At 46.2% G+C, this 70733-nt stretch overlaps 3 protein-coding genes and 1 pseudogene across 4 annotated transcripts; 3 read left to right on the top strand and 1 right to left on the bottom strand.

Annotated features, from left to right (window-relative positions):
* Positions 1-11578: 11578 nt before the first annotated feature.
* On the top strand, positions 11579-16075 carry LOC120670472 (protein NDL1-like). The gene is made up of 11 exons (XM_039950567.1): positions 11579-11807; positions 14069-14168; positions 14254-14351; positions 14479-14567; positions 14661-14721; positions 14803-14889; positions 14972-15049; positions 15131-15187; positions 15276-15331; positions 15416-15551; positions 15629-16075. The coding sequence occupies exons 1-11, from the start codon at positions 11586-11588 to the stop codon at positions 15848-15850; spliced, it is 1206 nt and encodes a 401-aa protein (XP_039806501.1). The 5' UTR covers positions 11579-11585; the 3' UTR covers positions 15851-16075.
* A 10516-nt stretch (positions 16076-26591) lies between these two features.
* On the top strand, positions 26592-38553 carry LOC120670468 (protein SHORT ROOT IN SALT MEDIUM 1-like). Its single transcript, XM_039950564.1, has 24 exons — positions 26592-26788; positions 26923-27041; positions 27176-27327; positions 27444-27575; positions 29388-29684; positions 29773-29793; positions 29878-29939; positions 30198-30965; positions 31068-31113; positions 31563-31655; positions 31754-31809; positions 31932-32040; positions 32435-32649; positions 32734-32797; positions 33910-34083; positions 34185-34215; positions 34301-35238; positions 35359-35433; positions 35794-35868; positions 36627-37085; positions 37514-37732; positions 37837-37878; positions 37967-38029; positions 38221-38553. The coding sequence occupies exons 3-24, from the start codon at positions 27253-27255 to the stop codon at positions 38308-38310; spliced, it is 4104 nt and encodes a 1367-aa protein (XP_039806498.1). The 5' UTR covers positions 26592-26788; positions 26923-27041; positions 27176-27252; the 3' UTR covers positions 38311-38553.
* Positions 38554-60087: 21534 nt separating this feature from the next.
* On the bottom strand, positions 60088-64781 carry LOC120670465 (T-complex protein 1 subunit epsilon-like). 2 transcript variants are annotated; one of them, XM_039950563.1, is made up of 9 exons: positions 64420-64781; positions 63631-63949; positions 62706-63054; positions 62280-62412; positions 62150-62202; positions 61501-61603; positions 60911-61077; positions 60725-60838; positions 60088-60540 (listed from the first exon to the last, which is right to left on the bottom strand). In XM_039950563.1, the coding sequence occupies exons 1-9, from the start codon at positions 64616-64618 to the stop codon at positions 60370-60372; spliced, it is 1608 nt and encodes a 535-aa protein (XP_039806497.1). In that variant the 5' UTR covers positions 64619-64781; the 3' UTR covers positions 60088-60369. The 2 variants fall into 2 exon arrangements, with proteins under 2 accessions (XP_039806497.1, XP_039806496.1); XM_039950562.1 differs by having other exon boundaries at positions 60725-61077; positions 64420-64759.
* A 4016-nt stretch (positions 64782-68797) lies between these two features.
* On the top strand, positions 68798-69356 carry LOC120669334 (annotated as a pseudogene).
* The last annotated feature ends 1377 nt before the right edge of the window (positions 69357-70733 follow it).

The following is a 70733-nucleotide window of genomic DNA, read 5'->3' as shown; positions in this document are numbered from 1 at the left end:
CCTGGGGTAACCTGGTTGCCCTCAAGATGAGAGCGATTGGTGAGAAGATGGATAACCTTTTCGTGGCGGAATTTGGGTGTGCCAGGGATATGGAGAGGATCCTAGCAGGTTCGCCATGGATGGTTGGAAGGTACTCAATCCTTTTATAGGAATATGATGAGAAACTTAGCCCTGATGAGATTAACTTTGATCGGGTAGAGCTTTGGGTCCACATTCTCAACCTTCCTCTGGGTTGGATGAATCGATCGAGAGGCTCTCGTGCTATGGATTTGATTGGCAACGTAGTCCGATTGGATGTGGATGCAGATGGCAAGGCTAGTGGTGCTTTTTTACGCGCCAGTGTGGATGTTCAGATTGACAAGCCGGTGCGGAGAGGTATTTTTCTTCGTATCAATAAGAATGAAGATCCCCGCTGGTTTCAGGTTCAGTATGAACGGCTTCTGTATATTTGTTTTCACTGTGGTTTGATGGGGCACTCAGACCTAGAGTGTCCAACCCCGGCTGCTCGTGATGAGGATGGTAAATTGCCATATGATCTGAATTTAAGGGCTCCTGAAGAGAAGAAGCGCAGACCTCAGTCCTTTGCCGCCGCTGCTGCAGCGGAATCTTTTGGGACGGGATCATCGTCTAACCGTCGGCACACGAGTCTGAATAAATCCGGGGGCAAGGTGTCACGTTCTGCTGATGGTTCACGTCTTTCAGAGAGTCAGGTGGGGGATTCTGAAGAACCAGAAGTACAATCTCCTCTCAAACATGTCTCTGAGAGAGGTGTACAGGAGATGGCTGGGAAGGTACCTGCTGCGAATAAGCAGCTGGTTTTTGAGGCGATGGAGGAGGACCAGGCCAATGGACCGAGGAAGAGAAAATCAAAGCAAGTTGCTAACAGAACGCAAACGCCTGATCTCAACATTCCTTTGGGTGCATCCAATGCCCTAGTCCCCGTGGGCTTGGTTACATCCCGAGTGTCTCAAATTGGAGCTAGTGACAGTGGGGGTAGCATGATCGAAACCCTCAAGAAGCAAAGGCGGGGCAACTCTCAAATTGAAGGATCGGCGGCGGCTGCGAGCGGCAGCCCCCGCCGGGCGCCATGAAAATCCTATGTCTGAACTGCCGGGGTCTGAGGTGACCTGAGGCAGTTCAAGAGCTCCGTAGCTTGGTACAGCTACACCGCCCCAGTTTGGTCTTCTTGTCGGAGACGTGTTTTTTCTTTGATACAGTGGATGTCTTGGTGCGAGATCTTGGTCTTGCATTTTGCGTGGGTGTTGGAAGCTATGGTAGAGGTGGGGGCTTAGCGCTCCTGTGGTCTCGTGATGTTGATATAAAATTAGAGAGCTGTGACAAACTCCACATTGATGCTACGGTGATCGATCCGGGAACACAGTCACCACTTTGGAGATTTATAGGCTTCTATGGGGAGTCTAGGTGAGAACTGAGACATCGTAGCTGGGAGTGTTTAAAACACTTGAGCACTACAAGTGAACTCCCATGGCTCTGCGCCGGGGACTTCAATGAGGTGCTGGAGGCTCATGAACAATACGGAGGTCAAACTCGCTCTGAAAGACAGATGGATGGTTTCAGAGATGCTGTACAAGTCTGTGGTCCCATGGACCTGGGTTTCATTGGACTCCCTTACACATGGGATAATCGGCAAGAGGGTGATGATAACATCAAGGTCCGGCTAGACAGAGGTCTGGCAAACTCAGCCTTTCTGGAGCTGTTCAAAGAAACAAAAGTGTAGCATGTTCAGACGACGGAATCTGACCACTGCTGCCTTGTGTTGGAGTGCTGCCGAAATCGACCTCGAGGGCGTCGGGCTCGACGACGTTTCAGGTATGAGAACATGTGGCGCCGTGACCCCTCATATGAGTTGGCAGTTGAGAGTGCTTGGCAGGATCCGGGAGATCACGCTTCGATGGGGCAGATTGCGAGCCGTCTTAGTGAGCTTGGTCGGTCCCTATCAGACTGGGATTATACAATCTTTGGATCAGTCCGTAAGAACATAGCAAGACTACGGAAGGATCTGGAGAGAATCAGGGGGGCATCTATGGGTGCTGGACCCTCCCGGGAGGAGAAACGGGTGATGAAGCAAATCTCGGAGATGCTGTCGAGAGAGGAGGAAATGGAGCGTCAGCGCTCTCGCATTGACTGGCTAAAAGAGGGGGACCGTAACACGGCTTTTTTCCAAGCTAAGTCACGAGAGCGAGTTAAAAGAAATAAGATCAGTGCACTTCTACGTGTGGATGGTGTGCGTGTTACTGAGCAGGCTGAGCTGGAATCGGTGGCGAGGCAGTTCTACACTGAGCTTTTCACGGCACAAGATTTCCTAGAGCCTGATCAAATATTGGAGCACGTCCCGATGAAATTGTCAAATGCGATGAATGCAGAATTATTGAGGCCTTTTAGCGCTGAGGAGGTTCGTAAGGCGCTGTTCATGATGGGTCTGAACAAAGCACCTGGTCCAGATGGCTTTACTGCTGGTTTCTTGCAACATCATTGGCAGCTTCTGGGTCCAAGTATCACAAAGGCCGTGCTGGATTTTCTGAATGGGGGCGAGATGCCATCGGCGGTTAATACAACCACGATCGTCCTCATCCCGAAGACTAAGAACCCTCAAGAAATGAAAATTTTCAGGCCAATCTCTCTCTACAATGTCATCTACAAGCTCTGTTCTAAAACTATTGCAAATAGGCTGAGAGGCTCCTTAGATGAGATTGTGTCTGAAGAACAAAGTGCCTTCGTTCCGGGAAGGCTGATTACTGACAACGTGTTGATTGCATATGAGTGTACACACTATCTAAAAAGGAAGAAGGGAAAGTCTGGAGCCTGTGCGGTCAAGCTAGATATGGCTAAAGCTTATGATCGTGTTGAGTGGGATTATCTGCAGAATATAATGCTCAAGTTGGGTTTTCATGATTCGTTTGTCTCGTTGATCATGAAATGTGTCAGGTCAGTTTCTATGTTAGTCCGAGTGAATGGGGTTCTGACTGATATTTTCAGACCATCTAGGGGGATACGTCAAGGCGATCCAATTTCTCTCTATCTGTTTCTGCTATGTGCTGAAGGTCTATCAAGTTTATTGAAGTCAAGAGGCCCGATGTATCTATCCAGAGGCGTGCGCGTGGGTATCCATGCCCCCTGGATTTCGCATTTGCTCTTTGCGGATGATTGTATAGTTTTCTCTGAAGCATCGCAGAGGGGGGGCCTTGAGATTACAAGGAATACTTGATACCTATGGCCGGGGATCAGGCCAAATGGTTAATCGTGATAAATCAGCTGTATTTTTCAGTAAAAACTGCTCGGGTCAAGCTAAGGAGGAGGTGCGTACAGCGCTGCACATTGATACTGAAGCTATGGCAGAGAAATATTTGGGCCTTCCAACTGCAGTGGGGCGCTCAACCTCGGAGTCCTTTGAATTCTTACCGACAAGAATCAGAAACTTAATTGGAACATGGAGTGGAAGGGAAGCAAGTCAAGCTGGGAGGGAGGTATTATTAAAATCTGTAGCCCAGGCTGTTCCAACATATTCCATGAGTTGTTTCTTATTGTCGAAGACAACCTGCAAGAAAGTGCGATCACCCATGGCCAACTACTGGTGGGGAAGCTCGGCAAACAGCAAACACATTCACTGGCAAAGCTGGGAGCGGCTGACTTACCCGAAAGTAGTAGGAGGGATGGGTTTCAGAGATACGAGAAATTTTAACCTTGCAATGCTTGGAAAACAAGGTTGGAGGCTATTGATGTTCCCGGACAGTCTATGTGCCCGAGTGCTTAAGGGGGGGTACTACAATGATAGCTCCTTCTTGACAACTACAAGGAAGAAACATGCGAGTCATACTTGGAGGGCAATCTTGGCTGGTCGGGAAGTGCTCACACAGGGGTTGATTAGGAGAATTGGCAATGGAGAGACAACACTTATTTGGCGTGATCGTTGGCTGCCAAACCATTTCAGTGGTCAGCCGTTAACGCCATCAGAAGGACAGTTGGTGTCAAGGGTGGGTGAGCTATTGTCGGAAAATGGTCAGTGGGATGAGGCACTCATTCGGCAGATCTTCTTTCCAGTAGACGCTGAAGCCATCATTTGGACACCGGTCAGGCCTAACCACGAGGATTTCTGGGCTTGGGAACTAGAGAAATTCGGTATGTACTCGGTCAAATCTGCTTACAGATTACTGGACACTAGACGCATCAATGAAAGTAACCTGCAAGCTGAAAGTGTTTCTGAGAACACCGATTGGAATAAGCTGTGGAAATTGAAAGTGCCCCCAAAGGTTAAGGTGTTTTGGTGGAGGGTTATCAACGAGTTTCTCCCAACTCGTCAGATTCTACACAAGAAACATATCGAGCCGATAGCAAATTGTGATCTCTGTGGGGCAGATTCTGAATCTATCCGACATGTGTTGATGGAGTGCTCAGTGGCTAAATCCTTCTGGGAGTACATGAAAAGCACGACGGGGGCCAAACTCCCAATGTTACATCCTGACTCGTGGGCGTTTGATCTCATCAGTTGTAAAGGAGTTGCAAAATAGGATCAAGCAGTTTTTCTCATTGGTATGTATGCGCTGTGGATGCAGCGGAATAGAAGTAAACATGGGGAACCTTCTCGGCCAATCAAGTTTGCGGTTCAGTGGGCAGTTGACATGGCTTTCGATCTGCAACAGGCTGGGTCTGCCCCATTATCTGTGAAGCCTCAAGGCACCCCACTTTGGCAGAAACCGGAGGCCGGTTGGTTGAAATGCAACACTGACGGTGCCTTCTATGATCGGCAGTGGAAAGGTGCATCTGGGGCTATACTTCGTGATGACAATGGAGCGTTCATCAGAGCCTGTGCTAGATGGTATGAAAACTGTCTTGATGTTCTTACCTCAGAGACGTTAGCATGTCCCGATGGCCTGCAGTTGGCGAGACATGTCAATGCTCCGAAAGTTTGGCTAGAGACTGATTCGCAGGAGGTTTTGCGTCTGTGGGAGGTGGGTGAAAATTGTCGATCTACCATAGGACCTATCCTGGAGGAGATTAGAGTATTGAGTAGGGGTTTTGAGTCTTTCAAATTCTCTTATGTAACTCGCTCTTGTAATGAGGTAGCTCATACGATAGCTAAGCAGGTCACGGGCATGACGAGGCTTGGTTGGTGGTCATGTGTGCCAGCCTGTGTCATGAACCTGGTGACCCGAGAATGTAACTCTGTTCCCAATGAATGAAGGAGGCCGGTGATCGCAAAAAAAAAGAAAAGAAACTTGCCACTTGCACCGTATCTTCATGTAAGCCAATTGAAAAGGCATATTGGACCTAGAGCAGTTCCAACACCTGATCTACCATTAATTGATGAAAAAGGGAACATTAAAGTAGCTACGGTTGAAATCTTGGAAAGAAGAATGATTCCACGCAACAATAAGCCTGTTGTTCAGTGTTAATACACTAGTCTAATCTTCCATCAGCAGAGGCAATATGGGAGGATGCATCCTTCATCAGGATAGTTTTTCCATCCTTCCATCTTTGAGGACAAGGATGTTAAGGGGAGGGCTTTGTCAGGCAAGGCAATGATGAAGTCCATTATTTAGTTTCGTCAGAGTTTATTCATCAATTTCGTCAGGCTTCGCCAAATGAAGGGATGATGAGAAGTCGGTGTGTTCCTGTACCGGTTCGTCGGCTTCGCGATAGACGTTGATGCGTAATCTGACGGTCGATAGCGAGCAATAATGGTCTACATCGCTTTACTTCCTTTTACAGTTCGTAGACAATGTTTAGCTGAGCAATGCAATTATCCTTAATGTAATCAGCCGCCGCCAATTTAAGGCTGGGTCCTGGTTGGCGAGAAGGGTATCGAAGAAGACAAACCCTAAGTAATATCTTAGAGTAGCAGTAGGCCGCCGCCATGGCTAGACCTTATATCTGAATCTTTCATCTGTATTCAATAAAATCGCTGTTGTTGCTCCCCCCAAATTCCCCCATATTCGTTGTTCTATCTTGGTAATTCCTTTCTAGTTTCTTGGTTCCTCACACACCCGCGCAGCACGTCGGAACAACGTGAACGAGGGCGGCATGCGGAGGGGATCAGGGTGGCATGTGTGGATTGATATTTAGTGACATTGAACGGTGGCATTCCCCATAACATTGAGTCACCGACGTTTGGAACCTATAACATGGAAATTCGCATGACCAGCAATAAATCATGGACACATCGTTCGTGGGTGTACACTTGTATGCCGCCTGCCACAGTGACTGACACCTATGTGGCGTACGCGACGAGGACACGTACATGAAGGAATTACAGCTACGCTGTTGCGAAGCCTCCCGTCGCCGCCATCGCTGAGTATTGGAGCATCAGGGCTCGATTGGAGAAGAAGGGAGCGAAGAAGCGGAGTCGGGCGCTGGCTATTCGATTCACCGAGCCAAGGTCGCCGAGAGCCGCGCGGAAGCCGATCTCTGAGGGAGCCGAGCCGGAAGCGTCGTCCGTCCGTCCGATGGTTGCTGCCTCGCATCGCGGCAGGAGTCTCACGCGAGCTGGCGTGCGCGAGGGGCGCACCCCATTTTCTTCCCGCGTACGCACTACCCCAGGCAATAGGAAAAAAAATTCAGTGGAGACCGTCCGCAAACTCTCTACCGTGCGGACCCTCTCCCGATGCTAGCCACATGTCCAACCAAAGGATCGGGCGGCATGCTCATTCGGCTCGGCTCTTCAGCGAATCGATAGGCTGCTCACTCGGCTCACGACATCTTTAGCTAGTTTGGCTCGACTCCCTAGTCTGTCTGATCCTCTCCTACGCGCTCCCATCCACTGCCGTATGCCCGCATCCCGTCAGCCGCCGCCACTACCGCCTATGTTGTCTACTGCCGCTGCCGCTGCCGCCTCCCTCCATTGCGTGTCTCGTCTCCCTTGTCCACTGGCACTGTCCAGTGCATTCTTATGGTGCCTGCCGGGTTAGCGGCGGCGGCGATGCTCCCCTCTCTCTAGGAACCATTGCGGTTGTTGGATAACCTAGCACGTTCATCACATTATCTAGTTACGTTTTTTGGTTTTCTGAATAAGTCAGCTCGCTTCCGTTGGACGAGCCCGAGTCTGTAGGCGCCGGACGCATGCAAGTTCGTGCCGAGGCCCTGTCGTTGAGTCCGTGGCGTGCGACATGTTTCAGTCGTGGGATGGTGCAACAAGAACGGAGCAGGATGCGCGTGGGCACTGGGCAGTCGTGGTTGTTTGTGGCCACGGCCGGTAGTTTAGCAAGTGGCCTTGTTTGGTTTGTCTGTTATAGGCTATATTCTAGGAGAGAATCTCTTCTGCATGGCAGGCTAAATGAAGTCTATTTGCAAAACCTTTTCAGGGATGGGTGTAACTTTTCGCGACGAATCTAACGACGGTAATTAACCGACGATTAACTACATTAATGCTACAGTAACCATCCTCAAATCACGCGGTCAAAGACTTCATTAGAATCTTCAATGTTCCTAGCACGGGGGTTCTGAAGTTGGTTTTGTAAACTGACTTTGTTTAGCACCGTAATTAACGATCAAAGTGTCATTATTCCCTAGAATAGCATAAACCAAACAAGGCCAGTGTAAAAGTTTCCTTTAAATTGAATAGAGATCCTAGAAAATGTTGTGAAGTTCGTTGCGGCACAAAAGTCCCGTGTGTTCTTGATGTGTTTCGAGGAGTTCGCGTGTGTCCAGTTTGTGTGCGTGTGTCCGGTGATAACCGGCGGCGAGGGATCGCCGGGATTGCCCAACAGCGGGTTTGCGGCTGGCGGTGGATGACTGCGGCGACGGTAGATGACGAGGTGATGGCAGCAGTGAACGAGAGAGGCAACGGCGGCGGCCAACGGGATGTGACGGCCGATGAGATTCTCTAAGTGCCTGTGGGAGAGACTTACGCCGGGGAGCCAAGCCACGCCACCTGAACATGCCGCGCTGTGCGCACTGAGCCGAGCGAGCAGCCTATCGATTCGTTGAAGAGCCGAGCCGAATGAGTATGCCGTCCGATACTCTGGTTGGACAGGTGGCTAGTATCTGGAGGGGGGTCCGCACAGTTGAGACTTGAGAGTTTGGGGACGGTCTTTTTCCGGGCAACAGCCGGGCAGGTTTCCTTCCTTCCTTCCTTCAATCCCGATCCTCCCTGCTGGTCGATCGAATTCCTTTCGTGGCCCCCCCAAACCAAACTTGCATCGGTGCCTTGCCTCACCAACGCCACACGTCATTTTCGTCGTCCTCCCTCCCTGCGTCTGCGTGCTTGCCTCTGGGCGCGTCACATGCATGCTCGTGTCATCCATGGTCTCAGAATGATCTTTTTTATTTGTTGAAAAAAAAATAAAGTTTTTGACATGACCTGGCAATGTGCAGCGTGGATCTCACGGGATGCCGCAGGCACATTGTCGTCGTCGCGCTGGTGATCGCCACACGCCACGGACTGATGAAACTGGCTCCACGCTGCGCGCACGAGGGCGCGCAGCTTCTTTTATTTGAGGAAACGGGACGTACACATCTCGGCACCGGTAGCCGCAGGATCGCGGTTGCATATGCGCGGCGCTATCGATTCGGCATTATTGATGATTTGGCAAAAAAGTTACTCTATTTTTCATGACACGAGCTATATATATACGAGTTAGGTTGCTAATAATGATTCATGTGTGGTTCAACTCTCACTCTTATCAATGACTAATTGACCTTTTTTTTACTTAATTTGTTAGAAATACATTGTCTCTGTTTTAAAACGTAAACTTAGTTTAGTTTTATCCTAATGTGAAACTTATCTATTTTTTATCAAATTTATAGTAAATAAAATATACTAATAACATCTATACTACCAAACACAAATACACTATCACGACAAAGTTCACAATAGATCCAATGACACTGATTCAGTGTTGTAGATATTAGAATATTTTTATATAAACACTGTCAGAGCTAAAAGAAGTTTGGTTTAAGACAAAACTAAAACCGTACTACAAGCTATTAAAAGTTGTAAATGATTTATCCTCACGGTCGGTATTTAAAGTTAATATATTTGTCTTAATGCTTTTAACTTTTTGAAAAAAAATAATAAATGAACAGTGTTCTCTCTACTGGCCGGTGGCCTTTTGCTGCAGAGATTTCGAATATCAAGAGCCAAAAGCCACCAAACCAAAAAAAAAACAACTTCTCCGCTGACGTCATGTACACGCCACTGGAGCAAGAAAGCTACATCAACTCTTAATCTGCGATTCTAAAATTCAACCAGCATAGAGACGTCTGAGCAACCGACCGGGGTTACCAGGCGGCACATGTAGCGCCACAGAGAAAAACGCTTCTAGAAGAAGCAACCAATATTTCTAGGGCGTACTGGTAGTTTGGTAGGGCGTTGTTAGATGTAAGCTTCAGGACGAGAAAGCTGCATTTGGATTAATAAAGTCACAAATAGAATAAATAATCATGCAAGTGATGAGTCAAATGCCAATCAAGATTGAGTTGACGTGATTCCCTGGGACTTCTAGCTTGCAAGTTTATTTCTCGTCATGAAGCTTGCTGGTGTCCTCAAGAAAAGGAAGAATACAATACTGTGTGGCCTGGGACATATGCGTGTTTATTTTTCATGTTCCTTAATCTCCAAGGTGCTTAGCCAACTATTGTTTATTCAGTCAACCTATGGGAAATACTTGTCTTCGAGAAGAGCTTGTAACAATTGCTTATCCCTCTGATGTCACTATTTGAAGTCTATCATTCAAGTTATATATAATCATCATTTTTAGTTAGACTTGATTGATCTGAATTGTTTCTGATGAAAATACGTCCACAAGCATGCGTGTATATTTTATATATGTATCAGCCATAAGCTGCCTCTGTTTTTTTTTCTTGAGCAAGAATGAGCCGATGAAATTATTGTCATAATCAAGTATGATCTCTCACATTTTATTTTATTTCCATGGACCTAAATTTAGCCCAGGCATTATGACAGAATCAAAGCACATCATTGAAGAAAATATATATCAGACGGTAAAACTCCATCACACAAAAAAAAACTTCCATTTTTTTAGAAAATAGAAGTATAGAAAAAGATGCTCAGTCAGCTCTGACAGAGCAGGGGTGACCTTTTCTTACAACCATATTTGATCATTTAAGCAATGCATTAGTTCACTCCGCTTGTGTATCCAATCGCCACTTTATCCTTGAAGCACAATACAAAAGACAAAAAGGCATGAAAGCAATGTTTGGCTCTCCCATCTTTTCCCTTGAACAAAGCTTGATTGTAACAGCAAACGGGCGCCATACATTGCCTAGCCAAATGTAAAGAAACAAAAGTTAGAAAGAAAAGAGAAATAAATAAACACTTTGATGACTCCTTATTAAAGAATAAACACTTTGATGACAATAGATTCAATGTTTCTTATTTACAAGAAGTAACGCACAAATTTTGGTATCCTTTGAAGCATGATATTCGTCTTATCTCCTTTAGTACTTCCTCCGTCCTAAATTATTATTGTTTTGGCTTTTCTAGGTGCCTAGATTTTGTTATACACCAAGTTTTTCATCTTGGAGTCTTAAATCTTCTCAGCTTGCAAAAAAAACCATATAGAAATCCAACATCAAACTGAAACAGCTTGAAAACCAAGCTTGTGGCGCCTATGTCATGAATCAAAGACTATATATATTTTTATATTCACAAAACAATAGTGCCATGATGTCTATGTTGTATGTCAGTGATAAGAAAAAGGAAGATGCAGCTGTCTCGGTAGGGCTTGCTAGTAGCAGAGATGTTACCTACCCGCAAAAAAAAGGGATTTTACCTAGTACTAACAATGGCACTTCAGTATTTTGGTAATTGGAGGTGCTCCAGCAGATTAACAATACAATCCTTATTACCTAAAAGTATTTGGTAATCACCAAAACACATTTCTCTCACCTAAATGAAGGAGATTCATCCGTCTACCTTATTTTTGGTGATTAGATTTTGGTAGATTGCTGCAATAGCTGTTACCGAAAATATAAAAGTAGTTATTGGTAATATGAAGAATTTTTTTAGGTACTGAGTAATCTGCTGCAGATGTTATATTTTTGGATGGCGGGTATCCTAATAGTTACTGGTGCTAACAATGAGTCCTTCGACTGCTGAATTTTTTTCCCATGGGCTTCAAGTTGCAAGGTAGGTAAAACAAGACTCACCTCACCGGTCTGTGTAAAATCAGGGCTAGGATTTAAATGCATTGATAACCCTCTTATACAATACAAGTATGCAATTACATATCACCAATTTGATATTTATGTAAAATCAGATCTATTATTTAAATGCATTGATAACCTTCTTATGCAATTCAATTATGCAATTACATATCACCAAATAAATATTTAGCCACAGAAGAAATTAAAACACTATTGACAAAAGCAAGCTAAAAACCGGATTAAAAAATGCAGTATGCTACTCGAAGCATTGTACACGAGAATTGTGCTCTTGACCGGCCGTAGATATCCGATGGACTCTTGACCTGTCGGTTTCCTCTCTCCGCGTAAGCTGGACCGGATCGTAATAACCGGAAACTCCCAGGGGCTAAAGCCCAAAACGCTGCGCCGCAGAGGAAGTGAGGAACGACGCTCGGTTTAAAGCCAAGGCCAAGAACGCCTCCAAGATGCGCAGGTGGGGAAGCAAGGCAGCGGCGGCCGGAGCATCCTGGAGAGAGAAAGAAGGGGTGGTAGGTGAAACCGGAGGCGGCAGGACTGGGGAAGAGGGAAGGCGGTGCCACGCCACCTCGACAGCAGCGCCCGTGCGGTCGGCGGCGGCGGCGGGGATGGGCGACTCCGGCGGCTCCGTCCTGTCGGTGGATATCGAGCGCATCTCCTTCGGCGGCAAGGTTCGGGCATCCCTTCTACCTCCCATTCCTTTCTTCCCTGCTGCAGTTGATTTCTGCTCTCCGTGAGGGGGAGGACGGTTGGGGCGCGCGGATTGAGAGGTTTGGATTGGATGACCGGAAGAAGCCAAGTTGGTAATCTTGGGGTTTAGCTTCGCTTTGAATTGATTTAGTTCCTTGCGTGGTAGGGTTAGCGGTTCCAAAGGATGCTGCGTTTCTTGAATTTTTTTTCCCCACTAGCTGAGCTTGCTTGTTTTGGGTGCATTGTAGTATTGGTTTCAGATTCAAGCCTGTTTTCTTGTAGGATCTATCGAATCAGGTTTGTGGTTTATCGTAGTTTGAATTTGGAGTTGGACCATGCATGAGTTCGACCACCTAAATTGTAATTTTGGGGCGCACTTGCTTCTGGATTAAATTTGGCGGTCCTTCCTGCTTTGCCCTCTTGCGCTGCCCCTTCCCCACATCCGTACCGTCGTTTGCTACCACTAGCCTGCCACTTGCTTCATGCGCCTCGGTGTATGCTGAATTGGCAGCCGTCGTGTAGCATCGGTGAGGTAAAAATTTTTTGGGTTGCGTTCTCAAGTGGGTGTTGGCCTCTACCTGCCTTTGCCCATGCGGAATTCTTTTCTCTGGTATATGGTCCTCGTTTAGTCATGTGGTCCTACACCCCTATATGATTTTGTGTACCTTGCTGATTCGATTTAAGTAATCAGTTGCCTGCTATGTCCGTGCTTATCGCCAGAAGAAAAGAAACCATAAATATGTGATCTTGACGCTTTTGGGGTGTAGCTTGGGTGTCCAAATGCCCTTTTTATTTCTCTATAACCAATCATGTTATCTCCGATTCTTTAGCTGGGCTATCGAGCACAAACTTCCACTAAATATCCCATTGCTTTCTTGAAGCAACTTAAGCTCTAGGCATGTCTGCAAATTGAATGGAAACAAGGTCTAATGGATTTAAGGTCCCCTGTTTTCTGTATGGATGCTACTCTAACTTTATTTTTTGGTTGGCGGATGCAGAGTTTATACATGGTCTGTGAAATCTAATGCAGTTGAATTTGATCTTCCATATAGCTATAAAACTGTGATGTCAATATATTATGATGAACTACTCATCCTTTGCTTGTACACAAATAATTCTCGACAAAATCAGTAGAAAGGGACTTGGGAAAGAAACTAGATTAGTGCAGAGGGGACAAAAGGGTTGTCTAAGAAAATCTATATGGTTGGCTAGGGATACTATATTTATGGTTAGCTAAGTTTTTCCTATATCCAATTCTGGAGTAGTGACTGGTAAGGTCCACTGAGCAGTGGACAAAATCTAAAACTCGGTTTCATCCCACACACATAGATATGTCCATAGCAGATGCCTTCTATTCTCTGCCAACTGGACCTTCTCCCAGACAACTGCCCAGGTGGCCAGGCCAAAACATGGTAACTCTAGGATCAGTGTTTTAAAAAACGTTTTTAAACGTCATTTAATCTTGATTAAATACTGAACGGTGGCCAAGCATTGCGTTTAATCACAGTGTCGTTTAATCACAACACACGTTTAATCATGTTCAATCCACGTTTAATCACAAAAAACTCTAAACCATAGGCAAGCGTTCGCCTAGCGTCTACCGTTTTTTAAAACCTTGTCTAGGATTATGATCCAATGGTTTGGGTTGAAGTTGCACTCAGGATTACCTGAAAATCTTTTTAGCTCTGTTATTAGGAAAAATGGCTTTTAGTGTACTAGTCTCTTTTGTGATAGATTATTGTTATGCATCAAAATTGGATGGGTGTGATGTTGAATCATTACTTCACAGCCACTTCTCGTCATGCATATCCTTCCTTTGATGGAAAAGAACAGCTAATAATATTGTCCTAGCATGTGCTTTTCTTGATAAGTATTGTTTTTAGCTATTTGCTTGGTGGAGGAATCACTTCCTGTTGGTACTTAGTGCTAGCTTTCCCCTTCTTTCTTGTCCCTAGGAGATGTGGTCTAGGAAACATCACTGTAGCATATCATGTTTCATATGCTTTTCTTTACTAGCACTCTACAAGCTTTTAGGGTAAACACATAGGAAACAATGAACTTTGGTTCTGGTTCACAGACTTTGCTTCAGTTTTGCTATACTCCTTTGTAGAATCATAGATTTAATAGCAGGACATGCACATGGATTTTATTATCTGGTGTGAACTACAACTTGGTGGTTTAATAATTTTTGTTCTTACCGTACTTTCTCCTAGTATTTAGACTTTCCCCTTTTTTCTTTCAGGAACATCATATACAAACAAATCATGGATCTGTATCTGTTGCCATATATGGTGACCATGATAAGCCTGCTCTTATTACCTATCCAGATATTGCCTTGAACTGTAAGTTTTACAACCATGCTTAACTTATGTTGGATTATTTAAGAATTCTGCTGTAATGTGACTGAAGTCCACTATTGTTGATCAGATATGTCTTGTTTCCAAGGACTGCTCTTCTGTCCTGAAGCAGCTTCATTGCTGCTTCATAATTTTTGCATTTACCATATCAGCCCCCCAGGACATGAGGTCAGTAGAACTTGCTGTTACAGTGAATGTTTGTTTTTTTCGTTTATCTTGGCACGATGCATCTGGCAATTCTGGAAGAATTTTTTTCATGATTGCATGGTTTACTATACTTCGGGAAATCATGCAGTTAGGAGCTGCTCCGATTTTGCCAAGCTCACCGGTGGCATCTGTTGATGACTTAGCGGATCAAGTCGCAGACGTACTTGATTTCTTTGGGTAAGATCTTCTCATATTCTTTGATAAAGTGGTAGTGCTTGGAGATTTTCTTGAGATTTGTGAAGTAACTTCTTTTCTTTTTTTATTTTACAGATTGGACTCTGTTATGTGTTTAGGTGTCACTGCGGGTGCATACATTCTTACTCTATTTGCAGTATGTATTTCTTGATTATTCTAAGCTAGTGGGTTCGATGCTGCTTGCACAAATGCTTAGTAATTTTGTTCTTCATTGCAGACAAAGTACAGAGAACGAGTACTAGGACTTATCCTTGTTTCACCTCTATGTAAAACCCCCTCATGGTCAGAGTGGTTTTATAATAAGGTAGTTATTCAATATTTAGCTTCAAATAAAGACCTTTTCCCTGCAGAATAATGATGTTGTACTGATAGATCTATGTTTCCAGGTTATGTCAAATTTGTTATATTATTATGGCATGTGCAACGTGGTGAAGGATATTTTGTTGCAGCGCTACTTCGGCAAGGTAATATAGTGACCTTAGCTTATGTCATGTGATATTTGCGTAGCTGTCTGTTGAACCTTTTTGTTTGAATTTTCTCCACAGGGAGTACGTGGATACTCTAATGAACCTGAATCGGATATTGTGCGGGCTTGTAGAAGTGTATGCCCTATGACTTCTCATCCTCCATTATCAATTCCCACATATTTGTTTAAATTTATGATGCTTAACTCTCTTTTAATTCATAAAGTTTCTAGATCAACGGCAGGGCATGAACGTGTGGCGGTTTATTCAGACTATCAATGAGTATGTCCCTTTCCTTGTCCAATTCTTATATGATGAACTCGTACCCGGATATGTACAATAAATATCTTGCCATGATTTATACAGGAGAAAAGACTTGACAGAAAATCTGAAGCAGCTGCAGTGCAGAACTCTTATTTTTGTTGGTGAGAATTCCCAGTTCCATGCTGAGGCTGTTCACATGACTGCAAAGCTTGATAGCCGATATAGTGCTCTTGTGGAGGTATCTATTTGCCCTCACATTAACTTTAATGCACATGGATTTTGGGGTGTTACATACCAAGTTTGGTATCTTTACAGGTACAAGCTTGCGGGTCAGTTGTGACCGAGGAACAGCCACATGCAATGCTTATACCAATGGAATACTTCCTCATGGGATACGGCTTGTACAGGCCAAGCCAGATAAACTGCAGCCCTCGCAGCCCTCTGAACCCGTTCTGCGTATCGCCGGAGCTCCTCTCGCCCGAGAGCATGGGGGTGAAGCTAAAGCCAATCAAGACGCGAGCCAACCTCAAAGCGTAGGAACACATGAGGAGAAGATGTAGGAACTGATGTGTATTCCTTGATTTTTTTTTTGTGGTGGAGTGACATAGCTGTTGTTACCATGATGTACATAGCCAAGAGATTAGGTCAGTGAGGGTTGGGTGGGGGGTTCAATTCCATTGATTTGTAGCCTTGAACAGTTGTAAATTGTCACAGATTATTCGTTGAAGAGAATAATAAGGGAAGATGAGTTTGTTGCAAAAAGTTGGGTCTTCGCTTTCATCAGTTTGTGAGCTAGACTGATGAACCATTTCAGCCTCCTAAATGATATTCAGAACTCAGGAAGTTGTTGCAGAACCCTCCTATGTTAGTGATCCTCTATTATATTGCTGGTGGTGTGTTGGTATCTCATTGCACCCGATGCGTGCAGCAGATCAGCTGCAAGTTGGTTCGAAGAATGCTTGAACTGGTTTTGTCATGTTGCTGCCCGCTATCGATTATCCAACTAGTGGGTGCGGTGTGTATTCAGTATCTTTATCAGATTTGGTGATTTTCATGTAACACAAGCGATGCAGAACTTGCTTGACAGTGCAGCTCTATTTAACCAAAGCAACGACTGCCTTTGCATTGTCATAGTGAAAGGCACTTCGTATACTACGAGTAGGATTTGAAATTGAAAGAGGCACATCTACTCCGTAGAATACGCACCATATGTGGTTCAGAAGTCACGAGTTGATAGAATTGGAGCCCTCTTGTCCTTTTCTCCTCAGCTAGAAAGAAGTTAATCTATTTTCCCTACTACACCTATAGAGTATAGTAACGAAAATTTTCAGTTATGAAGAATGCAGGTGTAGAATCTCCGTGAAAAAATTTATACTATTTTACAAGTTGCTATCGTGCTACTCCCTCAGTACCAAATTATACATCATTTTGATTTGTTTAGGTTCATGACTTTTGTTATGCACCTAGATAAGAAAAAAATTAAAATAACATATATATACATAATTTTGAACGAACAGAGTATTTTATACAATCAAATCAAAATAGTTAAAAGCATTTAGAATTGTCACAATCCAATCTGCGGCCGGTCAGACCGGCGGAGGCCACCGGTCCGACCGGTGCTGCGCGTTCGGCGCCGCCTCCACGCGTCGGCCATCCTCGTTTCTTGTGCCGTGTATCAGTGTTGCCGCCGACGAACCTCGTTCCGTGCGCGACCTTATCCGCACCGAGTCCGCTCGCTCGCCCTCTCCGTCTACATTCCAACCGGCCCCCTTCTTCCCTCAAACCCTAGCCCCAAATCCACCATTGCCGTCGCCGCCGGGAGCTTCCTCGCCGCCGTCGATTCGCCGCCGCCGGTGAGGTCCTTCCTAATCTAGCGCGCGCACCACCTAGCCTTCCCCCTCCTCCATCAATTTGGGCCCTCACCCGGCCCCCTCCCCCTCCATGCAGGGCCGCCGCCGAGCGCCTCTGCCCGCCGCCGCCGTTTGTCGTCGCGCCGCACCGTCGTTGCTCCTCTCCGCCCGTGCTCTTGCCGGTGAGCTTCACCGCCCCCTGGGACACACCATGCGCGTGCCCCTGCCCCTCTCCGGCCCTGCCTCGTCGCGCCACCTTGCGTCCGCTCCCGCACGCTACGCGTGTGCACGCGCGCTGGTGCGCCACTCGTGCCGTGGCCGCGCTCCCGCACGGGTCAAGGCCCCTGGCCTTGCCTTGACCCAGCCTGGGAGGCCACTGCCCGTGGGGCCCGCATGTCGGCCTCTGGTCTGGCCGGTGTGGTGCGGATCTAGCGTTTTCAAGTGTTTTTGGTTGAGCAACAATCTTGTAAAATGTGTATAAATTTGTATAGACCTTGGAAAATTATGAAACTTATTTTGTTGGGTTCTTATTGCTTAGATCTACTCAAGAAAAATATTGTTTTGCATGTTATCTTGCTGAAGATTTATGTACGATTTAAGGTTGAAAAAGTGATTTAAATGCTTGGTTAATTGTATACTGCTCTAAAAATGTCAAACCAAATTTTGCTAGACTCCTTGTGAAGTGTAGTTTCTAGTGGTGCAACTTGCTCATATGTTTCCCTGCTAGTTTATTAAGGTTTTAGTGTGATTTCATATCCTCTGTCTGAAAGCTTTTTTAATGTGTAACTTCTTGCTGGAAAGTGATAAAATGGTAAAACTAGTTTTGTTAGCTTTGTTTTCTTGTCTAGTATCTCTGGTAATTTTATTAGATTTGTTCAATTTAAGTTCGGATGCCTTTTCTGATTTATTTTGTATAGGACAGCTGAAGCTTGTGAATTTCTTAAGTAATTCTAGGAAAGTGATTTTGATGCAAATCCAAGTTTCATGAGCTCTTTGTAATGTCCTCTGCATGATCAATTTATTCTATGATTTATACTTGTTGTGTAAGCCATGTTTCTTAATTCTTATCTTGACTTTGGGATCGTTATGCATTAGTGTTATTTGTTATAGTCGCGTGTGTTACGTTCTTGTGCTTTTGCATAGCGTTTTGTCCATGTTTCATTCATAGCATATCTACTCATGTCACCGCATCATTCTAATGCAGACGCATCACTCTAATGCAGACGCATCACTTCATGCATAGCATTTATTGCACAAGCATAGCATCGCACTAATGCATGCATCTTATTCATGCATTATAGTGACCGAATCGTCGGAGGTCGAACCCGTGGAGCCCACCGAGACCGTTGAGCCTGAAACCGGAGTCCAGTTCGTGGTCGAGCCTGAAGCTAACCAAGACAAGCAGCTAAGCATGATTCCTTGCTCCTATTTAATCTGAGTTAGTTAGTTATCTCACCGGGTATTATTGGGTTATATATATGTTATATATGTATTGCATTCTTGAGCCTACCTGCATGCATTATCCTTCATTGATCTGTTATCCCTGTTCTTGGCACTACTAGTTAGCTAATTACTTAATCTGACTAGATGCTTAGCCCTGCTTAGATTATTTATATCGCTTGCTAGGAAGGAATGTCTTGGAGCGTCACACTTACCGATAATCCTTGATCGCACTGGTTAGCTGAGTTAATGTTGGAATGGTAGTATCGAGATTCGAGCGGAATGGTAGGGCCTAGAGAAAAAAGTCACATGGCATAGATCCGCTTGGATTGATTAAGGACCGTCCGTGGATGACGTCGGTTTTGAGCAACTTTTCGTGCTACCACATATCCAATATAATGGTACGGATGAACCAATTACCTTCTTTGACTTGATCATTGATGTGCAGTCCTAGATATGTGGCCAAGGGCTATGCAGAGAGGCTTAGAGGTGTCCCCGGTGGATTATGTGGATAGGTTTAGAGGTGTCCCCGGTGAAACTAAGCCTCTACTCGTAAGCTAGCTGTGAAGTTCAATGATCGAGCTTTGTTGGGAACGGTTGACGCGAGTACCCTCTCATCCAATTTAGCTGGTTGGGTGAGTCGCATGGTCCTTGTGTCGTGTGGGTAAAGTAGTACACCCTTGCAAGGTTATAATCAATTCGAATTGACGCGCTCTCGGTTATGAGAACACTCTTTATCCCATGAACTCATCGTAGAATTGCGGACATGTTGGAATGGGTTTTAGCATCTCGGAAGTAACTATGATAATCTTAGTGTTGTCGTGGTGTGGAAAACCACAGCCGGATGGCGGAATGCACCCGCCTAATCCTAAGTGTAGGATGTGCTTGGGGGCAGTCAAGGAATGCTCGATCTAGAGGCGTAAGAACACGGAAGCACACAAGGATTTAGAGTGGTTCGGGCCGCTGGAGCGTAATACCCTACGTCCACTGTGTGTTGTATTGCTTGTGCTCTCAAGAGATTGAGAGCAGGGTTGTTCGGAGTAAAACCGAGCTTGTGTTGTGAGAGTCTTGGCGTGTCTTGGTCTGTCTCTGCATGTGTGAAAACTTGTGGAACCTCGTGTCCGTGTGAACCTATGTTCTAGCGGGCATGCTCTCCCTTTTATATGTCCAAGGGGAGTACGTACACTGAGCGGGGCCCCGACAGGTGGGCCCGGCGATGTATTATAAACTACACTTTGGCCTTCAATGCCTCAGATCCGGAGATCTTGTCGTCGGCTTTCGTGCGTAGCTTCTGACCAGGGATGGTCTTGAGCTGTCCTGTCGGAGTAGAGTCTAGCCTCTGGAGCCGCGCGTCGAGGTCATGATTATGCGCCGAACTACTGACTCAGTCCACTGTAGCAGCGTGCACTGTTGCTCCAGTTAGTAGCTAGTCATCATGACTCGTTGCCCATCCGCGCGGCGCTGAGTCTTTAATGCTTGCCTTGGTAACTGACGAGTCGCCTTGGAAACAGGCAGGCTTACCGTGTTGTCATGTTACGCCTGTCCAACCCGTGAGTGGGTATCCGATGCCCTGCTCTGGCAGCGCACGCCCCAACAACCAGCATTTAATGCGGCAGGAGGGCTGGCGATCCACAGTGTGGACTGGCAAAAGCTGCCCCGTGCCCAGCGGCAGCAGAGCACGCCTCAACCGCTCGCACTTAATGCGGGTGGGTGAGGGAGCTTCCAGCGGAAGGCTTGCGCCCGCGCCCGCGTCTGTGTGACACGTGGCGGCTCCGGACCCCTCCCGAGCAGCTAGCTGAGCCGAGAGCTCACGGGGGTCCGGATAAGCACGTGTAGGTCCCGGACCCACCTGCGGGGATCTGGGTCCGCGGCCACAGGTGCTGAGCATTTCCACCTCTGGGACACGTGGTGACACCGGACCCTTCCCCGGTGAGATGGAGCCGGACCCCAGGGGTCCGGCTGCTCAGCTCCTTAGGGCGTAGTTACAGATAACTACGCGAGTCTTGGCACAGTAGGAGTGGGTACCCCAGTTGCAGGGTACCGACAGAGGCCCCCGGGCCCGCCTCGGGAGAGGCAACGAACCCGCAGGTGGGGCCACTACTGTGAGCAACTTGGCTGCTTCTAGCGCCCAGCGGTGCGCGCCTCAAGGGTCTTATCCTGCGTCGTCCATCTTTTGGGTCCCCTGCCGCATCATCACGTTTGGCCCTGCACATGACTCAAGGTAGATGCTTAGTAGCATGCCCACGGGTCCCAAATCCTGTTGGCTGTGATCATTTGAGATAGACAGTTAGGCTCAGTGAACAGAGCTCAAAGGGCCGGCCTTTAGGTTAAGAGAAAGTCTGGACCTCCAGGTTCCCAGTCCTAAGTACTACGGCACTCATTCACAGGAGGTGGTGCGTGCAGGCTTAGGGTACGGAACCAGGTTAAATGGCTACACGGCTCCGGACCTCCCCGGAGAATGAGTGCGCTTCCCTGAACCTGCAGGTTCCCAGGGGTCCGAACCCCTCTCTTCCATGAGGGGTCTCGAGCTAAGTCACTAGCTAGACAACTCAATTCGGACCACAATCACCGCACAAGAGTAAGAAGCCACGTGGGGGTTAGCATAAACAGAATGCGTAGATTGAAATTAGAATGTAACATCCTTAGAGGCGAACTGAGAATAAACTTTTCCCTTATAACTAGATGTACATGAGATGTGCGATGTATGCCAGAACACGGGTTTATGAAGCCGGAGCTGTCCGGACCTCCGGGACCCAGTCTTAGGTACTACAGTACTCGCCCTAGGGAGGTAGAGTATGCAGGATTGGGTTACGGAACCAGGCTAAGTGGCTACACGGCTCCGGACCTCCCCGGAGGGTGAGTACGCTTCCCTGAACCTGGTTCGTAGAGGTCCAGACCCCTCCACGGGGGAGGCTCACCAGACTGGACCACACGGAAGTACTACCTAGTTACAAAGGAAAATGTTTTATTCCCTGCTGGGCCTCTAAGGGTAGGACTTACAGAGATGTAGAGTCAGGGGTGCGACTGGAGTCGGCTTAACGTCGGAGAGAGCCACCAGAGTCGGCTTAGTGCGACCGGAGTGGGCTTTCCGCCGGAGCGGGCTTGGTGCGACCGGAGTCGGCTTTCCGCCGGAGCGGGCTTCCTCACATGAGTGAGGTATGCTGCGAGCTGGGATTTGTTGAAGCTGTGCTCCCCCCAGACCTGCTTGATGATGAGCTAGGAGAGCATGACCCGCTGTCGCCATCCTGCTGACGCGGGCGCTTGCCGCGCGAGTTCTGAACCCCGGGTGCTCGCCACCTAAAACATGGTGATGCCGAGCCGATGACCAAGCGAAAGCCAAGCACCCCCTACCTGGCACGCCAAATGTCGTGGTGTGGAAAACCACAGCCGGATGGCGGAATGCACCCGCCTAATCCTAAGTGTAGGATGTGCTTGGGGGCAGTCAAGGAATGCTCGATCTAGAGGCGTAAGAATACAGAAGCACACAAGGATTTAGAGTGGTTCGGGCCGCCGGAGCGTAATACCCTACGTCCATTGTGTGTTGTATTGCTTGTGCTCTCAAGAGGTTGAGAGCAGGGTTGTTCAGAGTAAAACCGAGCTTGTGTTGTGAGAGTCTTGGCGTGTCTTGGCCTGTCTCTGCATGTGTGAAAACTTGTGGAACCTCGTGTCCGTGTGAACCTGTGTTTTAGCGGGTGTGCTCTCCCTTTTATATGTCCAAGGGGAGCACGTACACTGAGCGGGGCCCCGACAGGTGGGCCCAGCGATGTATTATAAACTACACTTTGGCCTTCAATGCCTTAGATCCGGAGATCTTATCGTCGGCTTTCTTGCGTAGCTTCTGACCAGGGATGGTCTTGAGCTGTCCTGTCGGAGTAGAGTCTAGCCTCTGGAGCCGCGCGTCGAGTTCATGATGAAGCGCCGAACTACTGACTCAGTCCGCTGTAGCAGCGTGCACTGTTGCTCCAGTTAGTAGTTGGTCATCATGACTCGATGCCCATCCGCGCAGCGCTGAGTCTTTAATGCTTGCCTTGGTAACTGACTAGCCGCCTTGGAAACAGGCGGGCTTACCGTGTTGTCATGTCACGCCTGTCCAACCCGTGAGTGGGTATCCGATGCCCTGCTCTGGCAGCGCACGCACCAAGCACCAGCATTTAATGCAGCAGGAGGGCCGACGATCCACAGTGTGGACTGGCAAAAGCTGCCCCGTACCCAGCGGCAGCAGAGCATGCCTCAACCGCTCGCACTTAATGCGGGTGGGTGAGGGAGCTTCCAGCGGAAGGCTTGCGCCCGCGCCCGCGTCTGTGTGACACGTGGCGGCTCCGGACCCCTCCCGAGCAGCTAGCTGAGCCGAGAGCTCACGGGGGTCCGGATAGGCACATGGAGGTCCCGGACCCACCTGCGGGGGTCCGGGTCCGCGGCAACAGGTGCTGAGCATTTCCACCTCTGGGACACGTGGTGACACCGGACCCGTCCCCGAGCGGGAAGCGGGTCCGGGACCGTTGGTCCGGTGAGATGGAGCCGGACCCCAGGGGTCCGGCTGCTCAGCTCCTTAGGACGTAGTTACGGATAACTACGCGAGTCTTGGCATAGTAGGAGTGGGTACCCCAGTTGCAGGGTACCGACAAGTGTATTCCACTAAAATTTAATGGTGGTTCGGGCAACATTAATTAATTTTGCTAGGTGATAGTTTAAAGAGCTCATGCTTATGCAATAATTACTTAACCTTAAAGCTTTTACTTGAACCTTTGCATGATTCTTGTTTATTTAATCGCGTAAGTCTTGCAAGTACCTTTGTACTCGGGTTGCTTCTATATCTAGTTGCAGGTGAGCCGGAAGTGGTGTTCGGCCATTTCTACCGGAAGTGGTGTTCGGCCATTTCTACCCCGCCGATCCAGGTGCGGGGGAGGAGTAGGTCGTTGAGGCTGGGATGGTGTCCTTGAGCAAGTCATCATTATCTTAGTATGTTTTTATCGTAATCGAACTCCGTGAGAGCATGTAAATATAATAAATTTCAAGGATCTGTTTAATATGGCTTTCGTGAGCCCAAGACTTGTAGTGGAAGTTAGTTGAACCCCTCCTATGTGGAACTTGTAATATTAAATCTCGAAGTCTGGTAATGTAAAACTGTTTTTTGTGGGTCGTTGGTAATGTATTCGATTGTAAACGGTATGTGCATATGCTTGATTCTGGGCATATGTTGGAGCACAAACCGGGACTACCGGATTTGATATTATTTTGAACGGATGATGTGTCAGTTATTCGTGTATCTAGATGTGGGATAACACGTGGCACGCTCTCTGGCAAGCACGTGTTAACTCTCATCTGGATGATAATGACCGGCGGTTCGTTTAAGATAGTGTTAAATTGGGCGGTTCTCACATTGGAGATCCTCTATTATATTGCTGGTGGTGTGTTGGTATCTCATTGCGCCCGATGCGTGCAGCAGATCAGCTGCAAGTTGGTTCGAAGAATGCTTGAACTGGTTTTGTCATGTTGCTGCCCGCTATCGATTATCCAACTAGTGGGTGCGGTGTGTATCCAGTATCTTTATCAGATTTGGTGATTTTCATGTAACACAAGCGATGCAGAACTTGCTTGACAGTGCAGCTCTATTTAACCAAAGCAACGACTGCCTTTGCATTGTCATAGTGAAAGGCACTTCGTATACTACGAGTAGGATTTGAAATTGAAAGAGGCACATCTACTCCGTAGAATACGCACCATATGTGGTTCAGAAGTCACGAGTTGATAGAATTGGAGCCCTCTTGTCCTTTTCTCCTCAGCTAGAAAGAAGTTAATCTATTTTCCCTACCACACCTATAGAGTATAGTAACGAAAATTTTCAGTTATGAAGAATGCAGGTGTAGAATCTCCGTGAAAAAATTTATACTATTTTACAAGTTGCTATCGTGCTACTCCCTCAGTACCAAATTATACATCATTTTGATTTGTTTAGGTTCATGACTTTTGTTATGCACCTAGATAAGAAAAAAAATTAAAATAACAAATATACATAATTTTGAACGAATAGAGTATTTTATACAATCAAATCAAAATAGTTAAAAGCATTTATTATCAAAAGGTGTATGCATCTCATGCATATAAGTTTTATGGAGGCACTAGTCACTAAAAAAATAACCACTGCTTAACTTAATTAGATCGTAGAAGATAAGTAAGCGGGTTCGGGCAGTTAGTCCTAGCTTATTTGGCAGAAGAGAGCCAGAGAACTTTACTTGAGGGAGATGCAATACTTCATTCTTCCATAGTCCTGCCAATAGTGTAGGCTCATATGACATGCGTGTATAGTGATACCAGGTTGCATTGTTTGGATGCCATTCGCACAATCCTAGCTTATGGTTTTTACATGTCTATGCGTGCCAATGAGACTAATTTACCACAGTAAGTTGCTTAGCTATACCTATGCGTAGATTTGCCTGTTCATTTGGATGGAAACATGGTTTTACAAATTTTCGAAAGACGAGATGCATGGTGTCGAGTAAAGTGCTCAAATCTTCCATTTTCACACTTGTATGTAAATTTGTACTAATTTTATCCTAAGGGTTAGACACGAGTTAGATGGTACCAGACCACCTTCACCGCTCCTCCCTATTACTCCCAGGTCTGGCTGTCCTATCCCCACCTCGCTGGAGCTCATCGGAGCCGAGCTCCCACCACCTCCACCCCTGCTCCACCACGGCACTGCCGCCACGGACCACCTCCGCCCCTCGCAAGACCTTCTTTAGATGCGAATTAACCTCCTTTTGTGTTTCCTGGGGGGGGGGGGCTCGCCGTCGCCAGATTTCGACCGGCAAAGGGCGCCCCCGCCCTGGAACTCTGGCCAGGGGTGACATTGCGAGCCCCAAATGTTTCCAGGGGGTTCCCTGCAAGTTCCAGGGACCCGTTGCAATTTCAGTTCTTGTTTTCTATCTTTTTCAATGAACTTGTAAAATAGATATAAATTCGTAGAAAAATTGTAAAAATGCAAACTCAAATTTTATGGAATTCTTATGATTAGATCTACAACTTTCATTACATGAATTTTCTCATATGATCACTGTAGGTTTTTCTAGGGTAAATGCAAGCTTAATTAGAGGTAAATTAGATCTTGTGATACATGCAGTGGATGGCTACCAATTATTGATAGTAGGTAACTTGTCAATATTTAAGCACTGTGTAAAATTTTGAAGGGCTTTGGACATGTTTAACTCTAGATTTGAATAAATCTTGGTTTACACTCAAGCTTGGTAGATTTATTTATTATGGTTGTTATATTATGTTTCTTGAGCTGAAACTTTTATAGAAGCCTTAGTCAGTCTCCATGATGCTATAGAAAAATTTGGAATCTTTTTTGACATACCTATATGACCTAGCCAATTTATACTAAGAAAAATAGTGGTAAATAGGAAAAAATAGTTTATCTGCTGGGCGAGCCCACGAACATTTTGCTGCAATCTAAAAATAAAAGAATAGCATTCCTGAGTCCTAGTCCTAGTTCGTCTTCTCGGGACATTTCACACTCGTACGATCTCCCCTACAACCTCCGGCAGCCCGATCCCCCGGTAGGATCCCCGGTGGCTGGTGGGCAGTTCACAATCCCGGACGGGAAGTCCGGTTTTCGGGAAAATTTCCCGTTCCCGGAACTGTCCAGGACGCATTTCCCGGTCCGAGTTTTTGGATTCCCGGATTCCAAATTCAAAAATCTAAAAGTTAAATTTTTTTGATAAAAACGAATCCCGGAATCACTGTAGCGGTAATGTGAACCGTGCTGGTGGGTCACCGGTCAGACACTGCCGTTTCCGACGGACGCTGAAAGAAAAGGAGCGAAGCCTCGAGGATTAAGGAACCAACGTTGGATCGTGGCTGCGGTGCTCGGAGTAACAGGAGCTGCGTACCCAATCCAACGGCTAGGAATGATGCAAATTATAACCACGTGGCTTTTGTAAAAAATCGGGCAAGATAAAACGGAGCCTCCTAGTCGTACAGGCGCACCCCCCCTATCTCTCGCTCGCCGAACCCCTAGCCCAAACCCTCGCAAGCCCTCACCGCCGCCGCCGACCCTCGCCGCTCTTCCGCCAGAGCGGCCCTCGCCTCCGGCTGCCGAGCTCGCTCTAGCTCGAAGACGCGGCGCACGGGGGACTCGCCCCCCATCCGACGCCATCGAGCTTCTTCATCCTACACCCCGAAGGTAAACCCTAGACCGTGTTCCTGGGCGGCGGATCGAATCTGTTAGTTCCGGTGGCTGGATTGGATTGGATTCGTTCCAGCCTCGTTCTTCGTTGGTGCTGAAACATGTAGGCTTTGCTTCTTCTCATCCCGCAGGCGCTTCGGAGCGGCCCTCGCCTCCGGCCGCCGAGCCCCGCTCTAGCTCGAAGACGCAGCGCACCGGGGACTCGCCCCCCGTCTGACGCCATCGGGCTTCTTCATCCTACATCCCGAAGGTAGTAAACCCTAGACCGTGTTCGTGGGCAGCGGATCGAATCTGTTAGTTCCGGTGGCTGGATTGGATTGGATTCGTTCCAGCCTCGTTCTTCGTTGGTGCTGAAACATGTAGGCTTTTCTTCTCATCCTGCAGGCGCTTGGTTCGTGGGCACAGAGTGTTTCGGCCGGGTACTGTGCCCCGGCAGGAGCCCCTAGGCGGGCGCGAGCGCCATGTTCCCTTCGAAAGGGCCCAGTCACTACGGCCAGCAGCCGCCGTATGGTGGGCAGCAGCCGTACGGCCAAATCGTAAGGCTCTGTGAAGAATCGGTCTATGTTTGCTTCTGTTTGTTGTTCAAAGCAGATTCCTTACATATTATCATTTGTGTTCCCACCCTTTTGGTTGGGAATTTGCCCCATTGCAGCCTGGTAGCACTGGATTTACAGCCTCAGCAGCGGCGGGCGGCGCCGATGGTGGTCGGTTTGGTGCCCGAGCTGGACAGGTAGGCGCTGCGCAGTACGGCGGGCCTTACGCATCAGTTTATGGCACACAACAGGTGGTTAACTATAACTGAAATTTGTTCCATTATTTACTTTTCTAGAATCGAAGATCATATGCAATTTATTAAATTTGCTAGTGTTATTTCTTCCTCATTAATGCGATTGGCGTGTTATTGTCATTTGTGCTGCATGTATCAGTGAGGAACCTTGATTAAAGGAAAATAGTAAAAGTTATTAGTTGTTAGTTAGATTCTTTGGAATGTAGCGAGGGTCAAAGCACCACGAAGTCACATGCTTTATCGAATTAGAATATTTGGTGGAACAGTATGGACGTTTATGATATACAAACTCTAAATTTGACCAGTGTTGAAGGCTGGTTTGGATGGGGTAGTACTTCCAGGTTAAGTAAATATTTATGAAGTATTTCTGGCTAAATTTCTATTGGGGTGTGCCTATCCTTCTTCCTATTCTGAATTGGAAATGCTCTGTTCGTTTTATCTACACTCGCGTGTAGCTACTCCCATCATCAGTATACTCCAGTGCATATGTCCGCATACTCATTTATCACTTTTGAGTATGTTAATATACTAATTCTAAGATACTTCAAAGGGATACATATGAAAAATTTCAAAAGTATCCCTATTTTTTAAATATATTATGATTATACCTTAGTACTAGTATATAAAAGTATGTCCATATACTCCATGTATGGCCACATACCCAATGTATATACCACCATATATGGCCACTTACATACTCTTTGTTGGGTCAGATACATCATATATCATGAGATACACACGTGGGAGTAGCTACAAGCAAGTGTAGAAAGGAATTTTCCTATATGCTTTGTCCTATCAGCAAAAATGGCAATTTGGAACACGTGAATACGACACTCAATGTATTTTTTTTGGAAGTTAGGTGTAAAAGATTGTCTACTTTTAGGAATTAGGCAAAGCAACTGCCCGTCATTTCCAGTGATCAATAATGCCTGGACAATCAGTGAACAGAAGTGAAATTGGTTAAACTACTGTGTCGTTGTTCTCATTTCAGAGACGTACTGTAGTCATTTATTAGGTTCCCCTGTTCCAGAGCATGCTAAGCTGTGAAGACGTGTTTCTTCATTGAAAGCTCATTTGGTCCTGCTTGGGGAGTCTTAAGTTCTAGTTTTCAACTGCAAAAAAAAAAAACTTAACTATCCTCTACTATTATCTTTTTTGGTTGCTTTTTTTGTACTTGTTTTGCTCTAACAATTTAGAAGCAGAATCTGGTGGTACTCGATGTTCTGTACTAATGCAGGTTGGGATCAGTATTTAAAAAATATCGACATGTTAAGAGGCCTGGGTAGGGCAACATACAGGTGTAGGGTAACATCCCTCAACAGAGGGATGCGTGGGAAAGGAGAGTTGGTGTCTGTTGATGCTGACTTCACCGACGTGGCCTTCAAGCTGCCTAATCGGTCGCCTGGCCTTGCTGTTTGGGCCCCTATTCACAGTCTCAAACCAACACCTAGTGTTAAGGTGTTGTCTTGGTAGAGTGATTTTTTACGCTGCACCACCAAGCACTATAGCAGTGTATATCACGCAGCTACAGCTAGCTTTTTAAAACCATGAAAACCAAGTTTGTAGCATGAAGAATGGGCTATGAAGGGATTTGTGCCGACGATTGATGTACACTTTGTTATTTCTGAATTATTTAACTGTGTTTTTGTTTAGCCCCCCTGTTTAGTCGCTCAGTCACCTTGTTATTATGTCAATTCCTGGTGGATCACTTGATTCAGCTGTTTCAATCATACGGTTAAAAGTCGTTTCATGTACTTCCCAGAATTTTGTTGATGAATATCAATTAAACATCCTCATTCTTTTCAATAGGTTGGTGGACTTGGTGGAAAAGGTCCAGCATCTTCAACTCTTCCTAGCTTGCCAACTCGTCCAACTTCGCTCTCTGAGTCATCTAAGTTCTCGTCTGCACCTGTGGGGTCTAGCCTGGCAAGACCAAATGATGACTATATGGCTGTGCGTGGATATGCACAGAAGCTAGAACAGTATGGCAGTGATTATCCACTAGAGAGAAGGATTTATGGTGAACACTCAACTAATCTTGGTAGGAGAGATGGTCTCAGTGATTTGGATAGAAGGTATCCTGATCATATGCCTGCTGGTCACCAGGTATCTCTCTCTGTTTTCCTTTTGCCTCCCCCCTCTAGATTGTAAATAACCAGGGCATTGTTGTAACCCTTCTTTTATTTTATCTCAGGTTCATGACCATATGGAGCAGGTAGAGTTTTATCTCCCTACTTATGGAACACCATTTTGTTCTTTGTGATAACGTATTGTCCATTGTATCCTGTTAATTTTCTAGGGTTCATCTATGCACCACCAGCAGCTCCTGAAAGGCCAGCTGCAGCCTGGATCTGATACAAGGTACACTATCACAGCTGCATTCTATGAAATGAATATATAATGTTAAATAATCACTTTCACCATCGTGCATGAACAGGATACTGCATCAATGAATGATCATGTGTTAAATAATCTCGGGCATAGCCCCTGTTCCTATTAGTTGTTTTTGGTACTTCTAATCGATATTGTTGGAAAACTAAATCAGTAGCTATCAATTGTGTGTTTATCCCTGCAACAGAACATAGCCCATGCACTGAGCATAGTATGCATTTCTGGCAGACAAGCCGATTACTTTGCAGGAAGGTCCGCTCCAATCCATCAAGCATCCCAGGAAATTGGTGCATATGGAAGAGTCGAAGCTGAGAGCCGCAACATGTCCATTCTTGGGACTGCTCCATACGTAAGACAGCAGGCAGCTTCATTGTTGGAAGGAGCTCCACGGACAAACATTGACAGCCTCTATGGACAAGGATCATCAAGTACTGGATATGGTGCAGGTCTGCCTCCTGGACGTGATTATTCCTCGGGGAAAGGCCTGCTCCACCCATCTTCGGATCCTGATTACCGAGATAGCATCTTACCCCGCGTACATCCGGGCATCTCAATGGTTGATGAACGTAGAGTTGATCGGATTGGTTATCGCCGCGAACAGGATATAAGAGATGAAGAGCGCAGAAGGGACCTAATGCTGGAAAGAGAGAAGGAGCTTGAATGGGAGCGGGAACGCGAGTTACGAGACTTGCGAGATCGTGAAAGAGAAAGAGAGCGTGAAAGGGAAAGGGACCGTGAAAGACTACTAAGAGAACGCGAAAGAGAAAGAGAACTGGAACGAGAACGCGAACGTGAAAGAGAAAGGGAACGCGATCGTGAAAGAGAATGCCTACGTGAGCGGCGGGAGAAGGAGAGAGAACGGGATAGAAAGCACGGAGCTGATCCAAGGCGGGAGCTCACTTCACCTAGAGTACCTGGTGATCGACGACGTTCTTCTTCTGTTAGATCTGAGAAGCCTGTTCGGCGAGTTTCCCCTCGACGTGAAGCTGTGCATAGGTGGACTTCCATGTTTCTTCTGCAGCTTTGTGGATGCAATAGGTTGCTGCTTCGTCTTTGGTGCAGCTTTTTAAACTAACATTTTTATTTGTTGTCCTGAAGGCATCGTCCACCTGTTAAAGAAATAAAGAGAGATTATATTTGCAAGGTAAATAGATAGCTGTGTTTGTCAGTGTTATTGCAGAAATCACTTGACATTTTTAGTTCTTCCCTAGCCTCCTTGATGCATTCCAATCTTAAGGTCCCCTGGTTCTTGTCCATCTAAAGCTGATTCTTTGTTGCTCCTTGGCTCCTTGCATCCATCGTCACCTATCCTTCCTTTTGCCTTTCCAGTAGGCTCCTCCCTTCTTGGTACAAGATCTTTGCTGTCTTTTTCTTGTATAGAGATGGAAACTCATGACTTCTTTGAGTTTGAAGAGCATTCAGGCCATGCCTTGATCGTTGATTGCACGAGAATACATGATCATACAGCCATGAATAATTGTCTTGCTTTCTTTATTCTCTCTTCCCTTTTTATAGTGATTACAACCTGTCGCAGGGGTTATTGTAGTTTTCTTCCTGTTATGAACTTAATGCTAACTCTGATGTTATTGCTAGGTTTTTCCATTTCGTTTCGTGGATGATGAGAGGGATTATCTGTCCTTGACAAAACGATATCCCAGACTTGCAATCACTCCAGAATTTTCTAAGGTCTGGCATTCTGTGCGTGACCTCATGCCGCTGATCAATATTCAGTGTGGAATTCAGCATTCTCTCTCTTCTCTAATTTGTCATTTACTGGTGTGCAGATTGTCTTGAACTGGGCTAAAGAAAACTTGAATCTTTCTCTGCATACACCAGTAAGGTATGCCTTTTATTGGGAATGCATTATTGTGCATACATACTGTTATATATGCTTTCCTTCTTGAAGTTCTCATGTTTCCTAAATTATGTAATTCCCACTACGTTGCAATTGCTGCAAAACAGTCTGGAGCATGATATGCATGATGCTGATGATTGTGCTGATGAAGGAGCAATGATCTCTTCTGAGAAAACGTCAAGCTCCGATACTCAAGTCACCATATGGAATGCAAAGGTTTCCACCTACAATTCTATGTTTCAGTATATGAATTTTATTAAGCTTTACATGTTGCAAGTTGTAGCTCAGGTGATTAACAGATAATTGCTGTTTTCGAGTAACTCATTTTGCTACTGTACGTGTTATATCGAATCTGCTTTATTACTATTGATATTTTTAGAAACTGAGAACCATCTGTTGTCCCATGCAAATACGTAGGTGTGTAACTTTGCGTGCTGGCTTGATCTTAAAATGGCATTCCCTTTTTTGGGTGTTGGTATGCTTGACTTGTGCATATCTTACTTTTGACGATAGGCATCATGTGGAATAGCAAATTTTGCAGTTTGTGACAACAATGATTTCCAAGTTACTATCCTGCTGCGGCGCTGCTTATTCATGTGATTGTGTGTAGGTACTATTGATGAGTGGCATGAGCAAAGGTGCCTTTGCTGAAATAACTTCATTGAGAAATACTGAGGAACGAGTTTTGCACTTGAACAATATCTTAAAATTTGCTGTGTTCAAGAAGGATCGTTCTCTTTTTGCAATTGGGGGCCCTTGGAATGCAGCAATAGATGGTGGTGATCCGTCAGTTGACTGTTCTTGCTTGATTCGAACTGCCATCAGGTATGCCATTATCAGACAAGGTATGATGTAAACTTACAGTTGTACTGATATTTATCTCATCTGGTATTTATCTAACTTGGACAGATGCGTTAAGGAGCTGGTTCAAGTTGATCTTTCTAATTGTACCCATTGGAATCGTTTTGTTGAGGTACATGTGAAGTTATTTCTTAGACTTTCAAGAAACTTGTATGTAGAGCATGCTATCTTTTCAAGGAAGATATGCTTGTACCACCCACTACTTTTACCTTGCCTGTCTCTTTCAAATTGAGAAATGGACATTCCTTTGTTTAGTAAGATAAACATGCCTATTTATGTTATTGCTGCCTCGTATAATGTTGCCAGTTCAATTACAATCTCAAATCCAGAATGATATCTTCACTGCATCATATTATGGATTCAGAATACCATTGATGTACAATAAACTTGTCAATACTCAATACAATTATCTACATTATACTACCTATGTAATGTAATATATATAACATGCGGATGTATATCATGGTTCAAACTTTGTAAGTTTTGACCAACAGTTAGATGGTGTATGTTGATTTTTTTTCGAGCAGCAGTGTATATATATTTAACAATGGGAAAGTGGTGCCATTGGATTTTTATTTCGTTTTGCACTGGTATATATTCGGCTTACCAAGCGATAGCAAGTCAAATAATGCATAAAATTAAGTACGTTGATTCATTTCAGCTAATTTGCACTTTCCTACTCTCCGTTTTTAAATATATTATGTTTAGGACAATCAAAATTGTTCAATTTTTAGAACTAATTAGCTTGTCCTAAATGCCATATGTTTAAGATGAACGTAAGTTAATTGACACTCCCTCCGTCCCAAACTACAAGTCATTTTAGGAATTCTATGACAGATTAACAAGGAGGTAAAATGACCATGTTTGCCACTATTTATTACCCATATTTGGCACTAATTGATTCTTGCATGCACATTCACTTTCTAAATAGGGTAAAATGACTTGTTTTCTGGGACAATTTTTGAATCCTATAGTGACCTTTTTTTTGGGACGGAAGGAGTACTCTCAAGCAGTTTTGCTTTCTCTCTATGCCTGATATGAACATCCTCGAGAGCTTTTGCTGAATTTCATCCGAAACAAAGCTGTCGTGTTCATATTTTAGTACGATTTGTAACTTGTGCGTTACAACTGGCCTGGATATCGTACTTTGTATCTGGTGTAGTCCATGCACTTCTCGCTACATGCTTGATGGAACATTAGCTGATCACATAAATAAACATGCAGGTCCATTACAATAGAATCGGCAAAGATGGACTCTTTAGCCATAAAGAAATTACTGTACTGTTTGTGCCTAATCTGTCGGATTGCCTGCCTTCAGTTGATGTATGGAAGAATAACTGGATTGCATATAGAAAATCAAAGGCAGAAAGGGAGCAGCTCACTATGAAAAAGGAAAAGGTACTTTGTCCTATTATTGTCCTTTAATTGTGTGAATATATTTTGTTTCTTTCTCTGGGGTTCTTACTAAAAGTAATGTATCCTTTGTTGCCTTGTTTCAGAGCCCTGGTGAATCAAAAGAGCAGACGCAAGGTTTGGAAGATTCATTTTGAATTTCACTGAATTCTTTTAATGTCTTTGAGAGCAAAATGTAAGCCACATCTGTTCACAATTTCAGGGGAATTGAGCAAGGGTAAAAGTATAGATGGTGGCCTAAAAGAGGGCGATGTTGGGTCCAGTGATATGAAAGATGATAAAGTTGATTCTGATATGGATCAGAAAGGTATGGATGTGGAAGGTAAGGTTGCTAAAGTTGAGGAACCCACTGAGAAGATGGGTGGAGATGTTGAAGCAAAAACTACAGAGGGCCCCTCTGCTGACCATGCGGCTGGGGATAAAAAGCCCATAAAAAAGAAAGTAATAAAAAAAGTTATGAAAGTTGTTCGGAAAAAAACAACCGCTGGAGCTTCAGCTGATAAATCTTCTACTGAGGACAAGAATATTGCAGCAGAATCTGCAAGCAAAACTGCAGGAGGTGGGCAGAGTCAACTGAACAGTGAGGATGCTGGAAAAGAACCGGTGGGAGCTGGCAGCAATCAGCAGCCTGAAGCAAAGAAAACCGGCAAGAAGAAAATTATTCGAAGGGTTGTTAAAAGAAAAGTTTCTGCTTCAGGGTCTCAGTTGACTGCTCCTGCTACCCCTGTCGAAACGAGTAAGAAAGAAGCAGTTCAGCCAGAGAAAAATCTTGAGAGTTCAACCGAAGCTGGAAATTCTCAGACCAAGCTGCAAGAAGGGTCCAAAACTTCTGCTGAAGATGTCTCAAGTCAGAAGGACCAGAAGGAAGAAGAGAAACCAGAGGAAAAGGTGCACACACTGACTGATGAAAAAAGTCCAAATGGTGATAAGGCTAACCACAAGGAAGTTGTAGAACAAAAAGATATGAAAAAGGATGGAAAGAAAGAGAAGACAAAGGATGATAAAGAGAAGAAGAATAGAGACATCAAGGTGGAGCCAAAGCTAAAGCCACTAAATGACTTGAAAGAAAAGAAGAAGTCTGATGAACCTCCGAAATATCCAGGATTCATCCTTCAAGCAAAAAGGAGTAAAGAATCTAAAGTATGGATTTCCCAGGAAATTTTCTTTCTGTTCCATATATTTTTTCTATTCAAACATGCTCATATGATATATGAATTGCCCAGGAGATGTTTATCATTTTCAAAGCTTTCTGTTTTTCAGCTCCGTTCGACATCCCTTTCGTTGGATGGCCTCCTAGATTATACTGCCAAGGATATAGAGGAGTCAGTGTTTGAGGTCTGTATTCTGTAAATATTTGATGCTTGTTAGTATTTCAACAGAGACTAACATGTGAACCTTTATATATTTTGCTGCTACCTAGTTAGTACATGGGAGCATATTGCAGCATAGAGTCTCTTAGGGGTGTAAATTGGTAATCCTGGTGCACCTCCAATCCTCTTTAGTCAAATATTTGTACTGCTTCCCCAAAATGAGGTCCTATTTTAGAAAAGTAGTGCAAATATTTGTACTAAAGAGGGTTGGAGGTGCACCTAAGGGTCACCAATTTGCACCCATAGAATCTCTTTTTAGATTTTGTGTTTGAGCTGACTCTCATGCATATATGTGATTTGATCTGTTCTTCCCATTCCTTTTCAGCTTTCTTTGTTTGCTGAGTCATTCAGTGAAATGCTTCAACACAGAATGGGTTGTGTTATACTGTCTTTTCTTGAGGTACATTCTTCAGCTCTGCAAATGATTTAGATTAAATAAATACTGAATAATTCTCTCCTTTTTTTGATTCATCTGAGATCTCTTCTGAGGCTTATTGTACTGTAGTATAATGTAAGAGCTCAGAGAACTGAGTTAACATCTTTTAGTGATTTATCATTATCAATTCTGGGATGCTTTGAGCAGCCTAAATCTGCATTGATATATTCTAAACCTAATGGTTCTATGCTTTGCTCTACTGCTGCCTAGTATTCAATAACTCAGTGTCAGGGCTGCTCTGATTCTCTTTTTCATGAGTTGTTGATTATCCTCACTTTGCGAGTACAAGTGAGACTGAAGCTGCTCTTTTCGAGACAGCAACTCACTCTAGTGTTAGTTGGATCCAGAAAATAGAAATAAGTATATAACTCGGGATTGCCAAATATAACTCGAAATCTGGATCAGGTGTACCTTGGTTAAGTTTTTAGTTTTCAATTGCTTGGGTACACTGGATTTTTTTCACTGTGTAGCTCTCATGATCAACCTTGACTTGGTATTTAGTGATGGTGCATTTTGTTTTATAGTGGAAGTTTGAAATTTTCTAATGTAAACTATTAGAGGCTGTAATAAACTTATGGTTACATACCATGCTATACCATGAAAGCATGAAAGTAGGTGTACTCATCCACGCTAAATGCTGTTATTGTTACCATGACCCCACTATGTTTTAGCCTTTTGACACATCGATATGTTTCAACACTTGGTTTGTTTTTTCTTCACAGAAACTGTCCAAGCGTTATGTTTTAAAGAGGAATCAACGTAAACGCCAGAGGGAGGAAGATCTAAAGAAAGAAGAGAAGAAATCCTTAGAGAAGCGACCCAAGACAGCTCATGAGGCCATAACTGAAAGTGCTGATAGTCCAGAGGGGGATGTTAAAATGACAAAAGAGGGTGAAGAAAAGATGAGCACAGATCGTTCAGCAAGTGTCCATGATGAGCAGTCAAAAGAGGGTCAGGTAAAATTAGGCACTGATCATCCGATCTCTAACCATGATGAACCAGCAAAAGAGAGTGGGGAAAAGATGAACTCACATTCAGAAGCTGCCCTTAAAGAAGCTGAAGCTGGTACAAAGATGGATGAGGAAGATCCTGAGTACGAGGAAGATCCTGAAGAAATAGAAATATATGAAGATGATGAGGACATGAATGATGCTCATTCTGAAGAGCCGACTGCAGAACAGGTATTATTATATTCTCTCATGTCTCATCATTTTTTTTGCAAAATACGTTGAGTCAGCTCTTCATGATTGTGAACTGCAATGTCATTTATCACCGTTTGTTTTCTTAGCATATGATGCTTTATGATGTGATTCCAATCAAATCCTGGGCTTAAATGGCTAATGGCAAGCACTGACATTGTCAATGTCATCTGGGCTATTACCATACTTCAAGTCCCTCTAGTGCTTGAGGCTGCCATTTTACAAATCTTACATCTTAGTTATAGACTTATAGTTAAGGTCTTGCAAAGTAGTATTTTTAGCTTCAGAAACAAAACGATCTCGTATTTTTTTGCATGTTGAGTTTCTACTTTATGCAAGAGGCATATAAAGCTAGTGCATAGAACTATTTCTAATCTGTGTCTGTGTGGCACCTCATTTTCTTGTGACAGAATGAGGATGACAGAGAGGCTAAGCCAGAAGTAGCTGCAGAAGATGGTACGAAGGAGCCTGAATTGGAAAATGTTGCTAATATCCATGGCAAAGCTGCTTCAGTGGAGGAAAAACAGTCTATAGCCGAGAAAGTAGACTCAGTGGAAGGTGGAGAGAAGGTAGTTAGTAAGGAGGTGAAGCCAGCAAAAGATGAGGTGGTTGATAAGGAACTATTGCAGGTAATGCTTTTTTCCCTGATGCTAAGAGTTAGTAACATACAATAATATAATTTGTTTGGCCCAGATTATGTTGTCATTATTATTTTTCTGTGTCCATCTTATAGGCCTTTAGGTACTTCGACCAAAACAGAGCAGGATATCTCAAGGTACCATACAAACCTGCATTATTATTTCAAATTCAATTCAGCTATTTTGATTACAGTGGTTACACATCATCGTTATTTCACACTTCAGGTGGATGATTTAAGATGTATTCTTCACAACTTGGGGAAGTTTTTATCAAGCAAGGATGTGAAGGTCAGATTCAATTCTGTTATCTAGAACCCCCTCAGCCTTGTAAACTGTGTACTGTTGTTGAACACAACAAATCTTTTGACAGTTGAATGTAGCTTCCTGGGGAGAAGTATTTAGTATATTCTATCTGTTTTCGTTGGTGTTCTCAATTTGTCATGGCTGTCTAACGATGGCTTGCTGTTTGCTGTCTGCAGGACTTAGTTCAAATTGCTCTTATTGAGAGCAATTCTGCAAGGGACAATCGCATACTCTATCCAAAGCTTGTGAAGATAGTTGACCTATGATCTGGAGTTGCGTGGACCTCTCTTAGCATTTTGAAGTCAACTATGATGGACTCTTTGTATTAGTTATAAATGGATTGGTTACCTGTTTGCGGATGAGCAGATTTTCGTTTATGTTTGGATGGTTTTTTTCTTACTCTTTTTTTATCATATCATAAACTTGGCAACCTTACTGTGCTGCATGCAGCAACGAAAATTGCAGTTCATAAATGCTTGCACCTGAGGGGAAAATGAATTTCGAGCTGATGCTTATTGGTGCCATGATATTGCTTTTGATCGTTTTAGCTTCGTTTACATTTCACTGGGAAGTTAAATTCGAATTTGGACGCCCTCTGATTCTGGCGGAGCGGGACAGGAAGCCGTTTTCCATCGAGACTTTGACCACTCTCCAAAGCAAATCTTTGCGGTGGTTTTACGAGCATCTATTTTCCGATCCGAGAAAAAAAAGGAAAGAGGTGAGGTGGTTTTGTGACTTTGTCGTATCATCAGTGCACTTAGGGTAGAGAGGAATTTTTGTACACTCCTTCGAGGAGGAAGGTGTGTTTTGATAAGAGAAATGTTTTAATAAGAGAAAAGTCCATATTCCTCTGAACTTATCACCGAGTTTTAAAAAATCCCTCTAACTCCAAAATGAGTTTTAAAAAATCCCTCTAACTCCAAAACTGGATATTACAATCTCATCTTCTCAAAATTATTTAAATAACCCCTGTGATAGTGTAGAGCGTTTTGAGGGTGGTTTTTGCTGATGTGGCTTTCCCTCTCTCACTTACATATGGTCAACTGTCATCATCTACCTCTACTCTCTTCCTCTCCTCCGCGGCTCCGCCGCAGGCTGTTGCCGAGGAACACCGCAGCAGATTGCCTCCGGTTTGTCCCCTACTAGGTGACGCCACAGGCAGGATTTCCACACGAATATGATGCTCTCCCACCCTTCAAAACCCAAGTTGAAGCCTTGCCTGAGCCACTCCCAAAACCTCACCGCCGCCACATCCAATCCAATCGGCCACTGCCCCAGTGTCAGCGCCTTGGCTGAGGGGACTAGAGGCGGGAGCCACCACTGTTATCGGGGCGACTCGGGGGAGCGTGGCTGCGTGGGGACACTGAGGCGGTGACCTGCATGCGCGGTGTTACCGCAGCTCACGGCCTTTGCCCGCGAGGTCGTGGTTGAGCTCTACGGCCCTGCCGCGTGGCGGAGGAGCGGTCACGGCAGAGCTCGTGGCCCCCGTGCGCATGCAGCGGCGTTGCCTGCGGCTCCCGCATGCGTGGTGGCGGCGGAGCTCGTGTCTCGTGGCCATAGTGTAGGAGAGGAAGAGAGAAGAGGTAGGTAATGATAGGTGGGACCACATGTAACTATGTAAGTGGAGGGAAGCCATATCAGAAAAAACCACCCTCAAAACTGTTTTTGAACTGTCGCAGGAGGTTATTTAAATAGTTTTGAATAGACGAGGGTGTATAATGTTCGGTTTTAGAGTAAGTTTTTTCCTAACTCGGTGACAAGTTCGGGTCAAATGGACTTTTCTCTGTTGATAATTATTTAAAAAAATGATATAGAAGATAGAATTGGTAATTTGCTGGAACAACTTCTATACTGAAATAAAAGTTTTCAGTAATAGAGAGGGATGACTAATCTGTTGGAGATGCTTTAAAAATTTATAACATTAGAGCAACTACAATAGACTAGCAAAATTGATCCAAATCTGCAAAAAAAAACAAAAAAAACATCAAAATCCTGCATTCAATAGCCTCGTTTTCCAACTTGCTATTGCATATCCCTCGCTATTCTCCCCTCACTCGGCTTTGCCCAGCCCTATGACTCGCCATCTCCCCAAATCCCACGCCCCTACTGCCCTCCCGCACGCTGCTCCTGCCCTCCCGCCATCGCGCGCGCCCTCCTCGCCTGCTGATACTTATCCTCCCGCGCCATTAGGCTCTTGCCATGCCCTGCTCGCTCCCTTCGTACCTCGCGGCGCTGCTCCGACACCCGGCTTGGACACCGCGACGCCCCCGCACCCTGCCGCCGTCGAGTTGCCGCCATGTTCCGGCGTGGCCACGTTGTTCGACTTGGACTGCGTGGAGGGAGGGGTGGAGAGGCTGAGGCCGAACATACAGGTAGCAGTGGGCGGGTAGGTGGGCCAGCGGCGTAGAGGACAGAGGGGTAGAAACAGGAGCCCGACTTGCTGTTGTTGGCCGCGGCGGTGGTGAGGTGCGCGGTGGCGGTGACACCGGCTGCGTAACATTGCGTGCAGGTAGTCGGCGAGGCGAGGTCAGGGCGGCAGGAGGAGTTCAGCTCCCGAACGGAGTCGTTCCTGACGGCGGCCTCGAATTCCGCGGCAGTGGAGGCGCTCCGCGAGGCCGATGCCGAGCAGGGAGAGCTGCGCCTATGTGACAGAACCGCCAAGTTAAACCATCTAATTAAGCGTAATGGTCATCATTTGAACACATCGGGCGCATTAGCTTAATTAGACATAACTTGAAAGTCTGTTTCCAACCCACAGGCCGACCAAAACACACTAGAAGTCTCGCACGACAGCGAGCGCAGACGGTACCAGCATGATACAATTTCACAAAAAAATAGTTAATAATATTAATACATTTACAAAACAGCTTTCAATCTAGAATTAATATAAGAAGTGATAGCAGCGGAAGAGAATCTAACTTGAAGAATATTTTTAATAGAGAACAAGTAAAACAAAGACAATAAATCGAGAACTACGGAGACGTGAGGACAGGACGTCACATCGAGCCCACCGATAGGAGTCTTAGTTAGCTTCTATACCTGAAACATGGTAAACAATAAACCCTGAGCAACTAATACTCAGCAAGACTTACCTGACGATTGGGTATACTTAGCCCACATATCTAGACATGCAAGGCTTTCTGGCTGGTAGGTTGTTTTGCGGAAAAGCAACTAAGAGTGGGTCCTTACTTTCAATATTTTAACACAAGTTTCTATATAGCTGAATCATTAACTAGTATTTGCATAACATTTATAGCAAACATGGTGGAGTATTAAATAACAATTCCGAGTATTCCTCATGTAAGAGCCGTGTTTCACCTCATTACTACGATGTGGCGCAGTGATCAAGGTGCTCATATCCGAGAGCGACTGACGGCGAATCGATTCGATTTAACATTGTAAGGTGGACGTAACCAACACGACACACATATGCCACGTCGGACCACATGCACTAACCATTCCCCTCCCCGCCTCGAACTACAGAACCGCCCCACCTATATATAGTCAGCCGAGCCCTACGAGAGACCGCCAAAAGTAAATACATGCATCCCAATTCTCCGCGACCACTCGACTACCCTAAGGGGTGGTGATGAAGTTCTGTACTTTCGAAGCAGGACAGTACTAGGGTTACCGGTTTCGACTACCTCCTACTCTCGGCATGCGGTTAGTACAGTTCAAACTCGATCAACAGGGCCAGACAACGGACGGTCCTTAACCGACACAGACGGGGCTAAGACACTCAGGAACCCTGTCCTGCTGCCATATCCTACATCTCATCATCAATTCCCGTTCGATCTCCATTTTCCTTCAGTCCATCTTGAATATAATAACTCATATAATGAAGTATAAAAACATCATATATCTCGCTAGTAACCGGAAATTACTCGACTTTTAAAATATCCTATATCTCGCGAGTGACAGGAAATCACTCGACTTCTGTCGAGACCTATTAAGCATGGCAGTGCTACGACCTACACATACTAGTATAAGACCCAAGGAAACCTAGGGATCATGCAACTAAGGTTTCAAATAATTTCTGAAACGTAATGCACAAGTAATAGATATATAATATTTTATAATTTAAAATAGTAGGTTATGCACCGGGCTTGCCTGGGGTAACAATAAGTTAGTGTTAATACTAGCAATGCCTTGGGCCCTTCCAACCCTGGACCGGGTCTTCGGTTGCTTCAGCGGGTCCTTCCATCTTCTGGAGATGTCCACCGATCACCGTTTTGTGATTCGGCTCCAACACCGTGTGCTTCACGTCCACACGTTGTACATCTAGCGTACCTAAATGAGGTGCAACGATGCATATGTATAAATGCATGGATGATGCAGTAAAAAGCGCAGCAATACAATCACAAGGTCACAATTGCCTAATTATGAACAACTACACAAGCGGAAGTCGACTAAATATTACACCAGGCTAAACAAAGTGAACCCAATTGGTTTTATATTTTTAGCATTTTCCTAACCCCAATTATGCATTTAACAAGCAATAAGGGGATTTTATCTAATATAATTAAAAATACATAGTAAAAGTTGTCAAATAACATATTTTATAGTTCTATCCTATAGAGCATGAAAATATGAAGCTAACAAACTTAGTTTTATATTTTTTTAATTTTTCTGCAATTTTCTACGTATTTTACAAACTCTGCTGCTCAGTGCTGATCGGAAGTTCCGACCCAAGGTAGGAAGTTCCGACAACCATCGGAAGTTTTGGCTTTCTTCCGACAAGAGGCGCTCGGTTGATTGGGTTTAGGAAGTTTTGGCTTTCTTCCGACAAGAGGCGCTCGGCTGATTGGGTTTAAGTGCGTAGGAAGTTTCGCATGGTGTAGGAAGTTCCGATAAACACGTTTTCAGCCAAAAACAGAAATCCTTATTGCGGGAAAACTAACCAACCAAAATTAAAACCCTTTTAGATTCTAGGTGGGGGATGCATATAGAGACGATTGACCAAAGGAAATCACTTAGAACCTCCTAGACAGATAGATCAGGCTGACATAAGTTGGAGTACCTTGAACGAGATTTTCCGGCGTGAAGAACCTGAAATCAAGGGCATCCCCGGGAAGAGCACGTGGAGAAGAAGGTCCCCCACACCGATTTAAAACTTCCTTGGCCTTGAGATTGAGTTGGGATGGAGGATTTGGAGTGTAGGGTTTGGTGCAGTGGGAGGACACGGTGAGGGAGAGAGTGAGAGAGTGAACGCGAGAGAGGGAGAGTGAACTGGTGAGGGAGAGATAGAGGGGGCTGGTTTTAATGGTTGTGGGGTCCAGGTGAAAATAAAACACCCGATCAACCTATCTGACGGGTTGCTCAAACCGGTCGGACCGGTCCGGCGCAATCCAGAAGGCAAAATTTTTTACTAGTGGTTTTGTCGTGTAAGTTTAGATTAATGACGGTGATTAGAGTTAATTATAAGTGATTAGCACCTGTTACAGTCTAGCAGCAGTCTGTCCTGTTGGGCGCGCCCCCGGCGCACGGTGTTGGGTCCCACGGGAACATCCGCACGTAGCCCAGGTTGAGCGGGCACGGCTCCGACGTTGCGTTTCCGGCCGCCGGCGTCGCCCGCCCTCGCGGCACCCGCCGGCAAGCTGACGAGAAAGAAGAGGGCGACAACGAGCGCGACAGGCCTGAGCATCTTTGGCATCGGCATTTCCGGCAGCAGCTGCCGGCTGGTGCGCGGTTGGCGGCGAGTAGCGGAGGAGGTACTCTCGGCCTTGGCTGACATCGGGGCGGGGAGTGAGACAAGGAGTGGTAAAATGGGGCTGTGAAGCGCTGAAGTTGTTTGCGTGCACGAGTTGTTTATCCGCCTTGAAGGCTTCAGGCGGCGGCGGCAGGAAGGCTTCAGCGGCGATGAGTGGGTGCAGTGGATGCGTGACGGCGCGACGACAGCAGGAAACCGATCGGCGGCGTCGCGAGGAAAAAAAATGCAAACGGATGGCTGACGGTTTTTGAATATGGAGAGTCACGATTCTACAATAACATTCGTGGCGGGCTCGGTGGCCGCCCGGCCGGGGCAAGTCAGGGTGTGTTTAGTTGGTGAAAATTTTTGGGTTTTGGCACTATAGTACATTTCGTTATTACTTGACAAATAATGTTTAATCATAGATTAATTAGGCTTAAAAGATTTACCTCATGTTAATCATTTAGACTGTATAATTAGTTATTTTTTCAACTGTATTTAATACTTAATGCATGTATTTGAAGATTCGATGTGATAGATATATTGTAAAATTTTTTAAAAATTAAACGGGGCATCAGCGGAAAAACCGTTGCCCATGCGATTTTCATCCGGTGGCTCGCGGCGCTTGCCCAATCGAGCAGCTGCCGCCCTGCATCTTGCTCTTGACGCGGACCTCATTGCCGGCTCGACGCGTGGCTGCGATCTTGATCACCATTCGGAGAAGTCCGTTCCACTATCTCGATGGACTCTGCCTGACTCTGCCTCCTGTATCATGCTGTTTAGGTTTATTGTAATCGAATGAATCGAATCCACAATGTAATTAGTAGCATTCGTATTCGCGGCGAGGTGTGAGGGGCATGTCAATCCTAGTGACGTCACCATCACATCTGATCTTGGACCCTATTTTTTATTTCTCTATTTTAGAAAATCTTTGAGCTTATTTTTGCTGCACTTACAAAACGTGAGATGGCGAGCGACGTCAAACACCAGCAGCCAATGGTGATGAGTGATGACCGATGAGAAATTGCAGCCTCCAAAGTGACGTCACGGTCAAGCTGACGTCACCAGGCGCATCGGACGATGGAAGGCCACCGTGCTGCTCCCAGAGGCGAGAACGTAACGATCCAACGGCGCAGGAGTTATCGGCAAGAGGAGGGCCCACGGCCTTCTTCTAGCAGCATCCACGACCGGAAGGAAGTGGGGTAAGGAGACAAGAAGGAAGTGGCGGCCGGCGACGAGGCGAAGGAGCGAGGAGCGGAGCAATGGCGACCGCCTCAGGTGAGCACCCGGTCTCCGCCCTGGAACCCTCCCTTCCCTTCGTTCTCTACCCGCCGTCCCGTGGCGGCTGCTCGGGCCGGCACCCGTGCCCGACGGGCCGCCGAGGAACCGCGGCGGAGGTTGCCGTCGCTCCTCGTGTCCGCGTGCTCGGTTCATGTGGTTCCTGGTCCTGTTCAGCGGCTCGGTCAGTCGATCGAGTGGCGGGTAGCGCGTTGCGTCGTAAGAGGCTCTGTTGATTGAGGGGTTCGCGGCGCGGGTGGGCTAAGAGATTTCGATTAATGCCCGTGGCGTTGATTCGCTCTGTTACCTGCATTTTGTTGATCAAAGACTCAAATGTGAACCCCGAAACAGTGTACCAAAAGATGGATTTCCCCATGAAATCAAGGTGGCGTTTGTTGCCAAATCGATGTTAAATCTTTGGTTTGTGCTACATGGAAGAATCACATTACGCAATAACTAGAAAACCTATCCTGTGCGGTACAAAGGGATTCTCTAAGAATTTATGTAGATTTTCTGCAGTCTCTTTCAAGTCGCGAGAGGATCACAGGAAGCAACTTGAATTGGAGGAAGCACGGAAAGCCGGTCTTGCTGCTGCTGAGGTGGATGAAGATGGCAAGGAGATTAATCCTCACATCCCACAGTATATGTCCTCTGCCCCATGGTATCTTAATTCAGAGAAGCCTGTAAGTTTCTCAACTTGGTTGTTTGTTTATCTTCTGCTGTGGAGTAGGATTTTGAAGTTTCTCACTTTCTTCTCTCACTTGTTCAGAGTTTGAAACATCAACGGAAATGGAAATCGGATCCAAACTACACCAAGTCATGGTACGACAGGGGTGCAAAAATATTCCATGCCAATAAATACAGAAAAGGTGCTTGCGAAAAGTAAGTTAATCTTATGCACTCTATTCAAACATATTTTTTTTTGTATCTGTGCAATGTTTATCCATTTTTGTAGGAGAGAACATCATCTTTAGTCACTCCACTCCGTATCATAATCTACCCTAACTTGGTTTTGGACCGATAAATTTTACAAGTTCCATTGTAGTTTTATCTTCATTTTTTTTGCCACACTTTCCTTAAAATATTTTTGTAACCCTGTATCCGTTCTGTTGCTGTAGCTGCTGGGCGATGACTCATGATAAGAAATCATGCATGGAACGGCCTCGAACTGTGGGAGCTAAGTGGACTAATATGCAAATAGCTCTTGATGAAAGGTGGAGTCATTTGAACTAGATTATGATGGCAAACGTGACCGGTGGAATGGTTACGATGCATCAACCTACACCCGTGTTATTGCGGAGTATGAAGCCAGAGAAGAGGCACGAAAAAATACCTAAAAGAACAGCAGCTCAAAAAACTTGAAGAAAAGAATGGTAACCAGGATGACAATGATGTGGGCAGTGATGAGGATACAGAAAATGGCCTGAAGATAGATGAAGCTAAAGTTGATGAGAGCAATCAAATGGACTTTGCTAAGTGGAGAAGCGTGTGCGTACAACAGGTGGTGGAAGCACTGGAACTGTGAGGTAAATACGCTCGAGGAAGGAGGAAAAAGAGCTTGCATATCACTAGGATATCTGTAAATGCAAAAGATTCGGTAATCTAAGAAATCAAGGTGATGTTATAATGTTATATGGGATACTATACTCTCATCTTGTTACTTTTATCATTATTTCTTCACCTGTTTGAATTAGAGGATTGCTCCAGAAGTTTGTAGGATCTAGCTTAAATGTAAACTAAACCTGCTATACTTTTCCTATCACCAATTATAACTCTCAGGAATCTCAAAAGAAGGGGACAATGTTTCTGACCTGACATACATATTTTAGTAAAAGTCAAGTCATAAGTTCTGTAAATGCTATTTTGGTGCTTATGCTGTAAATATTCCATCCAGGAACTTGCATATCAGAGAAGACACAGCCAAATACCTTCTAAACCTCGATGTAAATTCTGCATATTATGATCCAAAAACTCGTTCAATGCGTGTGGACCCCAATGAAAAATTTTATGTGGTAAGTATGGCATAATAATGGTCAACAAATGCTCTGCACCAACCCAAACCTTGACTTGCCATATCATTTGGTCACTCAGATTTATAATTAATGTTGTTGCCATGATTTACTGTAATGCAGGGAGACAACCAAAACAGGCTTAGTGGACAAGCTCTGGAGTTCAAGCAACTCAACCTTCATGCTTGGGAAGCTTTTGAAAAGGGACAGGACATCCACATGCAGGCAGCACCATCCCAGGCTGAATTACTGTACAAGAGTTTCAAGATTAAGAAAGAGAAATTGAAGTCTGAAACCAAGGAGAAAATTATTGAGAAGTATGGGAATGCTGCTTCTGAAGAACCACTACCCCGGGAATTCTTTTTGGACAAAGCGAGAGAGAGATTGAATATGATCGGACTGGATGTATAATAAAAGGGCAGGTTTGTTTTATCCACATGTAATTATGTTGGACCATATTCCTTTTTTTAAGGACTCTTGGACCATATTCTCTAATGTATATGTGGAAATTGCTTAGGTTATTCATTGTCATTGTATCTGCAGGATACATCTGTTCCTAAGAGCAAGTATGAAGAAGATGTCTACGTTAATAACCACACGAGTGTCTAGGGTTCATGGTGGAAGGATCATCAGTGGGGCTATAAATGCTGCAAGCAGACTATTAAAAACAGTTACTGCACAGGTTTGGCTGTGTTAGATATATAGAGTTGTATTTGTGCTTGTGTGGTGTTTCCCTAATTCTCTACATGGTATCACGAGTCCGGGGCCCCTCTCCCCTGCCGTGCGCCCTCCTTCCGCTGCCCTAGCCGCCAACCAGGGACTTCCCCAGTTGGCGCCACACCTCCTCTCCCTGCCCTAGCCGCCGATCAGGGACCTCCCCTGCCGGCGCCACCCCTCCTCCCCCTGCGCCCTACCCTAGAGCGCTGCTCCACACCACCAGCCGCCGCCTACCTTGCGTGTGGCTCCTCCCTGCAGCCTGATCTCTTCAGCCGCAGGTTCCTCATATTGTATCTGCAATCATGTCGACCTCCTCCGGCACTTCAGCGTCGTCCGGCGCCCCCACCATGCCTGCTGCCACAGATACATCAGCAGGCGCCCTCTTCCTCCACCCCTACGCCACGATCTCTGTCAAGTCCCATGTTCCCCTTGAACTGGAACTGCACAGCGCCAACTACAGGAAGTGGTCGGCCTTCTTCAAGGCGATGTGCGGCAAGTTCGGGCTTCTTCATCACATCGACGGCTCCGTTCCCCCTCGCCGCACTGATCCCGCTTGGGAGCAGATTGACTGCTGCGTTCGCACGTGGCTCTACGGCTCCGTCTCTCAAGATGTTCTTGACTTCACCATGACTGAAAATCAGACGGCGCGGGAGCTCTGGGTTGCCATCTCCAACAAGTTTCAGGCCAACAAGGCTCCCCGCGCCATCTTCCTGAGCGAGGACTTCCACTCCATGACTCAGGGTGATCTTTCCGTCATGGATTTTGGCAAAAAGATGAAGCTAGCTGCCGACGCCCTGCGTGAAGTTGGTCATCCCGTCGCCGAGCCCACCTTGGTGCTGAATTTGCTGCGGGGTATTCACCCCAAATTCAGCAACACCAAGGACATCGTCGCCGGCACCAAGGACATCACCTTTGATGAAGCCCTTAATCAGTTCGCCCTCAAGGAGCTGCGCATGGCCAATGAGGCGAAGGTGCTGTCCTCCACAACGCTGGTCGCCGCCACCAAAGGCTGCGGGTCTTCCTGCCGTCCATCCTCGTCTACTGCACCGCCGCAGCAGCAGCAACCGCAGCAGCAGCATCTTCAGCTGCCGCAGCAGCAACAGCAGCAGCGCCGGCGCAGGAAGAAGGGCGGCTATGGAAGTGGTGGCGCCCAGCAGCAGCAGCAGCAGCCCCGCGGGCCTACTCCCACCAGCCCGTGGGTCTGCTTCTCTCCGTGGGGCACTCCCGGCGGTCAGGGCTGGTCCTCCGTTGGTGGTGGCGGCTCCTAGCGCGGTCAGGGCGTGCTGGGACCTGCTCCTCAGCAAGCCTACACCGCGTTCGCCCCCCTGCAGTTCTCCACCCCACCCCAGCAGCAGCAGTACCAGCAGCCCACACAGACATTGGACCAGGCGGGTCTCATTGCGGCGCTACAGCAGATGCAGCTGCAGGGCTCCTCTCCATGGGTGATGGACTCAGGCGCCTCCACCCACATGCACTCCTCGGATGGTATACTTCTCTCTCGTTCACCTGCTTTGCATGTTTCTATTTCAGTAGGCAATGGTTCACATATTCTCGTAACGTCTAGAGGTCATTCTGTCCTAGCCACCGCTGCATCAAATTTTGCCCTTAATAATGTTCTCATTGTTTCTTCTATCGTTCGCAACCTCCTGTCTGTTTGTCAATTCACCCGTGACAATAGCTGCTCGATAGAATTTGATGCCTTTGGTTTTTCTGTGAAGGACCTCAGCACGCGGCGCGTGATTCTTCGCTGCAATAGCGATGGCGACCTATACACCATATCCGCCGCTACTCCTAGCACCGCCCAAGCCCTCCTTGCTGCATCGTCGTCGCTATGGCATCAGCGTCTTGGTCACCCGGGGTCTTCAGCCATTGTTAGACTTAGAAACAGTCATTCTATAGCTTGTAATAAATCAGACAGCACGCTTTGTCACGCCTGTCAGCTTGGCAAGCATGCTCGTCCCCCTTTTGCTACTTCTACTTCACACACTGTTTGGACGTCTCCCATTCCTAGCATATCAGGCTACTCGTATTATTTGGTTTTGCTGGATGATTTCTCCCACTTTTGCTGGACTTTCCCTCTCCATCTAAAGTCTGATGTGCACGGTCACTTAGTAGATTTCATTGCCTACGCTCGTACACAGTTTGGCCTTCCTATTAAATGCTTTCAGGCTGATAATGGAACTGAGTTTGTCAACAAGACCACCATAACTCACCTAGCAGCTCATGAGATCTTGTTTCGACTCTCTTGCCCTTACACCTCACCCCAGAACGGCAAGGCCGAGCGTGTCATTCGTACTCTTAATAATTCCGTGCGCACACTGCTCATTCATGCATCCATGCCGCCCCCCTACTGGGCTGATGCCCTTGCAGTAGCCACATATTTGCTAAATCGCCGTCCTTCATCATCCGTTGGTGGTGAAGTCCCGTATACGCGCCTTCATCGTACGCCTCCCTCCTACGATCATTTACGCGTCTTCAGGTGTCTTTGCTACCCAAACCTACAGGCTACTTCCCCACACAAGCTAGCTCCTCGCTCGTCTGCATGCGTTTTTGTGGGGTATCCATCTTCTCACAAAGGGTATCGCTGCCTTGATCTCTCTACTAGGCGCGTCATCATCTCACGTCATGTCGTATTTGATGAATTTTCCTTTCCCTTTGCTCGGGATCCTCCTTTGCCTCAGTCCTCTCTGGATTTCCTCCTCGATGACGTTTCGGATATTGTGCATTGTCCTACTAACCATGTGACAGGTTCGACGCGTTTGAGTTCTACACCTCCAGCGGTAGCTCCATCCTCCATGGATGTTGAGCAGCCGCCCTCAGCTCCAGCGGCAGCTCCGTCCTCCATGGATGTTGAGCAGCCGTTCCCTGCTACAAGTCCCGGCGGGCGTGGTCTCGTGCCCCCGTCAGGATCTGCTTCGACTACGGGCGGGCGTCTTCCTGTTGGCGTCCCTGCAGCTCCACCAGCGCCTACATGGCCTGCTGCAGCACCTGCAGCCCCTGCTGCTGCACCTGCGCCTGCTGCAGGGCCTGCTGCTCGGGCTGGTCGTTTCGGCACTGTCTACAGTCGTCGTCCCGTCAACGGTCCCCTCCCCGTTCGACGGTATGGTGCTACGGCTGCTGGACTTCAGCCGCCTGCGCCTCCTCAGCCGATGCGCGGCCCTTCACCACCGCGTACTCTACGACGGCTGACTCGTCTTCAGTCTGGTACCATACAGCCTGTCAATTATCAGAACTTGTCTGCTGATCATGTCGTTGCTTCTCCTATTTAGAGCAATTATCGCAGTGCGCTTGCTGATCCCAGTTGGCGAGCAGCTATGGCAGATGAGATTCAGGCCCTGATTGACAATGGTACTTGGCGTCTTGTTCCTCGGCCCCCTGGTGCTAATGTTGTGACAGGAAAGTGGATTTTCAAGCATAAGTATCATTCTGATGGTTCCCTTGCTCGTCACAAAGCTCGTTGGGTTGTTCGGGGATTCTCTCAGCAGTATGGCATTGATTATGATGAGACATTCAGTCCGGTTGTTAAACCAGGTACCATCCGGACAGTTTTGAGTATTGCAGCCTCTCGCCACTGGGCTATTCATCAACTGGATGTCAAGAATGCTTTTCTCCATAGTCATCTTAATGAGATAGTTTATTGCCAGCAGCCTCCAGGTTTTGTTGATCCAGCCCTTCCTGATCATGTTTGCCTTCTACAGAAGTCGCTTTATGGCCTGAAGCAGGCCCCTCGTGCTTGGTACCAACGGTTTGCTACATACATTAAACAGCTTGGATTTGTCGCCTCGGTCTCTGACACATCCTTATTCATCTACAAGGATGGCGCCCACATTGCTTATTTGTTACTATATGTGGATGATATTGTGCTGACTGCCTCGTCTACCGGTCTGCTTCATGACATTATTGGTCGTCTTCACACTGAGTTTGCTATGACTGATCTTGGGGCTCTTCATCACTTCCTGGGTATATCAGTTACTCGTTCTTCAGCTGGTTTGTTTCTATCACAGCATCAGTATGCCTTGGATCTCCTTCAGCGTGCTGGTATGAGTGAGTGTCACTCTACGACGACGCCAGTTGACACCAAGGCGAAACTTTCAGCTACAGATGGAACACCAGTTGCTGATCCCTCTGAGTACATGAGTTTGGTGGGGGCTTTACAGTACCTTACTCTCACTCGTCCTGATCTTGCATATGCTGTTCAGCAAGTCTGTCTCTTTATGCATGATCCTCGCGAGCCTCATATGGCGCTCGTGAAACGTATCCTTCGATATGTGAAGGGCACGCTGACTTCTGGTCTTCATATCGGCGCTGGACCGATCGATACACTTACAGCCTACACAGATGCAGACTGGGTTGGCTATCCTGACTCCAGGCGATCTACTTCAGGATATTGTGTTTTTCTTGGCGACACTTTGGTTTCGTGGTCATCCAAGCGACAAACTACAGTGTCTCGTTCTAGTTCTGAGACTGAGTACAGGGTTGTGGCCCATGCTGTGGCTGAGTGTTGCTGGTTGCGTCAGCTGCTTCAGGAGCTTCACATTCCCCTCTCGAAGGCTACGCTCGTCTACTGCGACAACGTCAGTGCTGTTTATATGACAGTCAATCCTGTCCATCATCGACGAACGAAGCACATCGAGATTGACATTCACTTCGTCCGCGAGAAGGTGGCTTTGGGACAAGTTCGTGTTCTTCATGTGCCATCTTCACATCAGTTTGCTGACATTATGACTAAGGGTCTTCCTGTACAGTTGTTTACTGATTTTAGGTCCAGTCTTGGAGTCCGACAGGCTTCCCCTGCGACTGCGAGCGGGTGTTAGATATATAGAGTTGTATTTGTGCTTGTGTGGTGTTTCCCTAATTCTCTACAGGCTGGAATTGAGGCTGCTGAAGCTTCAGCAGATTTGATGAAAGCAAACATGGCCCGCAAGGAGGCTGCAGAAGGTATGACACTATTATTTCATTGTATTTTTCTGGAAGGGTAACATGCCTTTATGTGTTCTTTTTCTTATTTTGGCACATTCGAAGATCTAACTATCAGATTTCTCACGGTAGACGTTTGTATGCCTTCTTCATGCATTTCTTTCCTCCTTTATCTTTCTTTGGTGCATTGAGATCCTTGAACACTTTAATACACAGCAGCAATCATGATTAAACAACATGGGAAGATGGAAATGTGTAAACAAATATTGAATTTTACTGTCAATTGTTTTCACCAAACAATGAATTTGGATATTCAGGAATCTCGTGTTGCTTGAAGTACCTTCTTTGAGAACTTGTTCCAACTTCCTGTTAAAGAGTATATATAATAAATGAATATCATAATTGTTGATCATACTGCTTTTATCCCAGTTTGATGATAGCAATCCAACTATTTGTAGTGAGATGATCTCAATTTATTTAAGCGATTTGGCTATCTTAACATATTTGTGCATGCGTGCTACATCTGAAAAATTGTAATAATGCAGAGGAGTCTGTACAACATGAAGAGAAACGGCTTGCCACTTGGGGAACTGATGTCCCTGATGATCTTGTTCTTGACAAGAAGCTTGCTGAGTCTTTAAAGAAGGTAAACATTTCTTCCTTGTGTAAAGTTGTGTACCACTGGACATTTCAGTGCCTGTTGTTTTTTCGATCTTCGTTCATCTGCAACTAATATGATTTCATGTGTAGGAGGATGAAAGGAGGAGAGAGGAAAAGGATGAAAGGAAGAGAAAATGTAATGTCAAGTGGAATGATGAGGTACTCATTTTTTTGCATCACCTGTTGTTGGTCACATAACAGTACAGCACCTCTGCACTCTGCCTGTCTTCTATACAAAGTGCCTTAGTTACTGATCGAGTTGCCTATGTAGGTCACTGCGGAGGACATGGAAGCCTACCGTATGAAGAAAATCCACCATGACGATCCAATGAAAGATTTTCTGCATTGAACAACACGTTTGTGGATGTTGTAACTAATAATCATGTTGATGTTGCCTATCATGATTGTGCATGGGAATATCTGCATGTCAGCATCGTGTGTCTGGTGGTCTAAGCTCTGATTGCCCTGTTCCTGTCACTGGAGATTAGAGATGTAATACTGCCATTCATGGAACTGCAATATGGAATTTGCACATAATGTTAATGATACTTTTGAGCATGAAAATACTAGGTATTTGCTCTAATTGACTCCATTCTTCAGTTTTGAATTATAATAGTTTCTGTCTCTGCATTTCAGATGGGACAGCAAGACTAGCGCTTGGATATTTGTTGGTGATTGGTATGCAGCCCACATGGACCTGCGACATCATTGTATTATTTTTTTTGCATCAACATTTGCCTTCTTATTTGAATTGGATGAAATTATGATTCACAAGCATATAAGTTACGCCCTATTTGGATCTCCTAGGACTAAACTTTAGCCTGGACTAAATTTAGATGCCTGTTTGGATCTATAGACTAAATTTTAGATAGGACACATGTAGAAATATAGAAATATTATTTTTACCCTTAGATTGTACTGTTGTTGTGCCTACGCATAATGAGGCACAATTTGCTCTTTTCGCAGTTCGCATGTTGGTTTTGTCCAAATTAGATAGTTTTGATGACTAATGGACTAAACTTTAGTTGGGGTAAAATTAAATTTTAGTCCTTTTTTAGTTCACCTGGATCAGCTAATGGACTAAACTTTAGGCCATTTGTTGAGAAAAAAAAATCAAGCTAGCAATTTCAGGAGGTTATACGACAGGACATTTCAAAAAAAATAATGATAGGAATAGTATAATTTGGTAACTATGATGGAAGAACCAGCATATGTGTAGATATGAATTATAAAATAAATAAACATAGTTCTCAGTTCTCACTACGAGCACAAGATGGGCCTGCTCATTTCACTGCACTAGCAGCATGACACTGAGATTGTGCAACCAGGCGTCTAATTTGGAACCTCAGCTATTGCGTTTATCAGTTCGTACCCCCGACTCTGAAAGCGTAGAGGTGCTCTCGCTGCTTAGATCCTGCTTGTTTGAGCTTCCTGGCAGAGAGTTGTTTGAGCTTTCTGGGCAGCTTCTCAGCATGCAGCAGGCCCGTCCCCGTAGGCGTGCAGCAGGTTCAGCTGAACAAGGCCTCCAATTTGCAGGGACCCCCAAATTTAAGATCACCAGCCAATTAGGTCTGTCAGTAACTTATTATTTGGTCTACATCATTGGCTCCTGGTTGCACGTTACATTACGAGAGCAGGTTCCGTCGCTCTTTGTCCACGGCTGCAACGACGTCTCGTCTTCTCGCCTCGCACGATCACGCGACAAGACAAGGGCTTAGGGCGTCGATGGGATCAGCGGCTGCATTGGAGAGGCCCCCTCGACAGCTGCGCGCCGTCCGCTACTTCATGTAACGCCTGCAGCTTGTTAATCGAGACATTGTGTGATCGTTGATCCACTGACAGACGGACCGTTTTCTAGTCGGCTGGAAGTTTGGATGTGCACATACTAAACAAACTTCAGCTGTGCCTGCTCCAAGTCAAGTTTTTTTTTAATTCATTTGATCGATGATGAATTGATTGGTGTGCATCAAACCTTAGCACGTATTTCATTAACAAGAAAACAGTTTATAGACATTTCTTGCTGCAGGCCAAACAGAGGTTGATCTGCCCGAGTACACAAAAGACTAAAAATAGAGAAAAATTGAAAAAAACCAGGAAAACAAACGGCCAAACTAGCTAAACAACGACCACAGAAAGGGGGGAGGGGTCCACTCAACCCGCCAAGCCAAACCAAGCGACAAATAGCATCTGAACCTACACGAAGTGCACCATCACGCCAAGACTGAGACCTGTAACAACATGAGGGTGGTCAAGCATCCACCCAAATAGCACCACGTCGCAAAGCATCCATCGAGGACGACCAACAAGTAGCAACCATGACGGCAAAGCATCCGTCGGAGTAGGAGTAGCAAGGGCGGCAAAGCATCCGCCAGATGAGCGAAGCAGAGGTGGCAAAGCATCCACCAACACAACAACGGCAAAGCATTAGTCGTGGTAGTCGTCGCACCAACGGACATGGTGATGATGCGTCGATAGAGCACAGGTAGGCGATACAGATGAAGACGACCACCCACGGCAAGCCACAAAGAAATCAGACTGCCAGCAGTATGAGCATGAAGGTATCCCAAAACAATGCCCTCAAGAGGGGTATGACGCACCATGCGCCATCATCGCCAATCCGAAGCATCGGACATGGTTTTCACTAGGGATCTATCCCCATGCCAAGGGCCATCGAGAACTGAACATGAAGTACCGCAGTCGTGCCTAGGAACACGGCGATCCGGGAGGGGTCACCGGGCTTGCTGGCATTGGGGGCATGAAGGTGTCCCGTGACGACGCCCCCAGCAAGGACATGACGCACTGGACGCAATCGTTGCCGGTCCGGAGTACCGGACATGGTTTTCACCGGGGGACAACCTCCATGCCCAGGACCATAGAGGCCAGGTCGACCCATCATGGCGGACGCCACCAGGGGAGGGCGGGCCGCATCGGCGGACAGCGCAAGGGCGCCGACGCGAGCAGGCCCGGAGGCGGCGTCAGACCCGGAGAACAACGGCACCGGCCGGCGGCCACCGCCCTAGAGACCACTGGCCAGGGGGAACACAGATCCAGGTCAGAGGCAGCCGAATCAGGAGCGCAGAAGCCGGGACGACGATGAGTAGCGCAGATCCGGGGCCGGGGTGGGAGGATCCGGCGAGCAGCCACCGGAAACCGGCATACAATGATGTAGCCGGCGGCCTAGGGTTGGGAGGGGGCGAGTGGCGTGGGAGCGAGCAGGAGGGTGAGGGAGAGGGGGAGCGCGACACCGGGGCTGGCTTCGGCACTGTCGCTAGCCGTCGGCGACGGTGGCCGCCGGAGCACGGGAGGCGGGGGTCGAGGTGGCGTCCGGTGTCGCCCCCCGAGTCGCCATGGAGGGCGACACGGCGTGCATCTATTGATCTAGGCTGTCCTTATAAGAGATAGAAAAATCTCATATTGATACTAATAAACTGTATGTGGATTTGCAATTCTAAGTACGTAGGCCCTCAAGATTTTTGTACAGGACCCTGGTTTTTGCTTTTGCCGGGACGGTCCTGTTGTGCAGCTCCTGGAAAGCTGAAAGTCCAGAAAAATCGAGTTTATATGAAAAGTTGTAAACCTTAGTTTATAAGTTTTCGTAGCTTTTTAAGCTCAAAAAGTTAAATACATCTTCTAAAAGCTAGTGTTGGATTTTTAGAACTAAAAAGCCAGCAGCAGGTTTTTAGAAAAACTCAAAAGCTACAACTCAAACAAATAGACCCTTTTAAGATAAAACTGAAAAGCTCGGCGTCGTGTATCTTGTGACGGGCCGTGGCCCGTGGGCCTGTGGCTACCATCGTTGAGAAAATAATCATGTGTGCCTCTCTGTATCCCAAATCAATGGAATCTCGATCTATATTAGATACTGTTGAACATACAAGTACTACTGTTCAGGCTGGGACTATGCCACAAGGATGTGGACACGGATGTGGTTGTAAAAATTTTGAAACGAAATCTTGTTATTTCGGAGTACTAAGAGCATCTCCAAGAGCTCTTGTATTATGTTAGGTAAATTTGAAGATTATATCCCCTTTGCAAAAATAGAAAACCACTTAATTCCATGGTGTAATCCAAGAGATTATGTAAAACATAATTGCTATATTCAAAACTGATTCTCCTATGCAAGGAATATATTTACCTGGTCATCAACTGAGCAACCACTCTGATTTCTATCCTCAATCCTGGTCACACATCCACAAAAAATATTGACATCATGTTGTATAGTGGACCATCGATTCATTAAAGAGCCTTGTGTACGATCTGACTCGAATGACTTGTTAGCATGGAAATAGTCATGGATTCTTTCCCAATAGGAGGCTTGTGATTGATCAACTCCTCGAATAGGATCCATGCCCACATTTAACCAAGCAGACACAAGCAGTCTGTCCTCATCATCTCTGAAATTTCCATGATCTTGAGACTCTTGTACAAGCAGATTTATGAGGTCGCTGAAATATGACCCTGAACCCATATCACCTGCCACAACAAGAAAATAATTAATCAGATGACCAGCGGCAACAGAGAAGAGGTTAACAGAAAATGTTCCGAGCATGTGGCCTGAGAAGTTATTCAATCAGATGAGGTAATGATCAGGTTCAGTCATACACTCTAAAACATTAGTCTACCATGCATGTCTGGTGAGAGGTAGCTATCTCAGTTGGACATAATTCTGCCTAGTCTGTTTCAGCTTATTAAACCAGATTATCTGTGCATGCTTCGTCCAACCAGACATCTGAGAGCAGCCTAAATACCAGCATCATATACTTAGTGGTATGCCTATATCACCCACTTGGCTGCTACGGTTGTTAAATACTGCCACGCTGTGCCGTGTCTGTTGTGACAGCACGCCTTGCTTCTTGTTTAGCACACTGGCATGTGGCATCTACCGACCAGTTGGCCAGTAACACTGCACCCAACCTGATTGCATAGAGCTTGTCTTCGTCTATCACAGTGTGGTGAGGTCTCAACTTTTAATATGGAGCTAACTGATTCTGCTTCACTAGGATCCCACAGCGTATTGTTGTATTGTGTGTGAACGCTCACGTACAGCGTATTGTTGTATAGTACAATACAGAAACATAACAATCATCTCCAAATCATATGCATATATCAACTGAGCTGAACTTATACGAAGGGGGCTTCAACACATCATCAATACATATCGGTATCGAACTTGTTTGAATAATGTTTCCCAACTTTCCCATAAGTATTTCTTCAAATTCTGAACTAGATATTAAACTTATGAAGTATACAAAAAACATACTGACTATCCTATAAAACATACAAAAAACATAACAATCATATAAAAAACTTATGAAGCATACAAAAAGGCATTGCTGTGTTTCTAATATTCCCTTGAGACCTTCCTGTTCAATTAATGATTGGTTTATTCATTGAATCATGATCAAGACCAGAAACTTCTGACTATCCTCAGTCAAGTGAAGTAAGCTCATTTTCTCTTCTGTGTTATCTTCCCATTCCTTTGGCAGATGACATAGATCTAGTGCAACTAATAATAAGAATATCACAGTCTGTTCAACACTTAGAAACTCTATTCTTACTACTCACTAATTCAGGCATCTCATAAATGTACTGATGTTTTCCTGATGTTCAGATTTTGAAATTGTGCAGGTCGCAGTGGGTGTTTCAAACAATCACAAATTGATACTGAATACTCATAGGCTATTGAATCCAGCATTTTAACCATACCATTCATATGTTAATAATCTAAGAGTATATGGCAGTTTGCACGGAACAAGCATCAGGTACACGGGCAAAACAAGGATAAAGCTGAAATCTCACCACTGCAGCCATCCCGTACGAATTGCTCACCATTGAACAGATCCTCACGCATCTGGCCACTGAAGTTCGATGGCGGATAAGCAAACCCGGGTTCCTCTAGAGGCGTCGAGACAACCGGTGCCGGCGCGAGGAGGGCAGCGCGTGGGAGCAGCACCGCCGTGAGGGCAGCAGGGCGCGGGAGCGGCACCGGCAGAAGGGGGTACAAGCAGCTCGTCGGCGCGTCTCCGGCAGGGCGCGGCCGCTTGAACGTGGCGACAACGAGCGGCGGCGGTGCGAGGAGGCGGGAGTAGCGAGAGGGGGTGGCAGCCGCGCGACAGGGAGGAAGCCGGGAGAGGGGTCGGCGCGAGCGAGAGGGGTCAAGCGCGGGATGGAGCCCCAAAAATGGGCGCGCGGGAGGGCGAGCGCGCGTGCGGGAACGCGAGTAAGCGCGCGGGAATCTCTGATGGCGAGCGGTGGGGGAGGGGCAAACATGGCTACCGGCTTTCACGGGATGAAGGAGGAGAAAGCCAGCGGAGGATTTTAGAAGACCTGTTGGAAGCCGGTTTTTAGCGTCCTTTTCTATTTTTCCAGATACAAAGTCATTTAGAAGACTTGGAGATGCTCTAAATAAAGTCTTGGAGATGCTCTAAATAAAGTCTATTTGCAATTTTTTACACGGATGGATTGTAAATCGCAAGATGAATCTAATGAGCCTAATTAATCAATGATGGATCCATAATTAGCGAATAGTTACTGTAGCATTACTGCTGCAAATCAGAAACTAAGTAGGCTCATTGGATTCATCTCACGATTTACAACTCATCTATGCTAAAAGTTTTGTAAATAGATTTTTTTTAATACTCCATGCATATGTCCAAACGTTCGATGTAATATTTTTGGGTGTGAAGTTTTGAGATTTAAACACAGTCTTACTTTCCGCTGATTGCTTATATTAACCCAGATGCTTTGGAGCCAACCGTAGTAAACAATAGTGATGGCATGGTAACATCGTCCGGGTTCACATCATCTGGAGAACAGGTGTTCGCATTTCGTCACATAACAATATTGATGGTATGGCAACAACCGTCAAATTTACCACAACATAACCATCAGTTTCTGATGACCTCAATAAATTCTTACAGATTTTTAGGATGATTTGGTTCTGGAATAAGCCCCATGAAACAGCATAAATTGAAAATGAGACCCCGTATAGCATGTGGAATGATTCTTTAGATCGTCACCAAGCGCAGCTCCCCTTCTTTCTCAGGCTTCCTTCATCAGTACTCGGATGGCGAGATCACGTCGTCGATCTTGAGAATCATCTTCACCACCTGCGTGGCAAGCAAGATCTGCTGCTGCTTGCCAATCAGAGTCTCAAAGACATTCTGCTCCTTCATGTCATTCATGCCAACATCATTGCAGTCTATGCCGCAGTGGGGGTTGCTCTCCTGGAAAGGTGCAGTCAAGCATATCACTATGATTTACAAATAATATATCTATGCACAGCAAGAATACCATACACTAAAACTAAAAAGAACATAGCTTCTGATCGCACAAGTGCTGAAACGACAACACTAGGCAATCTGACTGGACAAGTGCATGGGAGGACAATGGGTTAGAGAACTCCAATACCTTAACTTGTTGTGCTTTCACAGCAGTTAACGTATCAATGGGCGGCAGACCACTATTTTCTGCTAAGGCTAGTGGAACAGCCTCTAATGCATCAGCAAATGATCTGATAGCATACTGCACAACAAAGAAACAGTCAGAAGGAATTGCATAATTTTTGCAACTACAAGCTCCAAAGTCGACAAACACCTGCTCAACTCCAGGGTGTCGATCAGCAGCAGTTTCAACAGCAATCGAGCAAGATATCTCCACTGAGCCTCCACCATACACGATTGAGTTATTGCGGATTAGATTCCTTGCCACACAAAGAGCATCATGAAGACTGCGCTTGGTCTCCTCAATCATCATTTTGTTTCCTGTACATCAGAGCAGTTAGTTTTGCTGCAGAAACTAAATAGAAAATATCATCAAGCATAGGTGATTATTGAGTTCAGTGCATGATCTCGGTAAGAACTGGAAAGGTTTGTTGTCCTCTAACAAATGAATTGCATATTCTATGTTTCACAGCACAAACTTAAACAATCTGGATTCCTGATGTAGGATTAGCACCAAGAGGCAACAGTTAGTTGAGACAATCTTTGGTAGGACAGTTCAATCAGAATTGTGATATAACTATATAGCATCCACTCTGACAAAAAGATATAATCAATTCCACTTTATTCAGTACAAACTGTGTAGTGCCCAAATTGTATGAAATATTGATGTCATAAAGGAGGTAGACACATGTAATGGTATATGAATGAAAGAATGAAAAAGGAGGTAAGATTGTCAGAACATACCACCACGAATGAAAATAGTTACAGCTCTGGAATTGGCACACTGCTCAATGTAAAGCATCCGGTCCTTGGTTGTTCCAAATGACTTCTCTCTGACTAATCCAGCCTATTGAAGCAGAGTATTGAAAAAAGATTTAACATGTAACTACTTGCAATACAAAAAAGATGAGCGCAGAGTGTTTTTTGTACTGTAGTACTGTAGAAGTGCATCGGTCATTTGAATGGTGTGCTCAAAACAACAAGGCTACACCAAAACAGCTAAGCTACCAAGAGTGCTATAATAACAATATCAAGGTTAATAGATCTTCAATTTATTGGCCAGAGATAAATCAAATTACCTTCATAACTTGCATAAAACACTTAAAAGCCAGCACATATCCTAAAATTTCAGCAATAAAACAATATAACTTTACCATCAAATTAATGAAATTGCTAATTGATAATTATACTTCCTGCCAGAAACAGGAAAGCAGTTTCTTTTTAGGTAGAGGAATATGTCAATACAGTCCCTATCTCCACATATGATTTACCAGCTTTCCAGGTTCATGTACGAAGGCACTAAAAAATGTGTAAGTGAACACCAGTACACCACATCCTTAACCCGTGCATATTCCTTATTACTGAAACAAAAATATGTGCAGAAGATAGATACCTTCCCGAGCTTTTCAGGACTCAGTTCTTGGAATCTCGGAACAATCCGGCCTCCTGCAGTCAGTTTTCAAATATTAGTACTGTCTGCACTAGTCGTCATAGTCAGATAACATTGCAATAAGCATGCGGACCTGTAGCAATGGCAATCAATTCTAATTCAACACCACCAACCCATCTGACAGCTGGCAGATTTCTGTGCATCAAAAGATGATTGGCTTCATCGTCAAAACCCCATTGACATATAACAAGGGTCGCACCAACATCCTACAGAAAATAATATGTGAGAAAAGGCACACCAAATGAAGGCATGAAGCGAATACTTCAGACATGCATAATAACTAAATTAATAATTGCAAGAGGAAGTATTTCAAAATCTATTACAATGCATACAACAAAACCATGGGAAAGAAATGAAAACTAAGCAAAGTAACAACAAAAATTATATAATTTAAGGATCTCAAATAGAGAACAATATGAAAATGTGCATGCACAAAATATTAACACCCAGATACTAAAACCAAGGATACTCCATACTACAAAATAAGTCTAATGTTTACCTTACACTTTTGAACCATTTCATCGAAGTACTTCTGCTCTTGATCGCGCAGGGTCTGGAATTTCTGTACAGTGTCAATGTCAACCTTATGCTTTGTCTTAGGCTTCGGAGGCTCAAATGGGCAAGTCAGGATAGCTATCTTAGCATCCTCAATTCTCTTTGGCATTTGCGGGTGACTCATATCTTTGTCGACAACAATTCCATATATGAGCTCCGTGTCCTCCAGCTTTCCACCAACCTTGCCTTCTACTTTAATTAAATCCAAGTTAACATCCTTCCTCTCCAAATCAGCAACTGCAAGGACAGCTTTGACGGCAATCTCTGCCAGTGCCCGCTTGCAGCGGTTTACACTGTAGAATAAGAGGAATGAATACCATCAGATCTTTTGTTCTGTTTTTGAATCTACTGACAGGGAAATTGCTCTAAAGCAGTATATTTTCTGGCAGATGAACAATCTACAGAAATTTCATACAAGGAGCAGAACTACAGAATTGATAATGATAACGTTGTAAAATGAAAGAGACAAGTGTTCCTTTTTTTCATTATAGACCATAAAAATTGAGGGATTGGGAGCAAGATACATATCGTACAGAACATGTTACTATGCATATGAATCAGTGAACTGTAGAATGTGGGAACCAATACAATCTATTATCCTATTTCTGGTAGGTCAACACAAATAAAAGATGAGGAAACAAGAAAAAAAGTTTTATGTCACATCCTTGGATACCAAAAGTTTTTTATTTCAAGGAGAAACAAGTTAAAATTCATGTTCCCCTGAGAACCTATTCATATGCAGAAATTACTGGATGAGCCTCTAAGCAATACCATTATAAGCCATAATTAAGAGTTTAAGACAAATTCTGTCCCATAAGGTTGACTGATTGAACAGAATTTACCATATTCATGCTGAGTTTCTGACTTACATCTTTGATGACAGTGTCGTCATGCAGGTCTGAACCAGGGGTTCTATATTGTCCGCACTGAACTCAAACTTTTGGGAGATACGCTCAAGGTGATCAAAAGCTATCCTTGATGCCATCTCATAACCTTCAGCAACCCTTAATGGGTGAATGCCACGTTCCAGAAGTTTCTCAGCCTGCTCTAGGAGAGCCCCTGCCATGACCACCACCCCAGTGGTACCATCCCCGATTTCATAGTCTTGACTGCAGGACAGCTCCACCATCAGTTTCGCAATCTGGTTGTCAACATCCATCTGCTCCAGGATCGTGGCGCCATCATTTGCTGACAATTTAGAAGGCAGCAACTTCAGTGAGCAGAGTATCAGAAGTACCAATGAGCAGCAAGATGGCTTATAAATGTATAACTGCAACATGAACTTCCAAAGCATGAAACTAGATATCCAGATAAACGTGCCCTGTCCAAACCTATCCATGCGAATCTTATAGACTAAAGAAGAAGATAAACAGGGCACCTCACTTCAGCACTGCAGCAGCAAAAGGAGCACATTCCACACCAATTCCTAGATCAACCAACAATTTCCTTCCCCGCACGATTGAATCTGCAGCTCAACACGAGCGACTGTCCCGCGAAAGGGTATATCTCAAGACACGACCCCGCCACTCGAAAACCCTAGGCCTCAAAACACTACCGCTTCACCTACGCAGACGATGCAAGGGCTCCCAGATCCCGGCACCCAAACCCGCACCACGACCAGCGCACATCCACAACGAAGAAGCGGAGCAGATGCGTACTGATGGTGACGTCGCCGTCGGGGGACTGGAGCATCTTGTCCATGCCCTTGGGCCCGAGCGAGGTGCGGAGGATCCGCGCGACGGCCTTGCCCGCGGCGATGTTGGCCTTCTGCGCGTCGAGCCCGCGCAGGCGCGTCTTCTTCTCCTGCTCCCTGAGGATGATGAAGGGCCGCCCGAACTCGTCGAAGGCGAGCGCCATGGCCGCCGCTCGCGCGGAGGGCGCGCTCCCAGAAGGGCCCGGATCAGCGGATCGGACGGCGGCGGCGGAGCGGGGTGGAGTGCGGCGGCGGGAGTGTGGCGGTGTTTCTAGACGGCGCGGGGCGAGGGTTCCGCTTCTTCTTCCTCGGGTCCTCCAAAACCCTCTTCCTCGCTGGGTGATTGGGCTGGCCCATTTACCATTCTGAGCCCACTGTCTACTTAAACCCAGCCCAACATCACCGGCCCGCCCGAAGCCATCCGTTAAACCCTCCCGCCGCTCCCTGCGGCCGCCTCCGGTCTCCGCCGCTCCGCCGGTGGCGGCGGCCTGGACGAGCGGTCACCGTCAAACCCTCCTGGGCGGCGATGGCCTGGACCCTCCATGGTAGAATTTACCTGCCCTTTCCCACAAAAAAATTTACCTGCCGTCCTGTTTTTATTTGCATTTGGGGTGATGCGAGTCGGTGCTGGTCGCGTGATTCAGATTAATTAATTGCCTTGCTTGCTGCCGAGGCGTCCAGGTTGAAAATTTGCCCGGAATTTTTTTAGGTCCTATACCAGAGTACAAACTGTAGTATCTGAACTCACATGTAGGCGCACACCACACATACCCACTCACATCTCACTCAACACAAGAGAGTTAAGATCTACAAACTATTCTCTATTTGTTTATGTGCAAAACACGGTCGGATGAGGGCCACCTATCTGAACTCACATGTAGATGCACACCACACATATCCACTCACACCTCACTCAACACCACCGTACAAGAGAGTTAAGATCTACAACCTATTCTCTATTGTTGCGTATTTATGTGCAAAACACGGTCGAATGAGGACCACTTGTACCTGAAAGAAATAGGGAAAACCTGGTGAGAATCGCGGGCCGAGCAAGGCTCGAACCCGCGACCGGCGGCTCGTGCCACTCGAGCCTTACCGTCCGAGCTAACGCGCGTTCTCAAATTTGCCCGGAATTGGTTGATCCGATCCTCGTCGCCGCCGCCGCCGACGCCACTGCCGTGCCGATGGAGAGGAAGCCAGCAGTCTACAGGCTACAGCAACCTCGTAAGCACCGCTCCCCCTCTGCGTTTTCCTCCGCTCGTCTCGATTCCGGCCAATGGCATATTGTTTTTTTTTTGCTCTAGAGAAAGAGGCGATTCCTCTGCGTTTTCCTCCGCTCGTCTCGATTCCGGCCAATGGCATATTGTTTTTTTTTGCTCTAGAGAAAGAGGCGATTCATTGTTGAAATTGACTCATGACCAGTGACTATGGTCATAAATGCCGACCGGACACTAGCAGAAAAAGGACAAACAAGGATTTGTGTCACTGCCTCTTGGTTGTACCGTCAAAATCTTTGTCTTGACACTTGCGTGGTGCTGCATTTTGTCGGAGGTCATTCTCTTGACCATTATTAGCTTATTATATTGTTTACGGTGGCCCTCCTCTCAGAGACTCAAAACATGAAACTGACTAGCCACTTCGAACTTCAGTTTAGGTTAAACTACATAGAAGCATGGATAATGTGTTCAGCAAGACAGCAATGGCTTTGGATATTCCCCATCTATCTTGGTTGTTGGTTGTAATTTTCTAGCACATGATTTTGGGTTATATAGTCTAATCTTTTTTTGTGAGAGGATCTACAATCTAAATATTACACAATACTCAAACTGGAACATTTCTTGATGTGAGGCTCTGTAAAAACATTATTGTGAACGCAGAAATCACTCAAGCATACATTAACGGAGGCCCTGTTTGGCTTGGAAAAGTCTCTAGCCCCTCCAAGTCCCTGGGGCTAAACAAAAGTCTCACCTTGTTTGGTTTCAATAATTGAAAGGACTAAATCTCATTAAATAGAGTATACAAAAGACCTCTTTACCCTTTTCTCCCTGCATGCGTCCAAACGGGATTTCGAAATGGAGGGGAGGGAGCGGCGATACGCTGGGCTAGCTCTCCGGCGGGAGCGCCCCCGCCCCGGCGGCCCACAGCGGGGGCGAAGAGGAGGCGGAGGAGTCGCGGTCGGGGTTGGCGGCCCCCGCGGCGCGCGGCGGGGAGGAGGATCCGCAGCGCTCGGCTCCGGCGTCGGCCACACCCGCGGGGGCGGGCGCAGGTCTGGGGGCGGCTTGCCAGGCCTGGCGGCCTTGGCGCCGCCCCTCGCCGGCTTGATGGGGCGGGGCGGCGGCGCGCGGACGGCGGCGGCGTTGGCGGCAAGCTCCCCGAGCACCACCCGCTTGCGCTTGGTGGGGGGACGCCGGCGGCGGCCTCGGCCGCGTGGTTAGCGGCGGATCGGGTGAGCCGGGGCCCCGCGGCTGCCGCCGTCGCCGCGGCGGGGGTGGTGGTGGCGGCAGCGGAGATCTAGGCGGCGAAGAGGGGCACGGGTGGGGAGAGGACGGGGAGCCAGACGTTGTGGATGAGGAGGGGCTTCCGCGTCGGGGTGGGAGAGGGGCGGACCGGGTAGGGTAGGGGGAAGTAGGTGGAAATATAGCCTAAAAGGCTCAAAAACTCCTCATGAAGGTCTTCTTCAGGAAAAGCCTCTACTCCAAAAAAGTCCTTAAAAATCGCATCCTGTGTGGTTTAAAAGTACCATAAATCCCAAGGACTTCTACAAAAGTCTCTCAAACCAAACAGGATCTGAGTTATTCTTTTCTAAGCCTTACTGGAACATAGTCTTGTGCTGATTTTGTTGGAAACTTTACTTCAATGGCAATGGTTATTATCTCTATTTGTTAAAGATAAGCTGTTTTCAATCCTTATGTGTTTCGACAGAATTTCCGAACTGTGCTAGCTCAAGCTCAAGGGTTCAACATAGTTCTCATAAGAACTAAACTAAATCAAATTGTGCCAGCATAGCCTCGGTCAAAGTTGAATTATGAACACGTCATTCTCAAAGCATAGTGATTGATTGATAACTCACCGGCAGTAAATTTAGGGGGTGTTTAGAAACAAGGACTTCAAAAAAGTCCTAGAGACTTTTTAGTATTTAGAAGTATTAAATAAATATTAATTATAAAACTAACTGCAGAACACTGGGGCTAAATTGCGAGACGAATCTAATGAGGTATCTTAATCTATGATTAGCGAATGGTACTGTAGCATCACTGTAGCAAATTATGAATTAATTAGGCTCATTAGATTCGTCTCGCGAAAAAGCACTCAGCTGTCAAAAAACATTTATAAACAGATTTTATTTAATATTATAAAATAGTAAGATTTCTTTTAATGTGATAGAGACTTTAAAAAAAAAGTCTAGGAGCCAAACAAAACCTTACTGTCTTGTCACCAAATTTACAGCGAGAATTTACAGTCGCTGATGAACATGAAGCAATAATGCGGCACGGAGCCCCAAGTCCTTCAAATCTCTGCACAGATGCGAGGGAGCAGCCTAGGACCCGTAGGCTGCTGGCAAACAGGTAATTCGCCTTCTTGCAGTGGATTTCCTCCGCAGCTGTGTTTAGATCCGCAAAATAGTGGTAAAAAAAGTGACATCAGATATTATAGCACACTATAATATTTTTCGTTTTTTTATAATTATTGTCCTACCATGATCTAATTAAACTAAAAAAATTCGTCTCATCGTGTACATCAAAACTATGCAATTAATTTTTTTTATTTACCTATATTTAATGCTCCATATATAAAAAAATTTGATGTGATAAATAAATAGTGAAGTTTGAAGAGAGATATTTTGGAATAAACACAGCCGATGTGCTCCATCGCAATGCCATCCATGTCCATGCGCACACCAGCCACCAGTATGCATGCCCTTGCATGCTCTTCGACTATTCCTGAATAGTCATCTAACAACAACTGTTTCTGAATAGTGTTCCTTCCCCCATTTAGACTAACTTCAACAAAGCAATGCAAAAGCAAAAATGCTCTATGCACAGTACTTTTGCGTTGAAAAAACAGCTCCAACAGGCAGCTCAAACGCGACAGGCATTTTGCCTCCACCTCCCACCGCGACGCAAAACTGCGTCGCCTCTCTCCATCGAGGCAAATCGTTCCCTTCTCTCTCTCCTCCATCCGGCGGCTCCCTGCTCGCCGGCCTTGGTGACTGCGGGGACGAAGGGAGGCCCCGCCCCCTGCGCCACCGCGGCGGCCGCCGAGGCCGCGGCCGACAGAGAGAAGCAGAAGCCGTCGCTCGATGGCGCCCACCTCCCCTCGCCGGTGCCGTGTGTCCACGCCCGCCCTGCCCACCTCAACCTCCCATGCCGGAGCGCCGCCACATCGCCGGAGATCCGCCGTACTGGTGATCCCCGGAGCAGACGCGATGGACCGCCTCCTGCTCTCCCGCCCACCCCTCCCCGTCGCAGCCCACGCTGCTGTGGGCGCGAACGGCGACCTCCAAGAGCTCGACGTCCTTTGGCCCGCCAGCGCCTCCGCCTCGCCCGCGGTTAGACTCGGCCTCCTCGCCACGCTCCCGGAGGACGAGGGCAAAAAGAAGAAGCGCGACGCGGGCGGGGGCAGGGGCGGGGGGCCGCCCGATCCGCGGCGCGCCCCGTCCCGGAGGCCGCTGGGCTGGCCGCGTCCGGGATTGCGAGGTCGGCGCTGGTGCGGATTCCGTCGGAGCCAGCGCGGAGGGGGAGGTGGGATCAGGCCGGCGCGGGGAGGACGCCGGGGAGGCCATGGTCGGCGAGCGCGAGGAGATCCGACGGAGGGCGCGCGGACGGACGGAGGGCGCCGCGAACGGAGGTGGCTGGCGGCGGAGGACAGAGGAGGCACGACGAGGAGGCCGAGGCCGGATGAGGAGGTGGCCGCGCGCTCGCCCCGGCTGTGCCACTCGACGCCGCGCCGTGGGCTCGCCGCGGCAGCGCCCCTCGACGCCGCGTGCTCGCCGCCGCCGTGCCACTCGCTCGACGCCGCGCTGCGCTTTTGCCGCTCGTCCCGCGGCCCCACGCCGGATCTGGTAGGGAGGGCGCCACGGCCGCCGGCGGCAGCGTGAGGAGAGGGAAGGGCTCGCCGGATGCGGGGCGCAGCGGGAGGGGCAGCATTTTGCGTCGGGTCTGTTGGAGACCGATAATTTTTGCCTGCTCCATCTTAGTACTGTAGACGAGACAAAATCCCAAATACCTTTCCATTTTGCACTACATTGTTGGAGTCAGTTTTACAACATGCAACTTCTCTCGAGTTCTTCCAGGCATATTCGCCTGGCAAACAAATATTTAAATGTGCATACATGTTACAGTTTGGATTTTGTTAGATCAAAGTCCATGTGAAGCAGTAGCATTTTCAGATAACACCATAGATAAAATGCAGCTTTTACCATCAGCTTGGCCGGTGGCAGCATGCCGGTGAGCCAGTGTCTGAGGACGGAGGGGTGATGCTGGAGGGAGAGAAGGAGCGGAATGGGGAGGGCGAGGGCCCGAACGAAAACTACCGGCTGCTGCTGCCGCTGCTGCAGACCTGCAGCTGCAGAGAGAGCAGGACCCATGTCTCTACTGCTGCTCTCTTCCCAAGGAGAAAAGGGAGAACGGACTTCCTTGATTTTGGAGCTCATATCATAGGCTTCCTCCTTTCACCCATCTTGGCACAGTGACGTGCTAATCATTATAACCTCCATGCCTAATCAATCTTACAGGAGCCTCATCATTCCTTAAAGTCCACTGCTACTACTAGTAGTATTTGGGTATGTCCAAGGTCCTGTTTAATTGACTTCCGTAAAATTTTTGAAAGAGCATCTTTCTACATTTGAAATACTAAATATAAATTAATCATAAAATTAATTACATAACTCGTCTGTAAATCGCGAGACGAATCTAATGAGCCTAATTAATCCTTCATTAGAGTGCGTTACTGTAGCATTACTGTAGCAATTTTGTGTCTAATTACGGCCTAATTAGGTTTATTAGATTCGTCTCGCGATTTACAGGCAAACTGTGCAATGCGTTTTTTTATTTCGTCTAAATTTAAGTCTCCATGCAGATGCCGGAAAAATTTTTGGAACTTTGAATTTGGTAACTAAACACAACGCAAGTAGGATTGGTTCGCGCGTCTGGGCAGAGATCTCAGACTCTACCTGGTTGCCAGGAATTTCAAACTGCTGAGAAATCTTTTTGATGCTCACTTAGTCACTTTCACGTAAGGCATCTACAGATGCGTTTTTCTTTTATCCCCAAAGCGTAG

Source organism: Panicum virgatum, chromosome 4N (genome assembly GCF_016808335.1).
Source record: "Panicum virgatum strain AP13 chromosome 4N, P.virgatum_v5, whole genome shotgun sequence".
NCBI classification, from domain to species: domain Eukaryota; kingdom Viridiplantae; phylum Streptophyta; class Magnoliopsida; order Poales; family Poaceae; genus Panicum; species Panicum virgatum.
Note: the sequence above shows the minus strand (reverse complement) of the source record. Positions and strands in the feature narration are given on the sequence as shown.

Bases quoted from the DNA above. Each gene is read 5' to 3' on its own strand.
- LOC120670472 (XM_039950567.1), top strand. From the start codon at position 11,586: ATGCGCAGGTGGGGAAGCAAGGCAGCGGCGGCCGGAGCATCCTGGAGA. The intron at 11,808-14,068 runs GTTCGGGCATCC...TTTTTCTTTCAG, and splicing joins GCATCTCCTTCGGCGGCAAG to GAACATCATATACAAACAAA. The intron at 14,169-14,253 runs GTAAGTTTTACA...ATTGTTGATCAG, and splicing joins TCCAGATATTGCCTTGAACT to ATATGTCTTGTTTCCAAGGA.
- LOC120670465 (XM_039950562.1), bottom strand. From the start codon at position 64,618: ATGGCGCTCGCCTTCGACGAGTTCGGGCGGCCCTTCATCATCCTCAGG. The intron at 62,413-62,705 runs GTAAACATTAGA...TATTTTCTGTAG, and splicing joins AAATGGTTCAAAAGTGTAAG to GATGTTGGTGCGACCCTTGT. The intron at 60,541-60,724 runs GTATTGGAGTTC...GCACCTTTCCAG, and splicing joins TGAAAGCACAACAAGTTAAG to GAGAGCAACCCCCACTGCGG.
- LOC120670468 (XM_039950564.1), top strand. From the start codon at position 27,253: ATGTTCCCTTCGAAAGGGCCCAGTCACTACGGCCAGCAGCCGCCGTAT. The intron at 32,650-32,733 runs GTATGCCATTAT...TAACTTGGACAG, and splicing joins TTGATTCGAACTGCCATCAG to ATGCGTTAAGGAGCTGGTTC. The intron at 38,030-38,220 runs GTCAGATTCAAT...TGCTGTCTGCAG, and splicing joins TATCAAGCAAGGATGTGAAG to GACTTAGTTCAAATTGCTCT.